At 39.6% G+C, this 72,089-nt stretch overlaps 1 protein-coding gene and 1 long non-coding RNA gene across 3 annotated transcripts; one reads left to right on the forward strand and one right to left on the reverse strand.

Annotated features, from left to right (window-relative positions):
* Positions 1–4,367: 4,367 nt before the first annotated feature.
* LOC307145574 (uncharacterized protein) lies at positions 4,368–8,766 on the reverse strand. Of its 2 annotated transcripts, none has more exons than XM_079848884.1 (8): positions 8,577–8,766; positions 8,360–8,453; positions 7,503–7,595; positions 7,315–7,413; positions 7,027–7,128; positions 6,178–6,342; positions 5,357–5,515; positions 4,368–4,617 (listed from the first exon to the last, which is right to left on the reverse strand). In XM_079848884.1, exons 1-8 carry the CDS (start codon positions 8,748–8,750, stop codon positions 4,418–4,420), a joined length of 1,086 nt encoding a protein of 361 aa, XP_079705010.1. In that variant the 5' UTR covers positions 8,751–8,766; the 3' UTR covers positions 4,368–4,417. The 2 variants fall into 2 exon arrangements, with proteins under 2 accessions (XP_079705010.1, XP_079705009.1); XM_079848883.1 differs by having other exon boundaries at positions 8,360–8,477.
* A 31,032-nt stretch (positions 8,767–39,798) lies between these two features.
* Positions 39,799–48,531, forward strand: LOC307146012. The gene is made up of 3 exons (XR_013819038.1): positions 39,799–39,889; positions 48,252–48,342; positions 48,437–48,531. It is a non-coding gene; the product is annotated as an uncharacterized lncRNA (long non-coding RNA).
* The last annotated feature ends 23,558 nt before the right edge of the window (positions 48,532–72,089 follow it).

A 72,089-nucleotide genomic window follows, 5' to 3' on the forward strand; every position in this document is an offset into this window, starting at 1 on the left:
TTAAATGGAGTTTTAATCCACCTACAGCGTCACATCATGGTGGCGCATGGGAGCGCATCATCAGAATGGTAAGAGTGGTGTTATCCTCCGTTTTGAATCAACAAACGCTGGATGATGAGGGATTACACACTGTTCTGTGTGAAGCCGAGGCAATTCTCAATGATCGACCAATCACCAAAGTGTCCGAAGATCCAAATGATCTTGAAGCACTTACCCCCAATCATCTGCTTACAATGAAGAGAAAACCAATCTATCCTCCTGGTCTTTTTGAGAACTCAGATCAGTATGCAAGAAGAAGGTGGAAACAAGTACAATACCTTGCAGATCTTTTTTGGAAAAGATGGATAAAAGAGTACTTGCCTTTGTTACAGGAAAGACAAAAATGGACCAAAGAGAGACGTAATCTTATGCCTGGTGATATTGTACTCATTGCAGATTCTACAGCCCCACGCAATTCTTGGACTCTTGGAAGAGTACTAGAGACTTTCCCAGATAAAAAGGGTTTAGTTAGATCTGTACGAGTTCAAACCAAAACTAACACAATAGTAAGACCAGTAACAAAACTTTGCCTTTTATTAGAAATGTAAAAAAAGAAGGTTCAAATGCATGGTGTACTCATATATAAAAAAAAAAATGGTAAGAGTAATTATTATTTAAAATGTATTGATGTATATAGACTGTTTGATGGCTCCTTATGTAATGTATGATTTTGAATTGTTTATGCCCCCTACGTCATTAACAATTAGGGGCCGGTATGTTGGAGCCATTATGTTAATTTGTATTTTTTGTTTGTGACACTAGAGGGCGTATTAGTATTTGAGTATATTTAAGGTGATGATGAGTTACAGGTGCGGAGATTGAAGGTCAAACAAACTTTTTGACCGTGCCGTGTTTGAGAGTCATGTTTTTTGTACAAGACTGCTTATACCAACAGTTTGTTAGCAATAAGTTGAGTATAATTTTTGTTTGTTTATTTGTTATTTGCAATGCCAAAATGGACAATAAATGGATTTGGCATATCCGAATATTGAGAAGGTATGGACAATGAATGTTTTATACCTCAAGATAAAACACGCGTCAGAAACCGACTAAGCAATCTGCGTCCCTACATTGTCTATGTGAGATGTATTCTCATCTGCTGGACCTACCGCTTTGTTTAGGCAAGGAGTGGCACATCCTTAAAGCTGCAATAAGTAGAAAGCTGGTGAAAGATAATTGATTTTTGAGTCTCATAGAATGTTAAATACTGATGTTTAGAAATATAAAATGTCTGTACTTGCATGCTTGGCCAAACTGGCCAACAAAACACACATTAGAGAAGCTCAGGTTTCAACAAACACAGAAGGAGTGTGACATTAACCTCTGCTCAGTTATTGAGGAGTTATTGCGTAACATTATTCCACTATATTTGCTGGTATATTAATGTTTAAAATCTTTTATGTGAGTAGAAAAGACTATAAAGTGGCTAAACGTGCAATGTCATTAGCCCCTGCTCACTATGAATGTTATGTGCACATGGCCTTAATCAGACATTACACATGATTTGTACCAGGGAGCCGGCAGGATGATAAGTCTGAACCGAATGATTCACAGGGTTGTGTTTACCCTGTTAATGTCCGGACATCTTAGTTTGTGAATGCAGCTATGTGTGGGATTAATGTGTGGGATTAATGGACTATGGAGATATAGAGAGAAAGGTGATTCTCCACAAAATGGACACAGATTTATAAGGGATAATGTATAGCGAGGCGGTTGTTATAGTGAATACAACCCTGTCTTGAATCAGCCTGAAGGGGTTGAATTCGCTATAACAACCGCCTCGCTCTACATTATCCTGCTTATTACATGGCTACCTACCAAATACAATTAAGTTTTCCCAACACACTTTACAGAGCCTTAACCCTGTATAACAATTTGGTAGGCAATAGGGCCAGGGAAAAACTTCCTATTTGACATAAAGAAACCTTAAGATTCAAAGGAGGTACCCATCTGCTTGTGACTGGCTGGGTATAACAATGAACATAAGTCATGTAGCTGATCCTTTTATCCATTAGGGCTTACAATTGGCACACATTGCCTTACAATATACCAGAGAATGCACATCTCTGGAGCAACTAGATGTCTCACTCAAGGACACAATGTTGGACAAAAAATTGAGAAGAAATGGAATGCCAATGACCTGCATCAACGATTTTGTACCTCCAGCTCTTTGGAGAAATCCATTGTCAACCTACTTCAAACTGACTCACAGATTGGATGATTGAAGGTCAGGTATATTTGCTTTACAACATTATATCAACCTCTTTTGGCCAAATTGAGGTAATGGATCATAAGCCTCATCTTTGAGAGCAAGCGGGCACATAGTATGTCAAGGCATCACATGCAGAGGAGAGCGTGCCTATGTTCCCACAGCCCTATGTTCCATCATTTCCAAGGTTGTTTTTCTTTAACCCTAAACCTAAACCCAATATAAACAGGACTGTGGGAACAGAAGGCTGTGGGAACATAGGGCCTAATTTTCTAAAATTTTTGTAAAAAAGAATTTCTTAGAAATGTGGGAACATAGGGCTGACCCCATGCAGGGAAGGGTCTTTGTGCAGCAGGTTGATGGGAATAGGCAGCTATAAGCATAGGGCCTCTATAATTACTGTAGATTAGATAGAAAGACTGCAGCAGCATGCCAAAAAGGAATCTTAAAGTTAGAAATAAATAAAATGTCATGGGTATTGTAAAAAGTAGCCTATAAGCCAACAAACTGCAAAGGTAAATGGGTTGCCCCTTAAACCTGTGGTAATTCCATATAATTTATTATTATTATAATTGTTACATGAAGCTGACTAATTTTGCTCACATAAAAAAAGATATAAACAAACAAAACAAAAAAAACCAAGCAAACCCCATCATTGTATCTTCAAATTGCTCTTTGAAGCATGTCCTTAGATCATATGGACCTAGAATGCCAAAATTAAAACTTTGGATTAGAGCCAAACCAAGTACATCGTTGGAAAGGTCTCGCCCCGGAGAGTAACATATGTCAGTAAAAAGATTATTCATGGCTCCTGCTTTGATATATTGGCCTTTGAACCCTGAGCTCGGTGCATATATTAAGTTCTATAATTTAAAAAAAAATTATAATACAGACATGGGAGCAACTGTTATGGAAAGCTCTTGACCTCATCTAATAGTCAGTGTGGTCAATAACAGGGGGCACAATTACATATAGGTAAAATATAGGTAAAATAGATTTTCACCCATTTTACAATTATATATTTCAAATCTGATTTCACACATGAGTGTATCATGCCCTTAAATATCACAATAAACTCTCAAATCAGTATTTACAACTTCCAATTCTAGGAAGAACAGTAATGTAGACTAAAAACTACAATTCCCTACAGCCGCGCTATGCAGCTTGATAAAATAAGCGCCATATATGTAGTTTTTCTGGTTTATAAACCCTAGTTTATACCAATTAGGGTTGTAAAAACATATATCAGCTTAATATATATAAAAAATATTACAGTCAAACTAGTGATTACACGGCATCTATCGAAATAGCACGATTGCTGTTAACTTAAAGTAAATATCGCGGTTAATTTAAGTTATTTAGCAAAAACACAAACTTCCGCATGACGTAAGTGAATATCAGCCAATGGGAAGAGTGAAAAACTCCCCGCGCCATGGGGTACGTATGACGCAAGTGAATATCAGCCAATGGGAAGAGTAAAAAACTCCCCGCGCCATGGGGTACGTATGACGCAAGTGAATATCAGCCAATGGGAAGAGTGAAAAACTACCCGCGCGTCGCGCATGCGCGGGGTGAAACTCACTGTGGCTCTGCAGTCAGACCCTTCTCCATAGACATCATATGTCTATGCCCTTCTCCGCCGCCGCAACATGGTTATATTTTTTTGTGAAGGTGCACGTCAGGCTACAGCATGGCATATACTCGACTCAGAAGTATTATCAGAGATTGAACGTGCCCCCGATCACTGACAATCACAAATCACTGACATCCCAAAATAAACCATGTGGCACAGTCATAGACTGTAGACAGTACGCCTGCTTTATTATTTTAATTTCAGTTATTATTTTGATTGTAAAATATTTGAACTATCCTTACCTATTTAGTAAATAATTTCCAATAGATAGTGTGCTGTGAAAATAACTAAAAACATGGTCAGATATCATTGTGGGTACAGTAACTTCCCCATTATTTTTTACTAATTGAAAATAGTAGCAGTACCCCTCATTTAAACATTTTGAACCCAAACATTGTTTTCAAATGTGTCCTTTCAAAAACATGGTAACAGAAACAATTATATAGAAAATGTTTCCCACAGTTAGATAAAAGCCAGAGATAACATCCAGAGAAAGTGTTTATTGTTCAATAACATCAAACATAAACATAGTGCATTTAGTCTTCATCAGAAGTGCTCTCATCATCTTCTGACATCTCCTCCTCCGACGAGTCCATTTCCAGAAATGGTTGATGGCTGAGGATTCTCCTATAAAAGCTTTTGACTTTTACCATTTCTGCTTTTAGTTTAGTTTGTTTCTCAAGAACCAGACATTGTAGTCCTCTTTGTACATCCTCAGGCTGGTCAGCAAACGAGGCTGTAAAAACAAAAGATTTTCATATTATCATAAACACACTATTCTTAAAGGTCCCCTATTATGCAAAATTCACTTTTGCATGCTGTTTGGATATAAAGGTGTGTTGGCAGTGTGTGTACACAACCAGCCAGCCAATAGTGATAAAAATCCACTCACTCCTTTTTCTGAGCCCCAAAAAATGACAATTTAAACATACTGTAAAAAATGATCTGTTGGGTATTTTGAGGTAAAACTTCACATACACACTCTGGGGACATCAGAGACTTATTTTACATCTTGTGAAAAGGGGCATATAACGGGACCTTTAAAGTCAATAATGACACTTTAATAAGTATTTACAAAGTAGGTTTCAATAGTCATATTACAACAGGGTTGTGAAATGAAATTTAGATACAAGCTTCAGGAGGCAGTTTTTATAAATAAATAAAAAACTGTCAACAGTCAACACTTGTTGGTGCAAGCTATTGCTCTCTGTTCTTTCCGCTCAATACTGGAGGTTGAGTACTTTGGGCGGTGACATTTGCTAGACAGTGACAGCCTGTTGTGTTTATTACGTATCTAATCTAGTTTGCCTGGTTTATGTTTACATTTCAGATTTCAGGATAGTAAGCAGTCATTTCCATTTCAGTAGAAGAATGTGGAAAAGAAAAACTCTAGTGACAAATTTTGCACAGATACAAATTAGTATAGTCCAGATCTGATATTTCAGGAGACATACATAGACAAAAATAGTGCTTACAGTTTGAGGAGAGAGTTGCCAGCATCATAGATTTTGCCTTCATTGCTGTCCAGTGTTGCTGCATTTCTTTAGAGATAATCGTTTCCTCCTCCTTCAGGCGTCGCACAGCCATAACCTTCTCAAACACGGTTCTTTTGGTGTGAAGGTCAGCAGCAGCAGCTTCAATTCATCAACATCAAAACAGAAGACATTAGAGTTAGAAGTTTTGTTCTTTGGATTAATACAAATAAAATTATGCAAGTGCTCAGATATAGATTTTATTAAAGGGATAGTTCACTTTGAAATTAAATTTTGGTATGTTTTAGCTTACCTCAAGGGCATCCAAGATGTAGGTGTCTTTGTTTCCACAGTAGTTTCAAATTTGATATTTTTAGGTCAAACCGTTCTTGTCTGTCAGTCATTTAATGCAGGTCTATGGTCATCACCTCAAAGAGCATGCACAGAGAAGTCAATTTTTTTTTTTTACCTCACACTTGGAAGCACGCACGTCCTCAGATCACTTGGACGTGGTTGTGTACAAAAGGTAAAAACGATATAAATACTGTTCGTTTTCTCACACAAACCGCTCGTTTCGTGTCTTAGGCCATCAATGTGTACTTACGATGGGGAATTGTTTAATTTGGACTCTGTGCATTCTCTTTGAGAAAGTGACCACAGACCTGCATTATATGACTGACAGACAAGAACGGTTTGACCTAAAAATATTAAAATTGAAACTACTGCGGAAAAAAAGACACCTACATATTGGATGCCCTTGAGGTAAGCTAAAACATACCAAAGTTCCCTTTGAAATAAAATGATCCCTTTAATGGGGAACTTACTTTCACTTATGTTGTTCCAAGGCCATTCAGTCAGAACACTGGCATCAGTGGACACAATTTGCTTAGCTGGTTCAGCCAAGTTGTTATAATCGCAAATGGTCACTGCCAAGCGTTTTTTCTCATTAAGAATGACTTTTCTGATCTTGTGACGCCTCTTGTTGCTATCTGCAACAAAAAAATAAATTAAATTCTGAGTATGTATGTATTTAAAGGGGTGGTAAAACACGATTTCACTTTTCTAACTTTAGTTAGTGTGTAATGTTGCTGTTTGAGCATAAACAACATCTGCAAAGTTACAACGTTCAAAGTTTAAAGCAAAGGGAGATATTTGCTTTTAAAGAAATCAATTTCTAAGAACTACAGAAACGGCTGATAGGGACTACACGACATTCCTGTGGGCTTGCTGACATCACTATGTCCAATATTTACATAAACCCCTCCTCTGGGAGCACAGTACATAAAGGGGGCGAGGCTTATTTTATGTTGCTTTGAAAAAGAGCTAACCAATCTGAGCCCATTGCGTATTTTTGAGGGCGGGGCTTCATAGAACCAGAGCAGTGTAGAATAATGGGTAAATATGTGAAAAATAATGCGAATTTTTAAAAACGAAGCATGAACACATGTTACAGTGAACCCCACAAACACAATCAAGCCTTTGAAAAAAGGTGTTTTACCACCCCTTTAAAATCAAATCCCGATTGTGACACTTTTAGCAGTGTTTTGGAAAATGTGCATTTTATTCCTTTAACCACCCTGGATAAGATTTAGTTGGGTTTTCTGAACTCCTGTATAGGTTACCATGTGCATTTTCTAACTAGGCAATGTCAAATGTCTGCAACTGTGACCTACCAGTTTGTTTGTAAAGGTTTTGGGTTCGCACTTTGATGATGACTGCTAGCTCTTCAATTCGTGCCTGCAATGCCCCAAGGCTGCCATCACCTGGATCAGTTTCTAAATCAGAGTCATATTATTGAGTATACACATAACCACAATCATTCTATTACATTCAGCAATCATTTTTCTTTAAGCATAATTAGGGTTAACCAATGGTTCACGTTCGCTCTGTTGTGTAACCCCAGGAATTTCAATGACAAGATCATTGTTGATTGATCAACACTGATCAATAAGCCATCTCACCCTCAGCCCATTGCTGCACATCAGACACCCATAGCTGCAGTGTGTCATCATCTACACCAAGCCCAGGATGTCCACTTGTTCTTTGAGCATCCTTACAGTCTACAATAACAAATGTCCTTTCATGTATGCATGTACATTATTTGTGTTTATTTTCATTATGATATCAACATCACTGTAGAAAAATGTACCTTGGTGTATCTCTGGCTTAAAGTGCGGCCCATATTCTTGACTTTCTTTTTTATTCCACCCGGAAGCCAGAAGGGTCAGCATGTTTGTTCTTCCTGAATTCAATGTCAGTGCAAATTAATAATCACCTCCTAGACACAGACACACAGAGACACACAGAGACACAAACACACACACACACACACACACACACACACACACACACACACAGAGACACACAGAGACACACACACACACACACACACACACACACAGAGAGACACACAGAGACACACACACACACGCACACACACACACACACACACACACACACACACACAAACACACAGAGACACACAGGCACACACACACACACACAGGCAGTCAGTCACACAGAGACACACACACACAGACAGGCGCACACACACACAGAGACACACAAACACACAGACAGGCACACACACACACACACACACACACACACACAAACAGACACACAGACACACACAAACAAACACACTGACACACCCACACACAAACACACAGACACACCCACCCACACACAAACACACAGACAGACAGACACACACAGACAGACACAGGCACACACACACACACACACAGAGACACACACACAGAGACACACACACACAGACAGACACACAGACACACAAACAAACACACAGACACACCCACCCACACACAAACACACAGACAGACACACACACACAGACAGACACAGGCACACACACACACACACACACAGACACACAGAGACACACACACACACAAACAAACACACAGACACACCCACCCACACACAGACAGACACACACAGACAGACACAGGCACACACACACACACACACACACAAACACACCTGCTTTGGACATGTACTTGGTCGTGATTGCTGCCCTGGACAAGAAACTGTTCACTTGCTCAACCTCTTCTCCAATTGTTGAGCCTGCACCTTCCTGAAATGCGCCTCCCCATTTAATCTAATAAGAAGTGCGTACAATAATCATAAAATTATGTTATTTCTAAATTACTCAATGACTCAAATGACTACTAACTTAGTCATTAAAGTTGCAATGTACCTCGCATTTCCCAGTGTGAGCCTTTGCGTGCATTACAGACAGGAAAGGACGCATGGACAGGAGCTTCCTCATCTCAGGGCATTGCTGAGCCACCTTGGACAAATATGGGAAATATTTGCATGCCACATCGGAGCAAAGGAATGTGATGTTTCCTGGGGCTTTTTCTGCCAACATCCTTTGGAGGAAAAGAGGGTAGGCAAAGATCTCCCCTCAAAACATGTTCAGTGCTCCAAGGAGGACTCCATGGCGACAGACAGCAATTTCAAGCCCTTCCTCATCCAATTTGCTGGTGTTTTTCCTGGAAGACTCCTTAGCTGCTCTCCAACTTGAAGATCCACACGACCCTTTTCCTGAGATCTATAAATTCAAAGATTATAACTGAACTAAATGAATTTTTAAAACCCTCAAAGAATTGTGACTGTCAACTGGTTCTCAAAGTTACTGGACTGGCTCTCTGCCATTTGTTCATAATATACAAAAAATTGAGTCTCTGAATAATATTTTCACTGTGTCAAATACTCTTTCGGTGTGGAAGGGTGTCAAGAAATATTTAGCTATTCCTAATAAGTTATCTTTTAAGTCTCCTATTGCACTCAATCCTGATCTTTCCCCAAGCGTACAGAAAATTGGTCTTCTGACCTGGAGGGTGAGTGGACTGTCAGAGTTTGGTCATCTATTTGATAATGGTCAAATGAGGTCATTCCAGCCATTAAAGCAGGAATTTAACCTGCCCAGTAAAGATTTTTATAAATTTCTTCAATTACAGCACTTTTTGGAGTCACACTCAAAAGAAGGTAATATACGTTTTGATCTTACTGACGTGGAAAAACAGCTTCTCTCTTCAATTACTCTTAAGAAGAAGATCTCTGAGTTATATTCTTTTCTGTCTAATGTTGGTCCTTCAAGTTTTGATTCTTTGAGAATGATATGGGAAAATGACTTAGGATCAAATTTTAGTGATGAGGAGTGGTTATCTGTTTGTACATGTGTTTTCTCCAAAGGTGTCTCAATTACGGCCCAGGAACAAAATTATAAATTCATTCACAGGACCTATCTAACTCCAGTTCGACTTCATAAAATGTTCCCCAATTCTTTTCAATTATGTTTCAAATGTAGGTCGAACATTGGCACAGTGATGCATGTGTTTTGGGATTGTGATAAAATCAAAGGTTACTGGAAAGAGATCCACATGGTTGTTCAAAAGATTATTGGAAAGACCTTTGCAAATGTTTACCTTCTGAACTGTAAAGCTGGTCTATGCCTGGACTGTGACAAAGAAAGTGTGTTGAACTTCTGTATATATTTAGCAAAAAAATGTATATTATTACTATGGTCAACTCCTCAAATACCCTCAGTTAATATGTGGATGAGTCAGGTCGCTACTCTTTTACTTCTGGAAAAACTAACTCACGATCTGCATCAAACATCTGATGTTTTCTGGCGCACTTGGTCTTCTCTGTGGAACTTTCTGGAAGATGCTTAGCGACTGATATATCTTTTTGATTACTGGTCTATAAAATGTCCCTGTTATGTATTTACTTTGATATGCCCTGTTGTATTTTTTATTATAATTATTTTGTTTTTGCATTTTATATGCTTATGTATGAACATATATATCCAAAGATTGTAAGATGATATAGGTTATATGGCTGTACGTGCTGTTATGAGATACCGGTACCACTGTGTTGTTATTGTAAAAAAAAAGAATAAAAAAAAAAAAAAGTTACTGAACTGGATGTGTTTGTTTGCAGAACTACTGTAGGATAAACTAGTTTAACACGTATGGAACCTCCAAATGTATGGATATAAAAAGCCTTTACTGTCCTTTTAAAATAGATAGAGAAATTAAATCTGAGCTTCATAAAATTTTCTAGATATGCCTTTCCTACCTTAAAGTAATCTTAATAAGACATTAAACCCTGGGCAAGCCTAAACCAAGCAAGTCTAAAAAATATAATTAATTTCCTGCACAGGTTACACTTTCTTTGAAATACCTTGCATTTGATTTGAAGCGATAAAGCTTGCGGTTTCCGTCAACTGACACTGCAAGCATCTCTGGAGTGCAGGCAGGACAGTCAAATGATTTCTCGTGGAATATCTTCTCCACCTCGTATGTCACAGCAACCCACTCAGAAAAGCTTTTGCTGAAGGTATCAGCTGATATTTTGCCCGCCTTTTAGATTTAGGACAAACATAGGAAAAAACTCTAAGGAAAATAATATTTGTGTAACTCACCATAAACACTAACTAATAAACATTGCATGCATCTTCATTAAGCTTGGCAAAATTGAAAACTCACTCTTCCGAAGCGCTCTGTTCTTTCATCAAGCATTTTGACGTACGCCTTAAGTGATACACCTGGTGCAGCCATCTTAAGGTCATAGAAAGACTGAAAGACATCAGTGGTATACAGGGTGCAGAAATTCATGGTGCCAGGCCAGTATCCATCACGCTGGATGTCCTCAATGGTGGGGGACCATGTTAGGCAACAGCTGGTGCAACTCACAACTGGCAATACAAGGTTGTAGCGGCCTGTAGGGAGCATTAAATTAAATGAATAAATGAAGTAATATTGTTAAGGAAAACAGGCCGTTGTTTTTTTTAAATTCCATCTTTAAATGGTTAAAGATTGCAAGAAGATGTTGCGGAAAACACATAATAATGCACTGTAAATGTAGGTACTGCCACCTTGTCATACTTGTGCATTACAAAAAAATACCATTTTGATAATAACACACATACACCCACAGTGAAATTGGGCAAAACCCCTTGCATGATGAGTAATCATGAACAATAAGAAGGAAGGGAGATCAGTGCGTATGTGTGGGTGTAGTGTGTGTGACAGAAGTAAAAGAGAGACGGAGCACCAGCTGTGTCGGTGTTGTGCAGAGGTTTCCGCATCTTGCGGGATGGTTGAATCATTTATCAACATTGATGAACTGCGCAAAGAATATTATATCGTTTTTATACAGTACTTAGAATATACCCGTGAGGAACCGTGATGTGCATGAAATTCTCAGCGGGCACAACTCGGCACAAGACTGGCAAGCGAGTGGAGCAGATAGAAAAATGTCAACAATATGCCTCAGTTTATCTGTAAGTGTACAGGGTAAGTTACACTGACTAAATAATAGAAACTGCAACTTCTCAAGAGGCAAAGCTACCATGTGTAAAATGTCCACTTACCATTTATGGTAATGACAGACACATTTCTGCCAGGTGACACATGAATGTTGCCTGTTGAACAGCCACACACACAATCTGGTCTCTGTATAGGTAACAGCCGTGCTATCAAAAAAATTAAATTTTTTTAATTTTGTATTGTTGTATTGTGTATTGTTTAGATACCAAAAAAAGCACACACACTAACTTGTTATGCAAAATTAACTATTTCTTCAACTAAAAAGATGCATAGAGAATTTGAAAAACATCAACATTTGGTTTCTTAATGTGAATCCAGTTACAAGAATAGCACGTTTCATCCATAGTAAGGCATAATACTTGGAAATGGTCTTACCCATTTGCTGGCGCAACTCTGACAAAGGCTGCCGAAATCCTCCAGTTAGTGACTCTCTGTTGTGCAAGACAAAGTGTGAATGGACAGCAGTATCACAGTCCTCACAAAGGAACGGGAAAGGCAGGCAGTCCAGACACCTCACTACAGCTTGTTTGCCACACTGGCACCCACAATGTGGATGTGGATCTTGGTTAGCCAGCATATTTTTAAGAAGAAATAGTCTGGCCTCTTTCCACTTTTGTGAGGACACTTTGTTTCTGATCTCCCAGTCAGTAGCAGCTGACTCGGATGACGCCTCACAAATCACTGCTGTGTCCTCCAATACTTCATCATCTACTACCTCCTCAAGCAGCTCAAGGAGCTCCTGACGAAGCACCTCAGTTTCAGATCCTAACAGAAAAAGAATGAAATTAATAAAATAAATAAACTTCACCAATAAACCAACTCTATTGTTTCAAATTGACAACAGCTCATACATTTCTACCTAAACCAAAACGGTCAAGAAATTACATCTAAACTAATAATAAAAGTATAATCTATCCAGGCAATTACAATACACTATGCTTTAATTATGTACCTTTTGTTAGGTTGACACTGGAAACAACATCAGTAGGTGCCGCACATCTGGGCTGTTCTGTGTTAACAATTTCTTTTTTTTAAGGAAATACAGGTGGCAAAGACATGCAGGCTTTATCAGAGAGACTATCAGTTTTCAGTACAATTCTGACAATAACATTTGGTCTGTTTTATTAATTGATGGTATTGCTGCTGAGACTCCAACCCCTTCAACATGACATAAGGAGAGAAGAAAGACAATCTGGAACTTTGAAACTCCTTTTCACAGACTTTAATAAGGTTATGGAGATTAAAACCATGTAAATATCCATCTTTTTTAGTTTTTCATAATCACAAAATGTGTTTTGGCTTTACCTGTGCGTTGATCTGGCTTGGTAGTTGGCGCTGAAAAACATTGAGACCAATTTAGTAATGGAAATTGTTAAGTAAACAGAAAGGAGAAATATAAGTAGGACTACTAGCCAGATGGCATTCCACTGGATTTCTTACTGGATGAAGGTCTTTTAGGAATAACAAACCCATGCCTGTCACGCTTCTTCCATCGAACAGGGGTTGGGTTTTGTTCCCTCTTTGGCTTGAGTTCCTTCTGAGCCTCACTCTGTGTAATTCAACAAGACACAAAAGAAGCAACACTCCAAATAATGAATATATAATTTAGGTGTAAAATAATTTTCTTAGAACGTTTTGCCATAATGCAACACTTAACTTACCTCCAAAACCTGAAGAAATCTGTTAACATCCTGAAGCTTTTCCTCTAACTCCAAATCTTCAGCATCATAATTAAAACCACTCATTTTTCAACAAACTAAACAGGAGAGATAATATTGACAGAACATGTCGGTAACATTAAAATAAACAGATAGCTTAGCCTACTTAATAAAAACCTATAATCAAATGCATCTTCATAGTTTGTATTCGGGTGAAAATGTAAAGTAAAACAAATATGAAAATACAAGCAAATTTATAAAGTGAGGATATATTGTCATAATTAGCCACGTTGTTGTTGTTTTTTACATAAATACCTGCATTTTCATTTTACACACTATTAAATTATATTGTAATTATATTAAATATATCATATATTGTAATGCTCGTTTTGTGGCCCGTACAATTCAATAATTTTGCTCCAACATATTGCAACAGTCTTCTCAACAGATTAACCTGCAGCCATGTAAGTTAACTTATTTCCCTTATAGTAGAATTTAGCTAGCAAGCCCGTGAGCTAGTTTAAATTGGCTTATGAGAACGAGTCAACGATTTAACGTTACATTTAAATGTTTTACTTCTTGAAAAAGGTTTGCGAGATTTTAGCAAATCAAACCAGACACGTTGTCTTTCTAAAACAGCTGTATAATATCACCTTCAGAACTTAAATAATAGCCAAAGTTTGGCTTTTTCGCTGCAACAAACGTGTTTTATAAACACATAATTATAGCAGCCAGATACAGTTTTATATTAAAGAGTCAATGGTCAAGAGCCCAACTAAAGCAAACGCTAACCACCATCATGGTGACTTTAAAATACAACTATTGATTTCATTCAAACGGAAATGAAATAAAGTCAGTCTGGTTAGTAATAAGTGAAGCTGGTAATTCTGTTTGTGGAGTTGTTTAATCCTCCTCTGCTGAGATCTTCACAGATTTAATGTCTTCTTTTCTCTTCAGTTGATTTCATCTAAGACTGTGTCTGAAGTCAGTTGTAGTTCTTGTGTTTCTCTTTCCTTCAGTGATTCTGCTTGTTAACAGCAGGTGTTCATAATTAATGCTCAATCATCACTTAATTATCTCATTAACTTCAACACCGCTTTAACTCTGTAGTGTGCACACATATGAACACTGAGCAGTGTTAATTTAACATGGGCGTTTTTCTGTGTACTATTACATAAATCTTACCTGTTTCATTTACGTATGACTGACAAATATAAATCACATTCAGTTTATTAATACAATTACATAAATCTTATCTGTTTCATTTATGTATGACTTAAAAATATGAATCACATTCAGGATTATTGATTGGTTTATGTTAAAACTATGTAATCCAAATGCATGGAAATTTTGTATGCAATTCAAATACATAAATCTTATGTTTAGACACAATTTTTTTTTTGAGTGCTCGAAACGACTTCTCTTCTCTTCCTGTCATGTGCTATGAGCAGAGATGGACAGGAGGAGCACTAGAGTAAAACCCTGCCCTCTATTCAATATTCCGTTTCACTTGGAAATACGTCACAACACTGGAGTAAAGTCGTTTGTAACTTCCGGTTCATGGCAAAAAAAAAATATTTTCCTCCAATGATTAAAACCCCAGGGTTTTTTTCTTTTCTTTTAGTAGTAGGACATTTGTTTTTATCAGCTATGCATTCCAATTGTCTTGTGAATAGGTATGATTCATTGGCCTCAAACAAATAGAGCAGAGTATAATCAGCATAACAGTGAAAACTAATGCCATGCTTCCTCTAGATACCTCCCAAGGCTAGCATGTAGCATCCTAGTACTGAGCCTTGCGGTACTGAACTTGTGAATCAATATGACATCTCTTCATTTACTACAAATTGATGGCGGTCAGATAATTACAATTAATATGCCGTGGTTGCAATTCCCCTTATGCTAACATCATTTTTGAGCCTATCCAAGAGAATGTTGTGGTCAACAGTATCAAATGCAGAAAATAGATGGATGCAACAATGATCGGATGTCATATATCAACAAGTCATTTGTATCTCTGATAACAGTTGTGAGGATACATGGTTGTGCAGATACTGTGACATACAAAAGGACACTGCCTTTTTTTGCCATGCTCTTTCTTGAGAAAACACGTGCATAAATCCTGCATACTGGTTATCAGATTCCATGTAAAAAGTTGCACCTTTGTTGCAAGTAGACTAATCACACCATTTCGTATTTCGAAATGGTGTGATTCGAATATCATCGGCTCTGCTTGTTTGTGACCCTACGCTAATTTGCGCTGCTCTTGGTTGCTCTTGGCTTTTGTCATAATGAAAATGAGCTGGCTGCATCTGTGCGCATTGACTTTAAATCACCGACAGAACTTTCCGCTCCCATAAGCGCCTTTATGGGATTGTGGTCTAATCTGCCGTTTAGTAAATCTGGCCCACATTTTGAAAGGATGCAGTGATCTCTTGAGTTTCTGCACACCACCACTTCTCATATAAATCTCGTACCTCATATATATTATCATATTATTACTCCGAATTGATTTATTGTGACATACAAAGCACAGATCATCAACCTGCATTTCATACCATTCCCTTATTTTTTATTTTCTCCTTTCTTGGGGAGGCTTTTGCTTCCATACAGGCCATATTAATGTGATGAAGTGCTCCTTTAAGCATGACTCCGCCCCATGATTATTTAGCGGGCCTTATTTGGACTGTAGCTGTGTCCCAATGTGAAGGCTGCATCCTCCGAAGGTCGTATTTGAAGGCCGATTGGCCGCATTTGAAGGCTGATTGCGTCACCGCGGCGCGATGAAGGCTGTCCCAATTCAATTCTGCATCCTTTTTTTTTTTTTTTTTGACATAATAAACAAACTTTATTATGAACAATACGCAGGACAATAGGTACAGAGAACACTACAAATACTGTGCAACCTGCACAACAAAGAATGAAATGTACAGTATGTACAGACCAGAGGATAATAACATATTAATTCATATATACAGTGCTATGCATAAGTTTAGACACCCATGCTAAAGTTGACTAAAAAGAGGAATAAAAAATCATATTTTGGAAATTGAACTTAATGCCTTAATTAAAAAAATTAGGAAAAATCCAACCTTTAAGGACACCAATTTTCTTTGTGAATGAATAATGTATCGTAAATAAATAAATGTTCTTCCTTAAAATACATGGTGCATAAGTGAGTACACCCCTATGTTAAATTCCCATAGAGGCAGGCAGATTTTTATTTTTAAGTATTTTTAAAACAATTTTTAGGATACTATGCATCCTGATATAGTTCCCTTGGCCTTTGGAATTAAAATAGCCCCACATCATCACATAGCCTTCACCATACCTAGAGATTGGCATGGGGTACTTTCCATACGATCATCTCTCAATGCAAATCAAACCAGCTATTAGGCTAACTGAAATAAAACCATGCCAATCTCTAGGTATGGTGAAGGGTGTGTGATGATGTGGGGCTATTTTAATTCCAAAGGCCAAGGGAACTTTATCAGGATGCATAGTATCCTAAAAAAAATTTTTTTAAATACTTAAAAATAAAAATCTGCCTGCCTCTATGGGAATTTAACATAGGGGTGTACTCACTTATGCACCATGTATTTTAAGGAAGAACATTTATTAATTTACGATACATTATTCATTCACAAAGAAAATTGGTGTCCTTAAAGGTTGGATTTTTCCTAATTTTTTAAATTAAGGCATTAAGTTCAATTTCCAAAATATGATTTTTTATTCCTCTTTTTAGTCAACTTTAGCATGGGTGTATTCACTTATGCATTGCACTGTAGAAGGGGAAAATTAAAATTTATGCTTTATGATTTCTAATATATTTATTGGTGTATTCTTTCTTTGTAATGTCTGTATCTTCAATAAAAATTCTATTAAATTCAACACTAATATCTGTGAATGATATGTGTTTTAGAATTTGAAGTGAACCTGTAGGGATTGCATCAAATACAACTGCGTATTCTTTTGGTGTCACTGGGAAGTTAAAGTTCTGAAGAAATTCTGAATATGACATGAGCAAACCATCTTTGTTCAGTAACTGTCCTACCAACAGAATTCCTCTATCAAACCATGGCCGACAAAACAGACTTCTTTTTATAAAGGATTTCCTTGTTATTCCAAATAAAGTATCTATGTGGACTAAAGTTGTGTTTATAGATCAATATCCAAGATAGAAGGGCTTGTTTGTGGAAGTCAGCTAATTTCAAGGGAACTTTATCAATAGAAAAATTACATTTCAGTAGAAAATGTATGCCACCAAGAGTATTGAACAATTATGATGGAAAAGCGTTCCCGATGCTGTCTGGGCTTTTCAAGAATTCTATAATCCATTTAATTTTAAAAGTATTATTTATAGTAGAGGTCGACCGATAGTGGATTTTACCGATACCGATAGCTAGGTTGGGCCATACTTGCCAATAACCGATTAATCAACCGATAGTTTTTAATATTGATACTGGATAAAAACAAATTGCACCTTGATCATTCATTTTAGTTTGATAGTGCATTAACTATGGTTAACAAATAAAAACCTTAATTTAAAAATGTATTAGTACATGTTAATTAACAAACAAACAATGAACAATCCTTATACAGCAGGTTTTAACCTTAGTTAATGTTACATATAGAATTTTATTGTAAGTGTTATTTCATATAAATCCAAACAGTCATGCTTAAAGATGGCCAACTTTAAATATCTACAATGCCAGAGCATTAAAATGATATAAATATTATATTACATGTATAGTCTCACACTTTTGCTTCTATTTTATAAACACTTGATTATCTAATCAAAATAACAAAATATGTATTAAAGTGCTGATGAAAAAAATAACCAAAACCGAATGCTTTTCTGATTTGTTTAGTTTCTGTCAGCTGTATGAACATATCAGTTTGCTATCTTGCGTCTCTAGCTTTAAATATGCAACTTCTCTGCATATTTAATGCATAAAAGTGACCAGCTGGATATAAACTAATGCAAATAGATGGTAACAATTGTGACATTAAACATTCGGGTCGGACTTACGTTTATTTTTGTCAGTGTTTTAACCGCTTGAGGTACTACTAATGTTAGCGTCCTCTCAGCCTCGAAGGCAAACAAACATACTAACTGTTGTGCTGTTCTTTCTCTACTAATGCAGCATTTAGTCAACAAATTAATCACTTTATAATGATATGACAAAATGTTCTGTATACATACATTTTTAGCTGTCGGTGTTTAAACGCGCGTCTGATGTCAGAGCTCTCCACGCAGCGTGTGCTCTCAAGTGCAGCACGCAGAATCACGTGTCGAAATAAACAACACGAGGCATCAGTGATAGTTTGTATTACACCTCTAGAGGCCGCTCTTGTACTGCATGATGCCAGCAGAGCCTTCTCAGCTCTCTCTTACCAGAGAATGTCTAATATGGCGAGAAGTTTCACTCTCAGTAAACTTCCGGCTTCTGAACTAGTTGCAGTTCCTCTCTGATTCCAAATGAGGGCGCTCACAGGACGAGTGCAGAATGAATGGAGGTCTATGGAGCTATACCAATAAAAATCCACTTTTCTCAGGATATAATTTTTTGTCTAGTAATTTGAATGTTGTATTCGAAAGGAGATGCAAATAAATTACAAATTGCTGGGTGTTAGATTTTTTTGAGTCACTTATTTGCTTTAAAAAGTCTTTTAAAGTGTCAATGACGCCATACACATGTACGACCAGAGATACTGCTTCACGGCAATCCTTCACTCACTCTGGTGCGTTCGCGCTCTGCACTTTCTTTTCTCTCGAGGCATCGACAACACAGCTGACACAGGTAAATACACGTGCTAGAAGAGTTTTTGTTTTGTTTGTTTCTGGTCCCGCTGCGGATGACACGATGCCATCAAGCGGTATCTCTGGTCGTAATCAGTCCTTCACTGACCAATCAGCGTTCATTAGCAGAATGCTAGCGTGTTATGGGCAACAACAACTCAACCTGTAAGAAATCAAAAGGACATAAGTACTCGTTCATTCAACTTTCGACCTAAAACCCATGTTGAACTTGCAAAATCTACAATCAGATCTGAGATTTCTCAACGGCAATCGGGTGAAAGAGACAAATTTAGCCGTCTAGCCCCATTGACTCCCATTCATTTTGCACTCATGGCGATCGCCCCCAGTGGAACTCTGGTGGTACTACAACCAAAATTCGGTACAATAGAGCTTAATAGGGAGTGGGCAGGCTCTCCGTAGACGGGCTCTGCTCTTACTGTGTAATGAATGACAACGCGCGCTTCTCAGCTCCAGCAACGGACGCAACCAGGAAAAACTATCGGTATGTATTTTTGCCGATAACGATAGTTCCACCAATCAACTATCGGTGCCGATTAATCGGCAAAACCGATGAATCGGTCGACCTCTAATTTATAGTATGAAAATCCAGCACTTCCAGACCTCCTTGGTCTCTACATCCTGTGATAACATCTTTTTTGAGATAATGGGTTTTTTTCCTCCAGATATAATCATACAATATTTTATCCAATTTTTGAATTGTATTTTTTGGGATATCCAGCGATAAGGCAACATATACAGAGCGTGATATACCTTCTGCCTATGAAATTAAGACCCTGACAAATAGAGACATGTCTCTCATTAACCATGAATTTAGTTTAGATTGTATTTTTTTAACAATTGGATCAAAATTTAACTTATGACGTTCCTCTTTATTTTTACAAATTACAATTCCAAGATATGTCACTTTTTCATTAATTGGTATTCCATCAAGACTGGCCAGATTGCAATTTTTCAGGGGGAACAAAACTGATTTATTAATGTTCATTACCAATCCTGATACATCACTGTGATGGCTGTGTCATCTGCAAGTTGGCAAATTTTAAACTTTTTACCAACAGCATTAATTCCTGAAAAGGGACACATTTTTATGTGTGTGGCCATTGTCTGAGCAACCAAGAGAAACAAAAATGGAGACACCGGGCAGCCTTGTCTAATACCACGTGATATACTAAATCTTTCTGATGTGCCTGTTTTCCGTTTAACAGAACTAGAACACCCATTATATAAGGTTTGAATTGCCTTATGAAAATAGTTACCAAAACCAAAAAAGGAAATAGATTTTAATATAAAGTTATGCTCGATGGTGTCAAAAGCTTTATAAAAGTCAATGAATAGTATGAAGCTATCATTCTGAAGGAGGTCACTGTAATATATCATGTCTAAAATTAAACGTATGTTATTGCTTATGTGTCTTTTGGGCATAAAGCCAGATTGTTCTTCATCTATAATTTGGTTCAGGCTATGTTTAAGTCTTTTGGCAAAAATTAAAGCAAATAACTTTGCATCATTGTTAAGTAAACTAATGGGTCTCCAATTTTCAATGTGTAATTTATTCTTATTTGGTTTGGGAATTAAAGTAATCACACCCTGTTTCATAGTGGGAGGAAGTTCACCTTTTTCAATGGCTTCTTCAAACACAGATAGCAGGAAAGGAGAAAGTTTGTTATTAAATACTTTATAAAATTTTCCCGTTAGGCCATCATTCCCGGGTGTTTTATTGTCTTTTAAAAGTTTAACACATTCCACCAGTTCAGGTAAGGAAATTCTTCCATCACAAATCTCTCTAAATTCTTCATTTATTTTCTTAGCATTTGTGGAGATGTTATTTAAAAAAGAATCTATACCAGAACCTGTGGAAGCGGATGAGTATAAGTCCTGATAAAAGCTAGCAACATGTTACCTTAAATTACCTTATGATTATTGGTAATACTTCCATTGACTGACAAATTACTTATTGTATTATATTCAGCATTTCTCCTTTCTAATCCAAAAAAGTACTTTGTATTTTTCTCTCCTTTTTCAATCCATATACATCTGGATCTAACAAAGGCGCCTTTAGTTTTTTCTATGTATACGTCGTCTAGTTTACTTTGTAATAAAATCAGATTTTCTTTCTCATGTTCATTAAGATTACCGCTAGATTTTATTTGTAAATGTAATATTGCTTTAATGATTTGTGAATCATTTTCTCTTTTTTGCTTTGCTAAATACTTCCCTTTTTTAATAGCTTCTTTTAATAGATTTTTTTAGAAAATCTTGCGAATTTCAAATTTTGTTAGTTCCCAATTTTGTCCATAGTTACCAGAATTACAGGCTTGTTTCCAAAATTTTTCTAGTTTAAAATCTAAGTTGTTAAGTAATGAATTGTTAAGTTTCCAGTAACTGGAAGTATTATTCTGAGAAAAACAATTGCTCAAGTAAATTTTAAATAAATAAGTTTATGGTCAGTTAATATAGCTGGTTCTATCATCACATCTTTGATCTTATCTTCAAGGTCATTGGAGATGAGCCAAAAATCTATGCGTGACTGCAAAGACAGACTTCTATTGCTCCAAGTATACATTCTCTGCGATTTGTTCCTTTCACGCCAAACATCCATAAGTCCTAGACGCAAACATGTATTTTTAAGTTCACAATTTATGTTTGCAGGTTTTGGAGGCCATCTATCCAAGTTATCATCAAATACTGTATTAAAATCACCTCCCCATAAAACCTTAGCTTCTGAAAATTTCAAATTAAGTTGACAAATTCTTGCCTCCATTTTTAAAGAGAGTCCAATTTCTAATTTTGTCATTGGTGGCATAAATATTAACCATTATGAATTGTTTCTGCTCCAACTCACATACTAAAATAATTAATCTTCCTGAAACGTCTTTTTCACTACGTAGAATTTGACCCTTAAAGTTTCCTTTTAAAATAGCCACGCCTGCTGATCGATTATTTCCATTCGAAAACCATATTTCACTTCCCCATTGGTTCTTCCAAAAAGATTCATCTGCTGCACATGCATGAGTTTCTTGAATAAAATAAAAGTCTGCATTTTTAGCTCTGCAGTACAAAACAAAAGCTTTCCTTCTATGTAAATCTCTTAAACCTCTGGCATCGACAGAACAAACATAAAGAGACATTAATTAAGAAAAAAAGACAAGTACTAGTTTAACTTTAGTGTTTTCTATAGGCAACAGTCTTCTTGCATAACTAAATGGAACTTTTGCATAAACCATCCTCTTTTCACATTTGGGTTAAATAAACCTATTACACTTTGGAATTATTTATCAAACTCTAAAGTCCCCGTAAAACTTTCCTTTATCACGATAAAAGGATAAAGCTGAAAAACTTTATAAACAAAATGTAAACATTGTCAGAACTACCTGTTATACAGTACATCTAGGTTGGACGTATTTCTCTGCCATCGATGAACGCTCTCGCCCCGCTGAAATAAGCGGCTTTGCCTTCTTTTCTGGCTTGGTCCACCGCGGGCCACAGTCGACTCCTTGCTTCCTTGTCTGCGGCTGTGAGATCCTCCTTGAAGCGTAAGCATTGAGTCTGCAGAAAGGGACTCTGCCTGGCGTGTTTCCAAATGAGATCCCTCGCCGTTCTTGAAGTAAATCTGATGATGATCGGCCGTGGATTCCCCCGCTGATCCTCCCCGGCTCTGAGTCGGCCGAGTCGGTGTGTGTTGTCCACCGCCGCCGTCACTTCGTTTCTCTGCTCCTCTGGGACCACGGCTCTGCAGACCTCCTTCACTCTCTCTTTCACCTTTTCCGAGGAGTTTTCCGCCACCCCATGAAGTCGCAGGCATCACCTGCGGCTGTATCGCTCCTGGTCGTTCATCCGCTGGTCCAGTTCTGCAGCTTTTTTCTTCAGTTCCATATTTTCTTTTTTCAGACTTTCGTTTTCTTTTTTCAGACCCATAACATCAGAATGAATTGAGTTTAAACTTTCACAGATGCTCTCAATTTCTTTGGAGTTGTTCTTTATCATTATTTCCAGGTGGTCTGCTCAGTTGTTGATTTTTTCTGAAAGAATCTGTATAATGTTGTTCTGGACTTCCATTAAGCTTGGCTCTGAAGCTGCGGCTGGTTCAACATTCTTTGTTTTTTTGGTGCAGGGGTCTTACTTGGTGTACTAGGAGAAGATTCACATCTTCCTCCAACTTTACAGGCGTATGAATGAGTGTCCTCATGTTTTCGCTTTTCTTTAGCGTGGTCCACTTCCATCCCTTCCAGCGCGGACATCTGCTTTTTGATCGACATTTTGCTAGCAAACCTTTTGCAAGCTAACTTTTCAGAATTGTTCGACGACAGCAATAAAGTTCTGTTTTGTATGTTCAAATCGTCTTTCTCGGTTCTTGTAACGAATCCATAAATTGTTCACTTTATAATTGGGGGGAAAAATATGCACTACATACAAAAATTTTGCAAGAAAACATGTGGCCGTACCTCCACTCAAGAAAAAACGCCTTATCACTGCGCCATCTTGGCCGCCCTCCCTCTGGCTGACCGTACTGCGCCAATTCTGCATCCTCCGAAGGCCGTATTCGAAGGACGGTTGCGTCATCGCGACGCGACGAAGGCTACCCTGATTCAAAAGCGACGCCAAATGCGCCCTTCGTTTCCCCAGGATACATAAATGGACACTTAGTGGCCTATCCTATCCTAATTCTACCCCATAAGTCATTGCGCGCCGTTGACGACAGGCCGGCGGCCGAGACTAGAGATCGGTGGTGCACTTCATTCATTTGTCAGGTAGTTTGAGGCAAAACTTGTGGTAATAAAGTTATTAGTTTAACGACCTATTTGTAATATTTGCACTTGTCTATCTCACTTGTGTATTATAAGAAATATCACTCACCCTATAAAGCCTAAAACAACCAACCCCCAAATTTGTTTTGTAACCAAATTTGACTATACAGAAATATTAAGTATATTTTGCATGTCTTGATGTGTCACATTTTGCCGTGTTAACAATGCACTTAAGATTGCACCCCTGTGTTAAGTACACTTTTCTGCTTTTTTAGAACAATTCAGGGAAAAATGGGTATGGGAGTTACATTCCCCAGACCCATTTTTATATATTTTTTATATATATATATATATATATAAGAAAATTAATACACACATCTTTGCTGAAATGTAAGTTATTATGCTGTTGTTGTTAACAAGCCATGGTTCATTTGCTCTGCCCTTAGGATTGCACGTGTCCTGGGACAGGTGAGGGTGTGAGTGGGAAACCCACTGCTGAAACTTGGCCCTGGTTTGTCCTCATGGATGAGGTGTTGGGACAGAGGCATTGAAAAAAACCAAGAAGAGGAGGAGCCAGGGGCAGCACCAGCACCACGATGAAGGCGAGACAGAGAGGACGATTTTTTGGACTTGATTAGAGAAGACATGGGACTGCAGAGGCCAGGAGAGCACAGGAGGACAGGCTGTTTTCTCTTCTTGAAAGAATGATTGAGAAATATAAATATATTATTGTTTAACTTTTTTCACCTATATTTTTTAAAAGGAAAAAAAACTGTACATTTATTTATTTTTATGCAACTTTAAATGTGTAAATAAAAGAGAATTCATTGCTCTGGACATTGTTATTTTTGTAATGACAGTCATAATTTCTACATGAAACAAATTGTTCTATACCTTTTTTTCCCCCAACTATTTACAACATACGTTAAACATATCAAAATCAACATAAACATTTCAATTTACAGTACATAAAATAAAAAAAATGATGTAGACTTTTATTGAGCTGAGTGGGAGACCCTGGTGTGCTGCTGGACCGGGATGGGCTCCACAATAGAGACCCTGGTAAGGCTTCTGCTGGTGGGACATCATCTGGGATGCTCTCCAGAGTGTTTGACTGCATATTTTCACTATCCACTAAGTTGTCTACCAACAGGTTTGCAGGGCTGACTCATGGAATAAATATTGAGATACTTTATTACACTAAAGTACTTTTAATAACCACTAATACTGCATTGGGGAAAAACTACTAGTCATATATTTTAAACCTTAGTTAAGCATCTTTTTTATTATTATTTTTCATAATATTGCATACTCTAATGTACTTAAGGTATCAAGAGTAAAAGTAAAGGAATTCTGCAGGAAAAAAAACTTGTCAGGGTTTTTATGATGTTTTGCATTTCTATTACTGCATGTTGCATTTTACTTCTGAATATTTTCAAGGTTGATACATTTAAACTATATACTTTTGTGTACAATGCATCATATTGTAAAATAACATAATTTTGTAGTGTTGCTGTCCCGTGTGGGAAAATTACTTCGAGTATTAACGAAGTATGTAGTTCCTTACATACCACCACTGGTTATTTTGAAAATTAAAGTAACAAAATGTAGGCCTATTGTCACAATATTAACAAACTGTTGCTAACTACAGCTCCGTCCCATTTCAGAGGGCGCATCTGAAGCGCTCGGACCGGTCTAGCCTACGGAGGATTGTTCTTGTCGCCTAGCAACAGTGACTGACAGCTGCCGATGAAGAGCGGGAGTAACATTCGCACTGGACTTTTTATATTCAACTGGGTTTTATATTCAAATGGGGTTAAAAACCTGTGTAAATATATTTACCATGGTCCATTTGTGTGCATAACAAAAAGAATACACTAGCCCACAAAATCGCATCAAGGTAAGATATAAATGAACATTTGAATCTTCGGCTAAGCCGAAAGTATGACCTGAAACATCCTTACCATGTCCTCCAGTAAAATATAAAACATAAAAATGACAATAGCCAATTCGCTCCGTGCACAAAATGGCGACCGCTGACATTCGACCGTGAGTGTGTGGGCCAGTACTTCCGGTGATCTGACAACTAGAGCGGGAGACAACGAGACAACAGCGACTTTTTATTTTTTCAGAATGAGTGTTTTCAGTATTCAAAAGAGGCGACTTGCCTTTCAGAGGGTGACAGCCTCAACACTTCATTGTTGTGTACCATTATGTACCGTTTCGTCGAGTTACAACAAAGAGGTCAGCTTTCATGCGTTCCCCGTTGACGCTGCGATACGGGCTGAGTGGATGCAGAAGATCCGGAGGGATGACTTCAACCCGACCAAAAACAACCGGGTCTGTAGTCGGCATTTTAAGCAGACTGATCTTAATGTGACTGCCGGGGGGTTGAGGAGGCTGAAGAAGGGACCTGTTCCGGTTTACTTTTCATGGAATGGGTACAAACTACCTGTGCCCAGACCGAGCGTCTGGGAACGGCGTCCGTGACCCGAGAGTCCCGCACCAGAGTCAGACTCGGACTCGGACTCGGAGATGGAGACCGAAATGGCTCTAGATCACGACTACTGTGTACTCCCTCAAACAGGAGCGAGGGCGAGTAATTTGGCCGATGAGAACGAAGCTCTACGTCGCCATATTAGGGAGTTACAACAGCAATTGGAAGTCTTCAAACTTCGTCAGCGTTTTGGGATAGATCGCCTGTCTGCATCAGATGAGAACGTGCGCTTTTATACCAGGTTTGCGTCCTATAGGAGTTTCAAGGCTTTTTGGAGTTTAATTGAACCTGCTGTGATCAACAAGATGGTGCGTATAACCAGTGCCAAGACAGCCTCTGTCAGCATCAGCACAGTCCATCACCCAACAACGGTAGGTAACAAATGTGGTAACATGATGTGCATAGAGTTGTAGGCCTAATGTAACTGAAATTGGATACAAACTGTTTTATTCTGTAATTGCCCCTGTTGGTTTGTGGAGTTAATTACATTTAACTAAAAAGTAAAAGCTAAAAAGCTGATGTTGATATTATTTTGATTTATTCTTTGTAATAACGATATTAATGTCAAGGTAACTAAACAGAGGCTTTTGTTTATATATCTCAACAGAAACTGAGACCCATTGACGAGTTTCTGCTGTTCCTGATGTACCTGTCAGTGGGTTTTCCTCTCAGGGACCTTGCAGAGAGGTTCAGCATTCACCGCACTACTGCAAGTCGGATCATCTCCACGTGGACTCATTTCCTGTACTGCCTACTGGGAAGCCAGCGCCTTTGGATTCCTCCAGAGATAGCGAGAGCTCACCTGCCACCTGAGTTTGCAGCTTTTTCTGATACACAGGTGGTCCTTGATTGTACAGAGATATTCTGTCAGACGCCATCCTCTCTGCTCCTTCAGAGTGAGGTTTTCTCAACCTACAAATCACACACTACATTCAAGGCCATGATCGGCATGGCACCCCATGGTGCTGTCACCTTTGTGTCTGGACTGTATGCAGGCTCTATGAGTGATCGTGAGATCTTCAAGCAGTCCGGGATTGTAAAGCTTCTGAAGCCAGGTATGGCGATCATGGTGGACAAAGGGTTTGTTGTGGACAACCTTGCTCCTTGTAAGGTGTACCGGCCAGCCTTTCTCAGCAACAAATGACAAATGAGTCAAGAGGATGTCAGACAGACACAGTCAATTCCACGTCTGAGAGTGCATGTGGAGAGGTGCATAAGGAGAGTGAAAGAGAACAAACTGTTCGACAAGGACATACCACTGTCTATATGTGGGAACATTGATGAATTGTTCAGTGTGGCCTGCTTCCTGGTCAATTATCAGAATGGTCCATTAGTGAAGGCATGGGCAACTCAGCAATGAATTAAAGATCCATCTTGTTTCTTAAAAAGATTATTTGTGTCATTGTCTTCATTACATTAGCTTTGTGTTTTTACTGCCTTGAAATGAAAATAAAAACGCACCAGAAATTACATTAGAATGTAGAATTTAATAAGAAAATATTGAACAACACTTATTCAACAATCCAATATCAACAATCCACATAGCTTTTTACACTCTGGCTCTCATTTCAATCAGTACAAAAGGTATGGTTTTGTATAGATTTAATATATAATTTCATATATATTTTGTATAGATTTGTAAAGATGAACAATAAAACCTTATGTAAAAGATGAACAAATGAAACCAGAACAAGAACATTTATCAACTGATTGAAACAGAACTGATTGAACGAACCATTGATTTTTAAAAGATCAGATCAAGTAATGATAGAAAAAGAAATAATCACCCCTATCCCTTATAACCCTAGAGACCTCCGCATCCTTGTAAATTCTTTGCACAAGAAGGTCCTCCTCTGCAAAAACCACAAAATCGCACCACTGCATTCTGGTGATAAGCAGCTGGCCTTGCACCTGCCAATAGTAGCTGTGGCCTGACTTCAGGCGCAAGGCGCCATTCTGCATGTGCAGGTACCAGCAGTCCACATAGCTCTTCACGTTGGGGCACTTCACCTCCACCAGCCCGAATGGGGGTGCCTCCGTCGGATCAAAAACGACACCATCTGGAGAGGATCCGAGCCAGGGAGCATCTGGATGGATGACAAATCCTGATGGCCAGTAGTTGACATTTTTAATGTGGGTATATTCCTGAATAGCTACTGGCTCCAGTGCCAGCCCCCTATTCATCAAGGCTGTCTGAACCCCACCTTTGCGGATGCGTTCTGCAAGGTTCTCTGCAGAGCTGTGACCTCGGACATGGCACACCTCCCGGAACCTGGAGGAGGTGAGCCTCATCTTCCTCAGACTGTGCCACTCTGCGCTGCCACTCTGTTCCCTCGTGGACATCTCGATGGATCTTGCCATGTCGAAAGTGATAAGCGACATTACATTTAGGTGTTGTTGGTGAGTGCACACAAAGGAACATGTGGTTGGGTCCAGCCTGTGGCCATCTAACGGCAGGGGTGGTGGAGGGGGTGCGTCTGGGTGGTGGATGATTACCCTACTCACTGCCACTGGGTGCTGGTATGAAATAGGGCTGCCTTCTTGAACGGTCCCAAAGGCTGAATCGACGAGGGGGACATCACTACTTATGGAGAGTGTGGTAATTAGTGGAGCAAGGTCTGCCGTGAAGTCCTGGTATGCCTCGTCGACCTTCAGGACATCTGGGTCTGGCAAGTCCCCCCGCACTGTTTTGTAGCGCTTGCTCCTTTGAAAACAGTTAAGTCATAATTAGAAAAAAAGAAACAATAACTCTCAAAAAAAAGAATCTGACAATGACTGCAGAATACATTATTACTTGACAGTAGTACATTAATATTGACGATAATCGTCTGGAAACAGATGTTATAATCGACATCGTGATACTGGTGAGACAACGTCTAAATTCGAAAATATCGTCAAATTGCCCAGCCCTACTTGACAGTGAATATTACCTTACACCATCAGCAGCTGTGTACTGTCTTGACTTGGGTTTTGTTGAGATGAATACCATGTTACCCACTCTGCCTGGTTTCACACCCTATCAAGTAAACAAATAAATAAACAAACTAATAATGTAATGATGCGCTTGTTTTGTTTTCATTGTGCTTTTTAAACAAGGTGGGTAGAGTTTCTATCCAATTTCAAAAATAAATGAAACATCAACAATTTGTGATTAGCCTAAGTGCTTAATACTTACCAGTCTTCGTGGTTTATGCCATCGCTGCTCAGTTTCTGTGCAGCTGAGGACAGGCGGCACTGCTTTCAGTAGAGTATTTTGTAGTCTGATACAGTAGTGCAACACTGTGGTTGCAGAGAGCGGTTCCAGCCACACAGGAGCACTCAGCCAAAGCAATTTGAATTGGTGAGCTGTCCTCAAAAGTAATCTATGAATAAAACATAATTTTAGTATTACAATTAGACTAAGTCTGTCATTAGATAACAACTATAAAAAACAACAACAACAAACCAGAACAAATAAGCCAGCCTCACTAATCTCTTAAAAGATTTTCTTGGTATTATAATACAGTTTGAATGTAGCCTCTATACATATAATAAACGTTATTTTATATAGCGCCTTTAAAAAGCATCTCAAAGCGCTTCACAAAACATAAAACCTACAATAGAACAAACAATGCAAAAATAAAACAATGAAATATATGATAAATAACAATAATATAGCAATTATAAACAGTTATATAAAAGATACCCTAAACAAATAAGTTTTCAGGGAAGATTTAAAAACACTAAGAGATTCAGCTTGCCTAATCTCCACAGGCAAGGAATTCCAAAGTTTTGTAGCATTCGCCGAAAAGGCCCTATCACCCATGGATTTAAGTCTAGTATTCGGGACAATTAAAAGGCCAGTTTCCGAAGAGCGAAGCTCACGTACTGGTGTGTATGGGGTTAGAAGTTCCGTAATATAAAGAGGTGTCAGACCATGCAAGGCCTTATAAGTAAGCATCAGAATTTTAAAATCAACACGGAATCTGATAGGCAGCCAGTGTAAGGATTCCAGTACAGGAGTAATGTGATCCCCAGTTCTGTTACCCGATAGAATTCGAGCAGCTGCATTCTGTACTAACTGTAATTTGTTAAGGGTAGCTTTTGAGACCCCGGCCAGCAAGGCATTACAGTAATCAATTCTAGAGAATACAAAGATGTTAATTAGCTTTTCTGCCACAGGAAGTGATAACATGGGACGCAATTTGGCTATATTTTTTAGATGAAAAAATGATGTCTTAACAGTACTCTGGACATGAGGAACAAATGTTAGGTTACTATCAAATATTACTCCCAAGTTTTTTAATTTTGTTTGAAATTGAAGTGTAGAACCTTCTACACTTAAAGTTGGAGACTCAGCCTTACGTAGCTGGTGGGGCGAGCCAACAAGCATTACTTCCGTCTTGTCACTGTTCAGACATAAAAAATTACTAGACATCCATTCTTTTATCTCAGAAATACATATAGAAAGATAGGACACAGCCACATTAACGTCAGGTTTTGAATGCATATAAACCTGTGTGTCATCTGCATAAAAGTGAAAACTGAGACCAAGTGATCTTAAAAGTTGACCCAGAGGATAAAGGTATATGTTAAAAAGTATAGGACCCAAGATAGAACCTTGAGGAACACCAGATTGCACTACACCAATAACAGACCTACAACCACCCATAGCAACAAACTGCTTTCTATCAGAAAAATAGGACTTAAACCAGCTTAGTGCAGTATCAGAAACACCAAAAACAGACTCTAACTGAGCGAGTAAAACATTATGATCAACAGTGTCGAAAGCGGCACTAAGATCAAGAAGAATTAAAATAGAGAGACAGCCAGAATCCGAAGCAATTAGCAAGTCATTAGTGACCCTAACTAATGCGGTTTCAGTGCTGTGGAGTCTCCGGAATCCTGATTGGAGGGGCTCATAAAGATTATTTGCAGCTAGATGGGAATGCAATTGAGTAGCGACAATTCGCTCCAAAATTTTGGCAAGAAAGGGGAGATTCGAAATTGGACGAAAATTATGTAAATTATCAATGTTTGTGTCTTTTTTTTAGGTACAGGGGTCAAAGTAGCAATTTTAAAAGGTGCCGGCACCACACCAGTGCACAGAGAATCATTCATAATATTCAGTACAACAGGACATAAGGTAGCAAAACATGATTGGAACAGACAAGTTGGCACAGGATCAATTATGGAAGTGGCAGCTTTCATTTTTGAAACCTCATTACAAAGTGATTGAGAGTCCAATGTTGAAAAATGTGTAAGAAGGGTACCGGAAAATTCAGTAATGATCTTGTGAGGAAGAGATGAAGGCAGAGCAGAGATAATACATTTACGGAGGTTATCAATCTTGGAGCTGAAAAAAGCAAGAAACTTATTACAGAGATGAGTCGAAGCTGGAGCAGTTGAATAACTGTTACATTTGAGTAGATTGTTAATAGAATTAAACAACTGTCTTTGGTTATTCTGATTGTTGTCAATTATCTGTGCAAAATAAGCAGACTTGGCCGATGAAATTTGGAGCTTATATTCAAGTAAATGATCCTTCCAGGCCTGATAAAAGACAGTCAGGCCAGACAAACGCTCTGCGCTCCATTGAACGACAAGATGCCTTCATAGCACGCAGATTCTCATTATACCAGGGAGAGGAACGACAAAAAGAAACCAATCGTGATTTCAAAGGAGCAAATAAGTCCAGGCCAGATGAGAGAACAGAATTTAACATGAGAACTTTGTCCTCCAATGCATCAGATGACGAAAACACACTCAAGGAGGAATCAATAAAGTCAGAGAAATCAGAGGGTTCAATCGATCTCCATTTACGATAGTTAAGAATGCGAGAGGAGATAGTGTTTATGTCAGGCAGTTCCATATTAAAAACAATAGACAGATGATCAGACAGCCCTAAGTCAGAGGTGTACAGCTGTGAGACAAATGAGCCGTTTGAAATCACCAAGTCAAGAGTATGGCCTTTATTGTGCGTAGGACAGTCCACGAGCTGGTTCAAATCAAAGCACTCCAATAACGATATAAACTCTTTTGTTGTTGTAGAATCTTTTTTGTCCATATGGATGTTAAAGTCCCCCAAAATTAAAGTTCTCTCAAATTTGAGGCATAGCAAGGACAACAAATCTGCAAATTCAGATAAAAAGTCTTTATTGTTCTTAGGAGGCCTGTAGACTGTAGCTATGGCAGTGGAAGTGGGGGCAGATACACTCAAAACAAGACATTCAAATGAGTTAAACTGTGGGACAGCCACAGGACTCATATTGATTTGGTTATTATATAGTACAATAATACCCCCACCTCTGCCAGAGGAACGAGGGAGATCAAATAAACCATATCCAGCAGGAGTAAGTTCATTAAAAAGAAAACCATCAGACTCTTTGTGCCAGGTTTCCGTTAAACACACAAGATCCAGTTTCCGATCTGTAATAATGTCAGATAGTATCAACGCCTTGTTGTTAACAGATCGTGTGTTGAAGAGCGCCGAATTCAACAGACGGGGAGTCGATGAAGCCAGGGAAGCCACCTCGCGCTTAGGAAACGACAAGTTGTTGAAATTAATCCCTCTAGGCCTAGACAACAGCATTTGAGATTTGCGAAGAAATGCAGGATAAATAACAGATGATGTAACAGATGATGAGGAAAAACTACGCCTTGAAGAGCGATGTATATAGCGCGTCGGTCGCAGTATTCCAACATGACTGCATAGCGCGTATGTGTCATTCGCCAAATAAAAGTTACCCTTAAGGTTCGACAGTTGGCGAGCAGTGTACCTTAGGGCCATGTTGGGGAAGTCCACACCAGCTGGGACCTCACAGTTGTGCAAATCCTGAGAGGGACAGCAGAAGAGGCGATTCCAGCGAAAAACAGTCGACGATAAAAACAGTAATCCAAGGACTGAAGCGTGATTCCACATCATAAAGTCGTAATCCAACGGGTGAAGCGTAATTCCTCTTTACGATTTAATAGGCTTTCTTCGTATACTCCAAAACTCTTAGTAAATGCTCATCAATAACAATAAAATAATAAAAACAAACAAACGGGAGAAAGGAGCGGCAGCCAAGACGCGCCAGCGTACCCTCTCAACCGGAAACTGCATATGTGCAGTTCTTCAAAGTATCGACGCACAACACTAGGCCTACTCTTTACTAACACTATTAAAGATAATAAACATAAGAAATGTATGCATTTCATCTTGTCTTTCTTCTTCTTTGTCTTTGTGTAGGGAAAAACTCCTAAACTTCAGCAGAGAACCAATTTTTTGTAAGGAAGGAGGGGTTTCTTTATTGTACATTTATTTGCATGTATGGTTTGTGCTGCGCTGTATAAATTGGTCAGCGCAGCGCTGGTGACGATTGTTCGCTGACGAATCGGCCGCGCGGCTCGGACCATTTAACCGCGCAGATGACATGTCAGCGCGGCGCGAGCTCTGTAAACCCCCGCTGTCTCGTCCCACTTTTGGTTTGTTTGGCTTCCCATACTAATGAATTATCAGGATGGCAGCATACTCTCACACTGTTGGCGCCTGGAGCGGTGATCAGAAACACCTGGCTGCACAATTAGGAAATCCTATGAAGGCTACATGGTGCGTCCATCGGAGGACGCATAGGCTGCATCCTTGAAGTCTTCAGTCCTTCGAAGGATGCAGCCTTCACATTGGGACACAGCTTATATAAAGGGCATCCCCAAAGTGCTAGGATATTGCGTCATCCTTGCGTTCATCTGGGTGTCATGGTTGCCGGTGCTCGATTGGTGTGTGTGTGTGTGTGTGTGTGTGTGTGTGTGAGAGAGGTAGGCTATGTGTTTGTTTGCCATAGTTATGGTTTGACGTCTAGATTGTGTGTTTACTGACTTTTCCACCCAGCTGGTGTCTGTGTGGAGGTACGGATCTTACTGCTCGAGGGTTTTTCCTCTACATTGCTGCTGTAGTTCCAGTTTATAAAATAGATTCGATCGCACGTATAACACGGCGTGCTGTGAGTGACTGCTGCTCTTCTGCTCGGTATAGGTCCTTATTGTGTATATGCGGGCGTGGGACTGTATTTTGCACATGTATGACGCGTGAATTCCTCTGTGTAGTAAATGGGATGAGGGAATGGTTTGCCGGATATTTGAACGGAAGTCACTTAGGTAAAGTTGGTTTTATATTCGCACATTCGCGGACTTCTGCGTTCAATCCCAGGTAGCAAACAGACGTTGGGCCAACCTATCTGACAGAAATACAACGTGGGCCAACGTTGGTATGGTCAGCTGCAATGGCCCACCACTTCCCTCAAATATATGCATGCAGCATTTCATGTTTTACCATTCTTCCCAGGCAGTAAACATGGGGAAAAGAGTGTCTGGCTCCTTTTTATGAAGTTGTTTCCAAGCAATAGGTACAATGCATCAAATGTGTGAAATCAGAACAGTGTATTTATTAAAGATTACAAAGAGATGACAGGACATCATATGACAAAAGATGGTTACATAAAATAAAAACAATAAAAATGGATAACGTTATCTCTACATTCACATTTTGTGTTAAACTGAATATCATTAGTGGGTAAAATGAGTTAGGTTCAATCTCTCCTTTTTTTTTTTAAAGTACTTTATTTATTATTAAAGTTTATGCTAAACAAGTTTACTGTATAAATACAGTATAAATAATAGCATACAAAACCAAGACAAAATATGTGCAAACCATTGCATAATGTGCAAAATATAATATATGCATTGAATGTGTAAAGTCCAGGGCCCTCATTTATCAACAGTGCGTAGAAAAGGTTCTATATTTTGTCCAACGAATGAAATTTAGAATGTGCCTAAGTACAAGAAAATCCGCATTTATCAAACGTGCGCACACAGTTCTTACGCACATGAGTAAGCAATCATTGTTGATAAATACCACATGTGCGTAAGTACCATGCTCTTTCACATTCATGGTCATTAGCATTCGGAAACGCCTCCAATTAACCATATATGGTGACAACACTTCCCTTTAAAAATTACGTGATTGTGTTTTTTCCTCACTGCAATAATGGCAAAGAGAGCAAAGAAGAGGAACTTCACAAACACAGAATTAGAGATACTTGTAAATGAAGTTGAATCCAACCAACAGATATTGTTTAGTTCATTCACTGCAGGAGGAATTACAAATAAAAGAAAAAATGCTGCATGGGAGAATGTCACCAATGCAGTTAATTCCGTTGAGTCTGAGGAGAGAACTGTCCCAGAAATAAAAAAAAAATGGTTTGATATTAAAGTATTGGCTAAAAAACGTGTCACAGCACACAGACGAGAAATGTCCGCAACTGGAGGAGGACAGACAACAACGGAACTTTCCCCATTGGACAACCGCATAGCCTGCATCATCGGAGACACGGCTCTGTCCGGGATTACTAAGGACGGTGACACTGATGCTCTTGCGACAGAACAAACCGGGCCATCTAACACCCAAAGTGAAGGTAAAATAAACCAACTGGAATAGGATATTGTGTTTGCATACATTTTATTTCAATTTGTAAACTTTTAATGAAATCATTCATAGGATAAACTCAATTAAATTAATGTGAACATGTGTTTCCTTAATAGGGACACCCGTTGTGCCTGAGGAGCTTGAGGAGCCGGGCCCATCCATTGCCCCTTCCATGCGCCGTGCGCCAAGAGTGCTGAGTGAGGCGGTGCTACAAAATCAAGAGGAAACAACAAAATCCATTAATGACCTAAAGGATCAACTGAGCAACATAACGAATGTATTGATTCAAATCAACGAGTCTCTGAAACAGATTGCCTCTTGCGCAAATACAATTGCTAATAAACCATAAACCGCTGACTAATGTGATTTCAGTTATTTGTTTTCACGAAGCTGCAAAACACAAAATGAAATCGCTGTAATGTTTCTGCACTCGACCAATGGCCAGACTTACCTAAAATGTCTGTATGATCCTCTGTCTTGTCTCAATGCCAGCGGCATTAGGAGGTGGCAGGGGCACTGCATCGGGCATAGGGCCGTCTGGTCTTGGGGGTTCCTGCAGAGGGATGCCCTGTCTGATGGCCAAGTTGTGTAGCACACTGCAAGCCATGATGATTTTGCATGCTTTTTCTGGCTGATACTGCAGTGTCCCTCCCCTGCTTGACAGACACAGCCATCGTCCTTTCAGCAGGCCTATTGCGCGCTCAACTGTGCTCCTTGAGCGCGCATGGGCACGGTTGTACGCCTGCTCCTGCTTGGTCCTCGGGTTGGTTAGGGGGGTCATTAGCCATGGCTTTAGCGGGTAACCTTGATCACCTAATGATGAAATAGTTTTAAGTAATTGTACATAGCCCTACAATAGCATTTTAAACATGTTGTAGCCTTAAATTCACCAATGAGCCAGCCATCCTCAACAGTGCCTTCTTGGAGACGCACACCCACAGAGCTATTCTGCAGAACGAACGAGTCGTGTGTTCCTCCAGGCCACCGTGCAACGACGTTTAATAACAACAAATTTGCATCACAAATTATTTGCACGTTAACAGAATGAAACCCTTTTCTATTTACATAATTAAATTCGTTGGTTGATGGTGCTTTTATGGCGATGTGGGTGCAGTCTATAGCTATAGGAATCTAGCAATGGCATGAAAGTCCCGTTTTATTGCGGCTTGTTGAGGATTTCGATAAGGGAACTGGATGTAGGTTGGGGCCAAGGAAATAATTGCATCCAACACTGCCGGCATGATCCTACTCACTGATGGCTGGGATATACCACATATGTCTCCAACCTCACGCTGAAATGTGCCAGTAGCTAAAAATCCAAGGGTGGACAGGAGTTGGATGTGCACGGGAATGGCTTTCGTGCGATTTGTTTCTCTCTCCAACACTGGTCCTAAATCACGACACAAATCCAGCAGTACATTTTTGGGAAAGCGGTACCTACTTAGAAGCCACTCTGTGCTCTCGCCAAGCAGATCACCCAGCTAGCAGGGAACGTTCTCAGAACGTTGGCTAACATTCCCTACAAGTTTGGTTAATGTTTTAAAGAAAACATTTGAATGTAATGTTCAAAGAATGTTTTAATGATGTTTTCTCATTTCAAATAATGTTTCTATAAGGTTAAATGTAAACTAAGATATAACGTTTTAACTAACATTTTGAGGATGTTTTAAGAGAATGTTATCCTACACAGCAAAAACTCCAGTGTTAAATAAACTCTCCTGGGAGTTTATTTGATCCACACTCAAAGGGTTAAAGTGTTAAAATATGAGTGTTAAATGAACACTGAAGAGTGTTCAAATTAATGAGATAATTAAGTTATTAATTGTGTGATGATTGGCCATTATTGAAGACGCCTGATGTTAACAAGCAGAATCACCAAAGGAGAAAATCTAATTTTAAGTTACCATTATGGTGATCAGTGTTTGCTTTAGTTGGGCTCTTGACACTTAAACTATTAACTTTAGATTTTGTCTGGCTGTTGTAACCAAGTTATATCAGTCAGATGAACAAAGCGAAAAGTTGATCAGTTGGTCTTGGTTATGTTTTGACATAAACATCAATTGACCTGAATCGCTAAACTCATTTACATTTACTCATTAAGAAGATGCTTTTATTCAAAGTGGCTTACAGAGGACTAAAATTTAGAGAGTTAGGTTTGCCTTGTTGATTACAGCAGCCCAGTGATTTTATAGCATATGATTTGTCGCATTTTCTATAGAATTAAAAATATTTCTTAAAAGTTCTGTTCAAAAGATTTTGAAAAAAAATGTTTTATTTAGACACACAGACATCAAGATTCAGCCTGTGAATCTCAACAATGGTGACAATAATAAAGCATGTTGCATTCTGGGTGCCACCAATCAAAACTCATTCATGGCTCCCATCATGCATTGCAGTATGAATAAATTATGATCTGGATTGTCTTATTTATTTCGTTTGCCACCATTGTTGAGATTTATACACTCAATCTTGATGTCTGTTTGTGCCTAAACAATTTTTTTTTTTTTATCAAATCAACTTTTAAGAAATACTTTGGATTATATTGAAAATTCTGTATCTCATTTTTTACAATTACAGTGATGCTGTAATCAACAATATAAATCTAAGCCAGAGATTAGACTCTAAATGAATTTTATGATTCAGGTCAAATGATGATTATGTCAAAACATAACCAACAACATCTGATCACTTTTTCTCTTTGTTCATCTGGCAGTCATAACATGTAAGTGAGTCCTTACAACAGCCAAACAAAATTTAAAGTAAAAAATGTAAGGGTCAAGAGCCCAACTAAAACAAACACTATTCTCCATAATGGTGACTTAAAAATAGTGATTTTCTCCTTCAGTAATTCTGCTTGTTAACATCAGATGTCTTCAATAATGATCAATCATCACTCAATTCATCACTTAATTATCTCGTTAACTTTTTATCACTGGAGTTTTTGCTTTGTACGTTTTAGGAGAACATTCTGGGAACCAAAATAAAACTACCCGCTGAAAACATTATTAGAACTTCATGGTAATGTTCTCAGAACGTTTTTAGAACTAAACATTTCTAGCTGGGCAGCGCGATCTTGGAAAACGCGTTCTCTGCGGAGCGCATTGTTTGCCAAGTCTTCCAATAACGCAAGATAAGCCATTGCACTGAGACAAATATATTTCACATCTGTCTTTTATAGGGTTTGACACCAATTAAGCATCGTGTTTAAAACTAGACAAATTATAAATTGAGTGTTTTAAAGGAAACACAGGACATATGTGGATTGCTTAATGCTTACTGTGACACTCTTAAATGCTTTTTATGTGTAGTGTCGCTATTCTACCACTAGATTATCTGCGTAAGCATGCTCAGAGGTGTGCTTATATTTACACACATTTCTACGTATAAGTATAACTTGGTGAATCCCACACTTTGCGTGAAATTGTTCTTACGCACTCACTACGCACAAATCTGTCCGTACGCACCATTGATAAATGAGGGCCTAGGATCTTTCATAAAGTGCTGTGACACACAGTCTGCTGTAAACGTTACATCTGGTCTTAAATCGATTTTCCCTTAGGCATACAATTTTTTTTTGTTTGGTTCCGGTTTCCGACCGACCCTGTCAATTTATGTGCGACCCAAATCACGGTGCTACGTGACGTAAGCGGTACTACGTGACGTTAGTAGGTTCCAGCTCACCACGCCCTCCCTTGGTACGAGCTACCACGCATAGTATTGCATCAGTTAGGACAGCTTCAAGTTAGCGTCGAGATTTATCTGTATTTGAGGGTACGTACTGGTGTAGGTTTGCTGGTTGCAACAGCACTGCTGGACGGCATAGCTCAGACTTGGAAATTAGGCGCCAGTGGAGCTCAAGTGTGCAACCTGAGTTTTACACGGGATTGCTTCTGCAACGCAATAGAGGTGGACATGGGCTTCTCCACACAGCTCGTGCTGAACAGCGACGCAGTGCCAAACGCTGCTCCTCCTGCATGGACTCCACCACCGCAGCGGCGTCTTGATGTGAGTGATCATATATATATAATCACAATTTATGGTTAGGCTAAAGTTAATCCTCGGGTCGACAAACGCGCCGGCGCATTTTGCTGGATTTTTTCCACATAGCGGCAAAATATGAATGTGCCTACAGAGAGCGCGCGCTATTGACATCAACTCGATAAAACTCATCAGATGCATGTACTTTACGTCGCCCACGAAATGGAAATGGGCTAACATAAATAGGCTATGTTATGAAAAAATATCCATCACTACTGTGATGTAGAATAGAATGACTGCTGCGCTAGTGCGCTTGACAGGGCGCATACCGCGCGCGCGCACTCACGTCAGAAGAGCTGAGGCGCGAGCTCATTCTTGCATGATTTAGAATAACTGTTATCTTCCGTTATCTTCAAACCGTCAGCCTTCTTCTAGACTTCACTTCAGTCGTTTACCCAGCCAGTCCAAGGTAATCTGCTCGATTCAATATAATGTTTTAATATATAATCAATCTGTTATCTAGTAAGGCATTGTTATGGCTTCACGTTAGCAATCTGATGTAATTGTAACCTTATAATTTAGCCAGCATAATTTACATTCAATGTAACAATGTAACGACAGCTAGCATCTACCGTTAGCCTGCTAGATTTGAACAGTTAACATAGCTAGCAAGCATTGTAGCTTTCGTAGTCTAGATTAAACAGAATCGAAATCAGATGAAGTAACTGTAATTAACGTTAGTTATTTGTTTGGCAGCATACTAACTATGTCTGCAAACAACATTTATTCAGACAGAACACTTAAACGTCAGGCAAAGCGAAGGGCTTACAGTATCCTTAGTGAGGTTTACGTCAATGCTGAATCTGACGCAGCCGACGTAAACATATGCCTGAAAAAAAACGCCCCTGCTGAGGATGTGTGGTCAGATGCTGCATCTGATTGGCCCATGTCCTATGAATCAGACGAGTTAGAGACTGAGTTGAATGTTTTTTTTTTTTGTGATCAACATTTTTATTGTTTTCAAAATGAAGGGAGGGGGGGGGTTACAGACATATCCAAAATCAAATGTGACTATATGAAGAAAAAAGAAAAGAAAACATCACAATGGTAAAACAATACATTAAACAGCATAAACATATTTGGCAGGTGTTTCATTAATCATTACCTAACTGTTGTCCCTGGTCTAAGATATTATCTTAGATGAGAAAGAGTTCCAAGCTTGTACAGTCACTGGTCGCGCCTTATTGAGTCGCGCAGTTGTATGTTCAAGGTTGACAATATTGACAAGGCTATGGATCCAGAATGATTCCATACACATATCCGGAAAGAACCAGTTTTTCAAAATAGTTTTCTTTGCAGAGGTAAACCCTGCAAAAACCATTTTAAACTGAATTTGCTTAAGATTTATATCAGAATTATCATTAAGGAGACAGAAACCAGGATTGGGAACATAAAAAATGCCAAGTATATCCGCTAAGACTGAATTTACATGCAACCAGAACTTAGAGATAACTGGACACTCCCAAAACATGTGTAAAAACGTTCCAGGTGAAGCGGTGTTACATATGTGACAGTCGTAAGTAGGTTGTAATTTCATCTGGAATCTCTTATAAGGTGTGTGATAGGCTCTATGTATGGTTTTGAAGTGAATTAGTTGATGAGCTAGGTTCTTAGAAGTCATACTTAGATTGCACCATATTCTCTCCCAATCTAGATTTAAATTTAAGCTCCCCAACTCCCTGTTCCATATGGATTCAATTGGTAAAGCCTTAGCACTATGCTGAATCAGTGCACTATATATTAAAGAGACAGAAGATCTGCCCAGTAATGGTGCAATCCATTGTAACATGGGATGTGAGGGGAGAGGAGAATTCCAGGGAACTCCATACGTTTTTAAGGCAGATCTTAGCTGAAAATAAACAAAATAAGAGGATGCAGGAAGAGAAAAACGTGTTCTTAAATCTTGAATGGAGCAAAGGCCTTGAGTATCATATATATCGCCTAGTGTATTCACCCCAAGGGATGACCATGATGGTTGATTGAATGGTTTGTTGCCACATAATAATCTCTGGTTATGCCATAGTGGCGTGTTCTGACAGAATTTAGGTGGGCCGCCCATCCACCGTTCTGCTTTCTTCCACACTTGAATAGAGTTGGCAATGATGGGCCCAAAGTTTTTTTTTATTGTTTTGTTTGCTACACTAGAGAATAGAATGTCTTGCAGCTTGTGTGGAAAAATCTTAGCAGATTCAATCAATCGCCATGCAGTGGTAGATAGTGGGTCCACCCACGTGCTAAGTGCTCTGATCTGAAAAGACCAATAATAAAGTTCAACGTTTGGTACTGCCAGACCACCCCGCAGTTTGGGTCGTTGCAGTGTATTCAGACGAACCCTAGGCCGTCTACCATCCCAAATAAAACTGGAAATCATAGAGCGAATGTCTTTAAAGTAATTTGGAGGGGGGCAGAGTGGTAACATAAAGAAGAGGAAATTGAGACGGGGCAATATGTTCATTTTGACTGTATTAATTCTACCTTGAAGAGATGTTTTTAGATTCCTCCATCTATGAATGTCTGATTTTATTTTGCTTAGCATAGTGTTGAAGATGTCTCTGTTCATTTTATGTATGTTTTTATAGATCGTAATGCCCAGATAAGTAAAAGAGCTTTTGGATTGAATATAAACGGGAATTGGAACATTTGGGTGTATATTATTTAGAGGCATAAGTGCAGATTTTGTCCAATTAATTTTGTAGCCTGACAGGCTGCTAAAATTATCAAATTCCTTAATAATTGGGTGAATAGAGGTGTCGAAGTTATCTAAGAACAAAATGATATCATCCGCATACAGAGATATAATATGATTATGATGACCAATTGCCATAGGGGAAGCCGTAGATTGCCTAATGGATTGTGCTAGAGGTTCCAGAGACAGACAAAATAAAAGTGGCGAGAGTGGACACCCCTGTCTTGTACCACGCTGCAGGATAAAAGGAGAGGAGATTATGTCATCTGTTAAAACACTCGCTAAAGGTGAGTGGTATAGCGCCTTGATCATTGCTATAAAATTATTCCTGAAACCAAAACGTTGCAAAACTGCCCACATATATTTCCACTCTATTCTATCGAACTCCGCGTCGAGTGAAAATACAGCACAGGGATTTGGGTGTGTCTCTGCAACCTCTATAATGTGTAGCAGCCTTCTCATGTTATCAGATGCATAGCGTCCCTTGATAAATCCTGTTTGATCCTCATTGACTAGAGATTGAATAACTTTTTCCAGGCGCAGAGCGAGTACTTTGGCATATATCTTAAGATCGCTTGTAAGTAAGGATATTGGTCTAAAACTTGAGCACTCAAAAGGATCTTTTCCCTTTTTCAAGAGTAAGGTGATGAGTGCTGTTTTTTGGTCTCTATGGAAGGTCCCACTTTTGATTGCAAAGTTAAAAGAATCTAGCATGAGTGTACCCACCATGTCCCAAAGTTCTAAATAAAGCTCTGGAGGGAGGCCATCCAAGCCAGGCGATTTGCCTTTATTGAGACATTTTGCAGCTCTATGTAGTTCATCCAGCTCTAAAGCAGCTTCCAGATTATCTTGGTCCATTTGCTTGAGACCGGGAAGTTCTAATTTTTCAAGAAAATGTTTACTGGTAGCATCATCATAAGAAATCTCTGATTTGTATAAGTTTTCATAAAATGTTAAGAATTTATTATTAATGGCCTGCGGATTAGTAGTAATTTTGCCCTCAGGTGTATTTATTGCTGGAATGTGAGCTTTTGTTTCACAATCCTTAAGCATAAGAGCCAGCAGGTGACTAGGCCTCTCTGCTTCAAAGTAGTACTTTTGTCTGGTTCTGTGCCAGATAAATTCCGCCTTTGATATGGCCAGTGTATTGTATTCATCTTTTAATGATGCCAACAGTTTAGACTGATCATCTGAAAAACTATGTTTTTGAAGATTCTCTAATGACTCTATTTTGTTTTCAAGATTTGTGATCTGGGAAGCTTTTGTTTTAGCTACAGTTGAGGAGAATGAAATACAAAAACCACGAATAAAACACTTTGTGGTCTCCCATAACACTTGTGGATTAGAGCAATCATTTGAGTTAATATCTAAAAAATCTTTAAGTTGTATTTTGAGTGAACTAAGAAAACCAGGGTTAGTTAATAAAGATGTATTTAAACGCCACCTGGGGGCCTTTGTCTTAATGTTGGGCAGATCAATGTTACACAAAAGTGCTGAGTGATCAGATATTAGAATTGGTAAGATTGTAATGGACGTATTTCCTGCAATAAGGGTTGGGCTAAGAAAAATATAATCTATCCGAGAAAATGTTTTATGTCTATTGGAGAAAAATGTATAATCTCTAGCAGTAATATTCTGTACACGCCAAACATCCACAAGATTTAAATCTTTGAGAAGTGACTTCAATAAGGTAGATGAAGGATTGCATGTTGCATCTTTATTAGATTTATCAAGAGACGGATTAAGGACTGCATTGAAATCACCTCCCACCACTAAAGAACAGTCATTTTGTTCTAACAATATGTTTCCAATGTAGGAAAAAAATTCTCTGTCAGGCTCATTTGGACAATATATGGAAGTGAAAGCTAATTTATGATTGAGTATACAAACACGGGCAAAAGCAAGTCTTCCATTCTCATCATTTCCAGTAATATTTACAATGCATGAAATTTTTCGGTTAAGAAGGATACATACTCCCTTGGTCCTATTTAGTGCACACGATGATGCAATTAATCTGTAATATTTATTTTGAAATCGCGCCACATCGCATTGTTTTAGGTGTGTTTCTTGAATCAGTGCAATGTCTGCCTTTTTACGATATATATACTCAAGAACACGAGTGCGTTTGATAGCGGAGTTAAGGCCATTCACATTGAGTGATAATATATTCAATGACTGCATCGACATATACCGCTAAGATCTGTCTTAAAGTTTAAACGTGTTAGTATAATATATAACCGAAGCGTGTAAACATCATGCCAATTACCGTATCGATGCACCAAAACTGATGTTTTATGGAATATGTCTGTAAAGGGGAGGGGGTGGAAAAAACTATATACAAAAACAAACACAGACCGCACAGGTAAAAATCCGTAGGTCTGTAAGAACATAAACAGTGTCTGATACGTGACCAAACTACCCCAACGCCTGGCAATAGAATCAGATAAACCCACACAATCTTAACACATAAAATGAATATTCGTCACCTCTCGAACTAAGTAAGTTAAGCAAGATTAATTTCGCATAACGTTAACGTTAACTTACTTGTCTTTAGATCGTAGCCTACCCGAGGACCGTGAGATTGACAATTGCTACACAACTTAGTTGATCTAAGCTCATTACTCCATGTCCACTAAATTGTCTTCTCTGGCGTGAGGAGGATCCCCGTCGTTATGTTCTTCGTTCGTGTTTGGGGCAGCGTCAGTAGCTCCACCGTCACTCCGAGTAAAGGTGGACCTCCGCGGAAGAGAGTTGATAAAATCTTCGGCGGCCTGGGGGGAGTCGAACATCTTTCTTTCGCCTTTATACTGTAGTTTTATCCGCGCAGGATAGATGAGGAATGGCTCCAGGCCCATGTCCTTAGCCTTCTTCATGGTAGAACTGAAGCTCTTTCTCTTTGCTGTTGTCGCTGGACTGTAGTCGGGGAAGAATAGAATAGTGCCGGCTGTTGGCGCCGAAGTATGAGCGGGAGGTTTGAGCAGGCGAGCGGATGTGCGTGCGCCAGTGGAAGCGTACTTCACTGGATAAACTTGACGTGCCCCGTTCAGGATAGCCGATCTATCTTGCCAACGCAGTAATCTGAAGATGAGGGTGCGCGGCTTGTTGGAGTTAGCCTCTCCTCCATACACACGATGTGCCCGTTCAATGTCAATGTCTCGGCCCACCAATGAGGGGATCCACTTGGGAAGATTATCTTTCAGGTAGCCGACTGCATCTGAACCCTCCACTGCTTCTGGTAAGCCAACCAGCCTTACATTATTTCTTCGCCCTCTGTCCTCCAGGTCTATCAACTTTGTGTTGAGTTGATCTAGCTGCGTCTTTAGTTTGTTAAAAGATCGCCTGTCCTCTCGTGCAGCCGTCTGAACAGATTCCATTCGGTCTTGAGTCCGTTTAGAAGATTTGGCTACCCTCTCAAGTTCACTGCTGATCTCCTTCACAGTTTCATTAGTCTTTTGGATTTCCGTTCGCAAATCACGTAGTGCTGGAACTAGAATAGAGTCCACCGCTTCCCTGACAGCGGAGGATATGGCCACATCTAGACCACGTTGTTGTTCTTGGAGGGCTAGCTTTATGCCATTAGCAATAGCTGTATCGAGTTCTTCCTTAGAGATGGCAGAATCCTTGAATTTTTTCTTTATAGGCGATTGTTCATTTTCCCTCTTCCGCGCTTCTTTGCTTGACGAAGGGTTCATGATGAGATAGATGTTTAAGTATTTGACGTGTGTTATAGGATTATTGAAAAAATAAGACTATGCGAGCAGAGCCGAAAACTATGCTGGCATCACTGTCGATGGGTCACGTGATCCCAGCGAGACTGAGTTGAATGTTGACGATAACGTGATTGATGGAGTTTGGTCAAATGCTCTGACAGAAACTGACTCAAGTGATGATGAATTTGTTGAGTCTGCAGAGTGTCTTGGGGAGGAGCTCAGAGGTTGGGCAATAGACAGCCAAATACCACAATGCCATCTAAATGGGCTGTTGGGCATCCTGAGAAAACATCATCCATATCTCCCAAAGGATGCCCGCACTCTTTTAGGCACTCCAACTAATTATGAGGTCCAGCAGATTGCTGGTGGCACCCTGCATTATTTTGGAATTGAGAAAGGCATTAGGCATGTGTTAAACCAGATAGACCCTCTCCCAAAGGCCATTCATTTACAAGTGAATATTGATGGACTACCTTTGTTCAAAAGCAGCAATAAGCAGCTCTGGCCCATTCTAGGTTTGGTAGAGGAAGACAAAACAAAGCAACCATTCGTCATCGCTTTATATCTTGGATCTAAAAAAACAGAGAATGTCAATCTGTTCCTAGAATCATTTGTGAATGAATATGGAAAGCTTAAATTAGAGGGTGTGGATGTAATTGGCAAATGTGTAGATATTAAAATTTCAAATTTTGTTTGCGATGCAAGTGCGAGGGCTTTCGTAAAAAACATTAAAGTCCACAATGCATACCACGGCTGTGAAAAATGCACACAGGAGGGAACATGGGTGGAAAATCGCATGACTTTTCCTGAAGTCGATTCGCCTTTACGGACAGATGCGTCTTTTATTAATAAAGACGATGAGTTTCACCATAAAGGGACCAGTGTGTTGACAAGGGTTGGAATTGGTATGGTCTCCCAATTTCCATTAGATGTGATGCACCTGGTTTTTCATGGGGTTGTGAGAAAGTGGATAGGGTTTTGGATGAGGGGACCACTTCCAACTCGTTTAGGTGCTCATCAGATAGGCCTGATTTCTGCAGTGCTTATGTCCTTTGCCATGAGACTCCCCAGAGAGTTTGCACGGAAAGGGAGATCCCTTGTTGAGGTAGATAGGTGGAAAGCAACAGAGTTCAGAACTTTTCTCCTGTACACTGGTCCAGTAGCACTGAAAGACCATCTGCCGAACGCTCTATACCACAATTTTATCGCATCTAGTCTGCCTTAAATTTCAAAACAAGTCATCTTTTTTCACCTATCCCATTGATTCATCAAGTCTTGATATATCCTTTGTTAAACAACCTGGGCAGTCATTGGCTATTGTTCCTACACAGACTGTTTCAAAAGTCCTTCTTTTACAGTATAAGGATGGGTTTGTGGCCTATCCTTTACTGCATACTGCTTGATTCCCCCAATCCCGCTCCTTCCCCTCCTTTTCTGCATCTGACAAATGTACAGAACTTATCAATCATAAAGAATAGTAATAATAAGACTAGGAAATATTTTAGTTTAGATAGATTTCCACTGGGTAATTAATAGAGCTTCAATAAATGTATATAGTTTGTAACACTAGATATATTGTTTTTTATAGATGTATTCTATAGTTGTTTTTACTGAAAAGAATGAGACAGAGGTGATACCAAGTGACTGGCTGAGCGTCGACAAAAAAATTTCCTTTTGGCCCCCATATAACAGTACAAAATGTAGAAAAGCGGTTGAAAAAAATGAAACTCCTGATGAAGAATGGGACGATTTTATAACTGAATGGGTGGCTGAGTATGGTAAGTCTTTGAGGAATTAATTATTAATTATTATTGAGAAATATAGAGAAATAAATATTCAAAAATTTAAAGATGCTCCTTGTGAGTTATGCCAAGCAGTTCTTTTCAAATGTTCAGATAATAGGCTTAGTGATGATGTTTGTTTCTATGTTTAGATTCCTATGAAAAAGCCAGAAGAAAGCTGGTGAAGTTTTGTAAAGGCAACAGTTTGGAGTCTACTGATGAGGACAGTGTACGGAAAAGAGTGTATGTTTCCTCTGTTCTCTGTTCTCATTTTATAGCCTACTGCTTATTTGCACTGCGCTTTTAAAACATGTATTACACTTAATGTGTCCAACAGACCATCATCAAAATATGTAAATGGATTTACATCTGATACAGCCTCAGGAAGACCTCCAGTGCAGGCCTCAACAAGCTGGCTCCACACAGGTACAGATGAAAACATACAGTGGTCATTGCATAATTTCCCAACATATCTGGGTAGGGTTGCACCGGCCGTTCGTAAGTTCTTTCTTAAGTTGGAACGTTAAAGGGATACTTCACCTCTGGGAAGATGAATGTGTATTTAAAATAGGTAATTTAAGTAGAAGAAATGTGAAGAAGTTTTTGAATTTGGAGTTTTCTAGACTGAGAAAAGCCAGAAAATTTATTTTTGGCTTATGTGGATGAAAGACAACAACTCCCAGAATGCACTTGCTTCGCTGCCTTAGGAGGCCACGCCTACCGGTAAGGGAGCGCAGTTGAAAACAAACAACAAGGCTAGCCTACGTGATGAGTTTGCCAGGGATTTCGAGATCGTCCGAAATGTCCGGGATTCGGCTTTTGCGTTCTACAGTCGCCATTCATCATGTTTACTGTGGCGAGCAGGACGAGACTGACGGCCGCGGGAGAACGGCGCGAGGACGGTGGCGTCATTACTGAGACGCGCCGGTCTCGTATCTCTCACGGAGGAGCGGGAATTAGCTTTCTCCAACTATTCAACTATAGCGGGAATCAGCTTTCTCCTACTATTCAGCTTTCTCCACAGAACAAGAGCCTGCTAGCTTAGCTTCCAAAGAAAGACGGCTGACTATGTGTACATTCTGTGAGTGAGATCCCATCCTCTATGGGCGGGCTGAAAACATGCGGAACAACGCCTCCTACTGGCTGTAGTCTTTAGCCTCTGGCCAGAAAATCCTCCGATGACGCAAAATGATGATTTTTGCGTCATCGGAGGATTTTTTCCAGACAAAAAATACATAAATCTCTTGTCTCAGGGGGATATGAGGGTGGAAAGCATGGTAATTCGAAAATACTACAGGTTTTCCACTAATACAAAGCTTAATGCTAAATCCTGAAGTATCCCTTTAAGTCCACACTAGAGGCTTAGTAGCTACTGGCTAGTTTGTAACTAACTCTGTGCTTTATTCCATTGCACCATCTGTTTGTAAGGCAGAACGTAGCTAGTAGGTCATAAGCTAAGCTCTCCGTAAAGTAATGCGAAGTCGCATAATATGACGTTTAGCCTCGATGATCCAATAGCAGCCTTCAAATACGTGAGCAATGTTGTGTTGAAATGCCGTGAATTTCAGTTTATCCTTCATTCTTTTGCCTCGCGTTACTAACGGTAAAAATAAGTGTCCATTAAATACGATACTTGATCATGAATAGCATAAGTGTTTTTATATGCAAATAACATTCAGAAACTGTATTTATAAGGATCAATAAATAAATACTGATACAAAACACATAAGAAATTACGTTTATTGATTATGTCTGATATTTGACATGCACAACATGGACCGATGCGCACAGCGGCGCGCTGTTTAGGACGGGTTCGTGTTAAAGATAGCCGCTAACAAGGTAATCTTTTCACATAATGTTCTCTCTCCGAGTGTAAATGTCAGCGTTATCATATATGTCTAAAGAATTGAAGTCTGTCAGGTAAAAGAAGAGCTTATTGATGCAGTTCAGTCTGTCTTATATTTTATTCCAACCGTTACTCCTGATCGGATGCTGCCGTAAATATTTAGTATATACGTAGCGTTACGCTTCAACTAAGTTTAATGGTGCAACGGAAAAATATTTAGAAGTGCAGAAGTCGTAACTTAGTGTCCATTTACGTCAAAACTAGGCTATGTTGTAACTTACGCACAGTTGGTGCAACCGGCCCCTGGTCACCACAGATTCCTTAAATCCAAGACTTGGGAATATGGTCCCCTTAGAATTAAAGTAATTTCCTGTGTATAAGCCACAGGAGAGTGTTTTATGCAAGTTAAAAAAACATTAATATCATATTAACTGCTCTCGTGTATTAACTAAAAAAAGTTGGTTTAGGGTTTAGTTACCCTTTAACTGTTAAAAGGACAAGATGTCGCAGCGGACATTCAAACAGATTTTTTTTTTTAATTATGAATATGACTGACCTGAAGGAAAATGCTATATCTACTGTAAATGCAGGTACACTCGCTTACTCAATCTCTCACAATACGTTACTCTAATGCTTCAATGAACAATATCGATGAGATCAAACGTGTTTAAGTTACTAAGAGTGGTTGCTAGGGTAGTGATGCATAGAACCGTTGGGTGAAGCGGACATAGGTATGTTTTATCGTGAATAAAGCACAGCTATTGACCAATCAGAATCAAGGATTGGAACTTACCGTTTTATATTAATATATAAGTTTTAAGTAATTTACATTTTGTTATACCATGGTCTGGGTGAATACTCGATTCTGATTGGCTGCAGGGTGTCCGTTAAAAAGTGATAATGTACACCTAGGAAAGGCGTCCTGTCAATTTGCCTGATGACAGTTCTAAATGATTGCGCTGGCTCAAACCAAAGTCCTTTTAGGCAAGTCGTGCCACTCGGCCGCCATCTTGGCAACGCCTCCGGGCAGCTATTTCGGACTAACAAGACCAGGCTCCTATCTAAATGAATGGGCAGAGAGTCAGAACTGCACTTTCACTGGTCATCGGGACATAAAAACTGCATGTTTAGAAACAGCAGTAAAATATGATAAAAATCGCTGAAAAAGTTTGATGACTTTGCCCCAAAATAAGGTTTAAAACGCCTTTTTCCCCACAGGTTATACTTTTACTACGCATGCGCAAGGGTTCACGTTCACGACACCAACTTCATTTACGTCTCTATCCAGAATGCCGGTGTTGTGCCAAGCACTTAAACAATTATATGTATTTAAATGTCTGAAACCTAAAATAAACATTATGTGGTTAAAAACACTGAACAGTTGTGATATAGCCTATGACAAGCGCTGAGCGCGTCCGTCTTTGGCTCAGCGCCAGCCACAGCGCGAAAGCACAGGTTGAATATGGCAGTTATGTCACGTCACTGTACATTCGCTCCTTAGTGGTCAGCTGCTGACTGTTAAAAGCAAATGATTGGCTTTCCAGCGGGAGGGGCGGGACATGTGCATACAACCGCCATCTTTGCCATTACGGGGTTTCCTTATATAGACCATTTCAACGGCTATTTGTAGATGGAAGGAAGTGACGTGTTTGGCCCTCAGACGTTTCCGGTTAGTTATCGCGCACATTCAAAACAACAGACGGGAGGCGTTTTTTTATGGCAATTGTTCGATTATTTTCATATTCATTCGATTAAACATGTCCAAATTTAAATTAGGAGCGTGCTGTTCGGTTGTTGGATGTTCTCTCAGGCCCGGAACTAACTTGCTTTCGGAAATCAAAGCGTTTAGATTTCCAAAAAATAAACAACAGCGTGACGCCTGGATTGCGGCCGTGAAGAGAGAAGGCTGGATACCAACTAGCAACTCTAGGATATGCAGCACACATTTTATCTCTGGTAAGTAAACTACATTTTTGTCACTAAATAATTTGTATTTCTATACGTTAACTAGTTAAGTATGATGTTAAAATGTTCTGTGGGCTGTAATTATCAAAGTAGCCGTACATTGCTGTCAGCTGAATGGATAGCTAGACAACTAACATTAGTGTATAACACTTTACAATAATGTGTTATTGTGTAACATTACTTATTCATCACTTATTAAGCTTGTTTAATGTTAATTCCAACAATGCACTAATGCATTAAACAATAACAGTATGGTTATTTTTTCATTGCTCATTAACCTGGTTGATTTAAACATATTCAATTTAATCATTTAGCAGACGCTTTAATCCAAAGCAACTTACAAATGAAGAGAGCAATAAAAGCAGTCAAATCATCTTATATTAAATATTAAAGTAATATACTTTTATTACAAATCTGTTTTTAATTATTGTGATTTTTAAGTTTTAACCCGATTTTACCATAGGCCACTAACAAGCTGTACATTATGAACTTGTGAACAATTGTAAATGTATTAGACTTGCTGTAAAATGTTAATTGTTTGTTCATACTACCTAAAATATTACTAATACAAGACCCTTTTTAAAGTGTTAGCGCAGTATGCAGTGGTCATACTGATATCTAGCTAGTTTATTGATGATTACATTAAAAATGCTCTTGGTCTTTGTCATCTATCTTCAACCAGTGATGTGTAAAATATATAACCTATCCCAATAATGTTTTTCTACTTGTGTCTTTAGGAAAGCCATCAGATGATCCTCTAAATCCAGATTACATACCATCAAAGCTTCCTCACAGACCTGACACCTCCAGAAAAATGGACCGATATCAGAGGTCTCTGAGACGAGCATCAGAGGTCTCTGAGATGAGCTTTGGAGTTCAGCCTACTGAGGAAGTGCAGGACATGGACATAAATGTAACACAAGTTAAGTCCTTCAATGATATGTGTGTTGGAACAGATCTCACTATGAGTGATATTGAAGATATGCAGAAACAGAACACATCCTACAAAGAGCAAGTGAGAAGCCTAGATTCAAAGGTACAAACTCTAACCCGTGAGAGGAACCAACTGAAATCTGATGTGGATTTAAACGATGATCAAGTCATTCACTTCTACACTGGCCTTCGCTCATCCAAAGTGTTTTTTGCCCTTTTGACATATCTCACCACTGCTTGGAGTCCGAGAACACAGAGTCCTTCAACACCTCTCCAGTTTTACTTAGTCTTAATGAAACTGAGACTTGGCCTCACTCATAAAGATCTTGCCTTCAGGTTTCATTGCAGTTGTGCAACAATCTCTGCAATATTTCATGACTGGTTGAACGTGATGACACAGCGTTTCAGCGCTCTAATTCATTGGCCTTCTAGGGAAGAGATTAAAAAGCATCTTCCTGCCCTGTTCAAAAGCCCCCCATTCAATTCAGTGAGATGTATCATAGACTGCAGCGAGATTTTTATTGACCGACCAACATCACTCAGTGCAAGAACAATGACATATTCCAACTATAAGTCCCACAACACCATCAAATTCCTGGTTGGCATCAGTCCAACAGGGTCAATCACATTCCTTTCCAAGTCTTGGGGTGGTAGAGCCAGTGACAAAACAATCACAAAATCATCTGGTTTAATTGATCTTTTGGAAGAGGGAGACATTGTCATGGCTGACAGAGGCTTCAGTTTCCCTGAGTATTTTGCTGCAAAAGGAGTCCAGCTACTCATACCAGCTTCAACCCGTGGAAAGACACAGCTTTCAGGACAAGAAGTGTCTGTGTCATGTCAAATGTCAAGGTTGAGGATTCATGTGGAAAGAGCTATTGGTCGAATTAAAAAGTACAGCATTTTAAGACATACACTCCCCATAAACTTGATGAAGCGAAGATCAAAAGACACAGTGACAACTGTAGATAAAATTATTTTGGTTTGTTCTGCACTATCTAATTTGGACAAGTCATTAATTCGGTAAAAAAAAAAAAAAAAAAACATGAGACACTGACAAGTGGTTGAAAACCTTTTATTTTGTTATTGAATGATTGTGTACAGAATTATGTATATATGTTGTATATAGAGTTCTATTGGATTTATGTTTGGTATTTAATTATTATTTTTTTCTAACTATCTACAATTATTAAACAATTGTTTAATGAGAATATTTGTTGTCCTGCAATTGATTGAATGTATTAAATGACTAAAATAACACTTTTAACAAATTACTTGGAAGGCTGGGTATGATTTCACATTTATCTGGATTTATCTGGATTATGGTGAACACACTGAACAAAACCATTGCTCACCAGGGTGCCTTTTTAAGCCTAGACATCTCAGGTGAAACACCTTGTGACAGACAGAGCACTGTGTGACTGATGTTTTAGACCTTTTACACAAACAGGAAGTCTCTACGATCAGAAATTGTTTCCTCAGTTTGTGTGTGCAAATTTCTGTGAGAATGTGCTGTCTGTAGAAGAGGTCCAGTTTTGCTCTGATCTGAGCCCAGTACTCTTCAGAGAACTCTACTTTCTGAATGTGGCAGTCTTCTGTTGTCCAAATGACAAAGAAAGATGTTTCGAGTTCACACACTGCCATTTGCCCCTGAACTTGTGCATAGTATGCATGGTTCTGTTTGAGCTCAAAGTTTTTCCCCAGACAGAAATCTTTGCTCTTGATAGCATCAGTTATGGACATATTTGCATACTTTAAGGGGCATTTTATTTCAAGTGTTGCACGTGGGCAGCACTTGCAATGGACTATTCCATCTGGGCTGGCTCCTAAATGAGGAAACTTTGGATTTACTACTAACCCTATTTCTTCCACTATCAAGCTGTCATGACAAGTCATCTGGTTTGAAGTAAATGCTTCTCTAGCTAGTTTTTCATTATTCTTTCCCCAAGCTAAGGCTGGTACATTTCTGCTGGATGTGTAGCCCATGATTTTAGATGTCACGCTAGCTTGACTTGTCTTGCTTCTTATTACTTCATTAAAGTGGCTAGCGGTGATTCTGCCCTGTCTCTGCTCAAACCACTGTTCACAAGAGGACTGACCCAGTGTACTTTCTTGGAGGTGCTTACAATTCAGTTCATTAAAGTAAGTAGGGATGGTTTGCATGATTTTATCTAGCTCATTTTGCAGTTCATCTTGTGACAATAAACTGTGCTTGTCATCAAAAAGCTGGGTAAGGGGCTTTGGCAAGTTTGTTGCATCTACAGTGCTGTTGGTACAAGTTGTGTCACCCGGAACTGCTACATGTGCTTCCTCACTAGAATCTGCCTCAGCTGTAGTCAGAACATCAACCCTGTCTGTGTTCTCCTGCTCTCCCTCAGATGCAGTGTCTGTATCACTACCTACAGTTATAGTGGTAAACAGTGCACAGTCTGGGATCTCATTCTGAAATCAGAATCACATTAAGTCATACTTATTGTCAAATTTATTTGTGTAGCACAATACAGATCATAAAAAAAAAACATGTTAAGAGTGAATGTATATGGTGATGACGGTATAGTTACATATGTTACATATCTGTATTGCATTTGGTTTACATTATTTGGTAACACTTTAGAATATGGTTCCTTCGTTAACGAATAACTACACAGGAACAAATGAGTAACACAATATTAACAATCTAGTAACTAGTCAAAATCATAACTACTTTTCTATGACCTGTTTTGTCCTTAAAAAGTTCCTATTTGATGATTAAATCCATACAAATGCACACACACATAGACTGTACGTGTATGGAAAAACATGAAATGTTTTCTTATGTTTTTTATTTATTTCAAAGATATAGTTAGATACATGCGTATATATGGTGACTATCCATATATGTATTCATGTATGTGACTATCCATACAAACCATATAGGAACATGTGTTTTGCATATATTGTCATCAGGTTTCTGCAAATTCCTTACCTTCAGTGACTTAAAAAGCATGCTTGGTGAGACTGGTGTGACTACAGTGGGTAAGATGGGCTCCCTACTCTGAATTGCTCTTTGTCTGACAGGCTTGGAAAAGTCTATGTCTGCTACTGGTTTTGGATCAATCTAAAACAAAGTGGGATTATACATTTACTGCGAGTATCTACTTTTACATAAAAGCAGCAACACACCCCTTGTGAAAATTAACTATGGTTATTAACCAAGTCTAGTAACCATGTTTTTGTTTCGTTTTTTGATACTCATTTGTATAACCACAGTTTTATTATAAATGCCATGGTTAAACTATGGTTAGTGTTGCAAAACTATGGTTAATTTTGTGGTTACCATGGTTTAACTACAATAACCATGTTTTCTGTTTGCAGTAAAACCATATTTAATTTTCATAAGGGATGTGATTAGAATTAAAATTTTTATTTAATATGAATTAGAACAACAACAAAAACACGTTAGCCAGAATTTAATTGCATGCACCTTCTTGTTTATTCGTGACCACATGCAGGTCTCAGATGTTACAGATGGAGCATTCAAACCTTCTCTAACACACTGTTCCACAGCAACCAGGATCGCAGCAACATGGCTACACACTTCACCTAACCTAACCACAAATATTTCCAAACGTATGAAATAATTAATTATGCAATAGGTGATAATAGAACACAACAATTCGTTTAATAGAGAATTAGCAATGTAATTTATTATTTGAAAAGACATATTTACCCAGCCATGCAAGTGCAATGCCCACTAATAACCTCCCCGGTCACCTTAGCAACGAACCACGCAGAGTACGTTTTTGACAATGTCTGACTTGCTCCAACTTCACCAAATACAAGACAAACATCGTCCACATTGTAGGAACAAATGTTTCCAACTTTTCCACTAAGGAAGTAGTTGTAAGCATCTAGGCTACGATATGCCTTGACCGCTTCTCTCGTGTAAACACACTCGGTCTCAACCAGATAAAGGTACACGTCTGGATACGACACTTCAGGTAAATGTTTTACGTTCTGAGTGAATAGTTGTCGCCTCAGCGTCTGATTTAAAGGGTCCGGTAATTCCACGCTATCGCCGATTTGAATTTTTTTTAAATATCTTAACTGTTCTGTTTTAGCTAGACTTAAAAAGTATGTGCTAGTCATTTTGTTTTGACAGCTGTGGTTTAAAAATGGCGCCACCGGAAGTGCTTCAGGGCCAGACATGCGCAGTAGCATTCCAACGCGTTTGTTATTGTTTACATCCTTGAAATGGTCTATAGTTGTATGGAGGATTGAGGAAGTGGCATGTCTCTTATATAAATTGTCTCTGCTCAAACTCACTGATCAACTGCTGCGGTCGGGTCGCTGTGGCCACGTTGCTTGGCAACGCCTGTATACGGGAGATATTAAATAGTGCGCTCGACTTAATAAATAAAAACCCTCACGATTTTTACTCTAAAACACATTAAAGTATTATTAATTGATTAAATATTTCTTTCTTTCGTAAGTGACCATGGTATAAGCGGGTTAATGCCCTTCGAGGTGTCCATTAACAGAAATTAATGGACTTCGCGGAAGCAACCGTCCGACGCGAGCGTAGTCCATTAATTTCTGTTAATGGACACCTCGTTGGGCATTATCCCTTACATAATTACTATATTTTTTCTTTAACACAGAAAAGCAGATGCCTCAAGCAGATTCCAGTAGCTGTGAAAGTGAATGTAAGTGTCTTCCAATGATTGTTTTTTCTTCCTCTGTCTAACCCCACCACTAAACAGAAGTGTATTTCATCTAGCACTGATTCTTGGGAATTTGGATAAAACAGGTTTTAATTTTGAAAATAAAAAGTTTGTAAAATAACAAAATCTGAAGGTATATTATTATAGACCAAGGTCTTGGCTGTTCAGCAATGTATCGGTGCAACCTCCCCATTTTATATTTTTTTCATAAAATAGGCGTTTTTCCAGTATTACTTTGTTTTTGTCAACACCGTCAGACACAATAAAAAGCTAATAATTTTTTATTTATTTGGTCTAATATGTATTTAGAGTTTTTAAATCATTATCTGGCATTCTTAGAACACATATTTGCTGTTAAGTGTTAAATATTCACTTTTGTTCATGTTTTATACTGTTTCACGTGTACTCCTTTAAAAGATCTAACATCAGACAACGTTTACTTTAAGCCTAAATAGAAAAGGTTATGTTTTTTATTTAACAAACTTATTTTTGTATTAAAAGATACCATTACTTTAATAATTCAACAGCACTAAAGAAACATATTGTAAGCATATTCATTTAAAACAAATAAAACTCCCTCTGACGGTGGTGACACTAATTTGACGGTGGTGACAGTGGCCTCATTACAACATACAATTCCAAAATGTATACCACTCAAGTCAATGGCTTCTTGCTTAACAACTTTATTTAACTATTTGGTCCAAAAAATAACAATCCTGAGCACTGTGATAAACATGTTTCAAGGAATAGAAGGTACAATTAAAGCAATATCTAAATGTACAACATACCCATATCATCAAATATAAAAAAATAAGTAAAAAAAAATTCTAGGAATAATGATGCATTACTGACATCATCCTAAACTGTCATCTAGTGCCCCCTACTCATAAAATAACTGGACTGTAAACTGTATATTGGACTGGAAGAACAGATAACAACAATTGTAACAGCACTGTGGCAAACATTCAATAAGAAACATATAGGTTCAATTAGCAATAGGCTATTAATAAAAGTACCCCTTAATAATCATCATAAGAACAAAAATAAATCATTACCAGTAGCAATAAGATAGAATTTATCACTGACCTCAAATTTAACTGTCATGTAGTGCCCCCCCACTCATAAAATAATATAATCATATTCTTCTGTAAACTAGACTATAAACTGAAATAATAAATGAATAACTACGTCTTACAGTCTCTTTTCCATAAACTGAAATGTTGCAAAATACAGAAAGCATTCTGTGTAAATACCACAAAACACATCTGGCACAATAATAATAATAATTCAAATGTGAACTTGTGAGTATTCCCTGACTGATTTACATCACTCCACCACTCATTTAGCTTTATCAGGAAGTATATGGTGTATATGTTTCTCCTCTATGAAGTCCATGACTTCAGCAGACAGGTTGTATATCTCCCTCGTCCTGCTTGCACGAACTGGTGATGACGGTTCCACAAGTTTGACCAGAATATGGTCAAATGGTATGAAGCACATATCCTTTCCACCTCCTTTTGGATAGAATTGTGTGTTGGGCCCATGAGGGTGGAAAAACTCCACTTCCACATCTTGATGATGAGCGTCCACAGTGACAGCCTTTGCTAACCACCAGTTCTGGTCATAAATGACTGCAAGCCAATCTCCACAATGAACTACATCAGCAGATAGATCTGTCACTGTCCCGTCAGGACCACTCTTGGTCAGTGGTTCTTGCTCCATTGGCTCTTGCTCACTTTCCTCCCGTTCCATTTCCTCCATCAACATTTTCAAAGGACCCTTCCTCTTTTGCATTGGTATAGGACTATCATCCTCGACCTGTACCCTGGTTGTGTTGGCAGTCAACTGGAATATTGTTGGGCTGAAACACTCGCACATCTGTGGCTCACTGCAGAAACAGGACAGTGATCTGCAGTGGATCTCAGAGTCATTTCGGTGTGTCGGTGTGACCTGGTGGAGTTTCCTTGTTGCAGGTACAGGTTTTAGTGGTTGAGAAAGGAGTGCATCATATGGCTGCATGTCAGCTTCAGTAATGATATAGAGCTTAGTGCTGCAGAGGCTTCTGCCAACCATCTCATGGAAGATGTTCCCATTCACAATGTCATTCCCCCGCAGTATAAGGCTGTCTGCAGTCCTTTTCACAGTTCCTCCAATGCCGTCTGGGGCTCCCTTCCCATGTGAGGTGGGGAAGAAGTTCCAGGTTGTTCTCTTGAAACCTAGAGTTGGAGGGACACTGCAGAGAAGAGAAAAGTTCCTCTTGTTCTTGTATTGCTTGCTGGGGCCGTCTGACCAAAAGTGTATAGTATCAACTTTTGGAAACTTTAAATGAATATCTGTCAGGACCGGTTCCATGTGAGTCCAAATGGCAGACGCATCTTGTCGCTTGGATTCTGATACTGTGCAAAAGCCTGTCTTCTGTTCTTTTGTATAGTACATGCCAGTGTGCAGGTTGAGCTGTGGGAGGTTCTGACCAAAATGGCATGACTGTACCTCAGAACTATACTTGCATTTCCACGCCTCAGAAAAATCCACATGCACAATTACTGTGCTATCATTGCACTTCTCGATCATGCTCCTGTACTCTCTTGTCTGGTTCTGAACTGAGCACACGTGTGTTGTTGTTTCTGTCTTCAGTTTGTCTTCATATTGTTGGATAAGCTCTCCCAGTGTGCCACTGTGCATCACACGTCTTGTGTTGAAGTGGAGCCTATCAACTATTTGATCCTGAACTCGTTCCCATTGCTGCCATTCAACATTGGTCTGGTCTTGCTGTGGTGTGGGAAGTGTATGTTTGTGGAGACACCGGGTGCAGGAGCGCAGAAGACATGCCTCGCTTATCTGTGAACAGCAGACAAGTTCAAAACTATCCTCCAGTTTGCTAGACTTGACAACACCATTTTCTCTTAGGACTTCAAGCATCAGCTTAGCATTGTCATGGTACTGACATTGGCAAGTCTTACGATCGGACGGTCTTGGTGCTGTGACATAGAATGGGCGTAAGGCACAGAAGGATGAATAACTGAGCTTCACTCCTGTTTCCTTCTTGGTGAACTCCTTGTGGAGGTTCAATACTGTATCAGTCAGAATCATTCTCTGATGCTTTATTTTCTTGCGTGTGATTGTGTCCTGTTTGTCAGTTGTCATTCGTGCTGCATTATGGTAAAAATCCTGAACCTTGTGAGTAATTGTTTGAATGTATCCAGGTTTTTTGTTAGTAAGCCTCCTCTTCCGCAGTGTGTTATATGTTATGCCAAATTGCCTTGTCTGGTGAATGAGATGATATTTTTTTAGAACCTTGCCTGACAGAGTCAAGTTCTTGTGGGCAGACTTGTTTTGTTTCAATTCATGAATGAGTGCGTTGTGGAACAGCAGAGTTTTCTTGATGGAGAGGTTTTTGAGTTGGCTTCCCCGCAGCAACTGCTCTGTTTTTTTTCTTGGTGATTCTTGTGTTTTTTTATTCCAAGCTTGTTCTCGTACCCAACGCTTTTTCATTTTGTTTCTATCCTTTGTTACCTCTTGAAGTTTATTTCTCATAGCTTTCATCTCTCTAGAGTATCTTGATCTTGTTTTCTTTCTTTCCCTTTCACCTGCTATAGTCTGCCTACTCCGAGCTGGCTTGTGTATGGCCTGATCCACTGGACTGTCTGGGGGAGTTTCTGGGGGATCTGAGCCCTTTCTCTTATGTTCTCTTGATGCTTGTTGTCTACGTTTCCAAGCCTTTCTTTGACTTCTCTTTTCCCTTTCATTCAAGTCATTTATATTTTTCACCTTCCCTTTCTCCACCCTCTCCTTCCATCTTTGCCTTTCCGTTCTGAGGTATTCCTCCTTTAACTCTGCCTCACTGTGTATTTTCTCTCTCCTCTTCTTTTGATATTCCCTGTTTCTTCTCCTTCTCTCCTCCACAGATAACTGCTGCCTAGCCATGACTTCCTAAAATACATTACAGGTCATATTGGTATTTATTGTAATCAACGATTATATTCTAGCCTCTGTTGAGGACCATTTGGAGGTTTTTGTCACCACCGTCAGACTGTACGTCACCACCGTCAGACAGAAAACCTGACGGTGGTGACGTCTGACGGTGGTGACAAAAACCTACTCTTTCACATGATATGCATGTGTTATGTTCACATTAGCCATCTTGTTTCCCCTCTGTTGCTAGCTACTTCAGACCTCTTCTTAAAAAGTATACATTTATGTCATAATCTAATCTAATATTCTTTATACAAAATAGACGGTGTTGACATGTTATGGTTGTGACAGTAGCAGTGTCCAAAAATATGAACAAGTTTAAGAGAAAATAGCGAACTTACAGGAGCTTGAGTGATCTTGATGCATGCAGTAGAGCTGAAGGTATGAAAATGGGGTCCTCGGGAATGTAGTCGACCTTGTAGTTGCCTGATTTTATTGCTTTTTATGAATATCTGACGGTGGTGACGAATATGTGGGACACATTTTGAGCAACCACAAAATAATAGTAAATATTGTTAAAAACTCAGTGTTTGTAGTTTTTAATACATATTACAATGTACTCTTTCATGTGGTAAAGAAATTATTCAATTTAATTATTACTTTTTGTTTTTTTAATCAAGTTGAAATGATTACCTCCTATCCGAGGACAACTGATTTTGTAGGCAATGGGCCAGCATATAATCATTAAATAAAAAAATAACAAATTAAACCTATAAAATAACCTTACATATGTGCAAAGGACCCCCTGATTATAACCTTGATTCTTTTTATTCATGAAAATGTTATTAATTTCCAACAGAATTAGCACCTTTCTTAGTGGGACATGTTTTATCCAAATTCCCAAGAATCAGTGCTAGGCGTACACTGCATTAAGATGTATAAAAAATTTGCTACCCCAACATGATGAAAATTTCTTACAGAAAACTTTTTTTTCTGTTTTGGGTTGTGTAATTAAAATAGAACGACACATTTTTTTACAGGAGTATATGCTGCTACTTCTCCTCCTCCTCCTCCGCTCCGTCTTCATCATCAGAGCCACACACAATCTCTAATACGCTTCAAATCTGCAAAAAACTCTTTTTGGTCGTCTTCCGCATTTTCTTTTCCGCCTTTTTTGTCACTTTTTGGTTCCTTGTTGATTTCTTTGACTTTGTTATACTTTTCTTTGCATTTTTCCCGTTGCCTTTGTGTAGTTTTTTTCTACTTTTTTGTCGATTGACCCTTTGTTGCAAATCCAGAATGAAAATCTGCAGAATGTATCTGTATATAATGTCTATATAATGAGTTAATTTTGTTACCAATAAATAGGTTCTATAACCAATTCAGTTTGTTTGTTGTGCCGTCTCTTAATGCAATTCAACAATGAATAGGCCATGTTACAAACCCTTAAATTTGAGTGTAAGGTAGGGTAAAGCCTATTTATTTATAAGTTTGCAGATTTACTATTTATGAAGTTGGCAGATGGTTAAAATAGGCTATATTTTTTAATTAGTTTGAAAGTCTGCTGGCTGTCCAATGACATGGTTGGCCCAAGTACAAATAGTACAAATAGTTTCAGGTTTGATATTTGCTGCGTATTCACCTAGACTGCTTTAGTGTACTTTTGTGTAGGCTACTGTACATACAGTACGCAATGTGACTATTTGTGGTTAAAATTGTTTACAGTAAGACTGTAACAGTTCATCTGGTTATTGAACCAAACAGACTAATGATTCAAATAAATGTTTTCTGTTTTTCTACATGGACGTCCATTCATTGTCATTTCCACCACCTCATAACTTTTTTAAAAATATGTACAAAATTCTAATCACTCATTAAAAATTTCTGCATAGTTTATGGGATAATGTTCTTCTCTAGGTTTATGAGATTTTACTTTGTTATAGAAATTACCAGTGTGATTATCGAAAATGTTATTTCATGTATCCTTTAAATGTCTGTATTTGATATCTGAGGTGTAACGTAAGGGTCTGGCCTGTGCCAGGAATGCAGTAACAGTGCTTGCTCATTTAGCCTGGCTTCCAGAGATGAAATATGGACTTCTTTAACAGGTGTCACTACATCCATCTGCTTTTCTAGGCTACCCTGATAGCAATGGTCTCAGGAGTCATTGAAACCTATAGTTGAGAGACCATTTCTTAGTTAAAGTCTTTACAGTTAGATTTAAAGTATCCTCTCCTTGAGAGAAAGAACATGTTATCTTAATGTTTTGAGAAGACTGTCCTCCTCACCAAATCCAATCTTGAAGAAACTGTGTCTGTGTGTGTTAGTATTCTTGGTTACAGGTTAAGGAACAAGTGGAAATATAGCTGCAAGCAGTGATACGGGGCCAAGCCCCTGAAGCAGCAGCAAGAGCAGGAAGAGTAAAAACAGCCGAAATTGAAGAAAAAAGAGCTGGTTCAGAAGTACAGGTGAAAATGAACTCAAAATGAACAAGTTCAGATGAGAATGAACATAGAATGAACAAGACATACATTAATCCAAGAGGAAGAAAGATTACAACGTTGAATAATAAAGGAATCGACATGACACAATTTTATAAACTTTTAAATGTGGAATTTTTGAACTGGTGGTGGCGCTATAGAGTTGGTCCTACAGACTCAAAAATTGGTCCAATTACTATTCAAACTTAAAGTAAACTAATTAGTTCAGTCAAATTAACTTGTATGAGTATTTAGCTCTTTCTTTTTCTTTCAAGTTCACAGAACTGATATATTTTAAGTAAACTGAACTGTTTCATTGTTTTGAGTTTTATGAAATTATTTATTTTAATTTAGACAAACTTAAGTTTAACTGAAACGGCTGGGATGTCTATTTCCCAGCATGCTTTGCCAATGGCACTCGAAAGGGAGAGTAAATGCTAAAATTAAGTGTAATATAATGATGTTTTTTTTTTGAGTAAGATTAATGTTAAGTGTGAGATTTAGTAGTGATTAATGTTTTGTTATGCTAATTTAGAAGAATTTCTGTTAATGTTGGCTTTACACTGTAAAAAACTTAAATCTTAAAAAAACGGTCAATGGCTGCCATACAAAAAACGTAAAATTAATGTAAAATATCCTTAATTTAAACGAAGTGCAAAAAACATTTACAGAAATTTTTATTAATCTTTTTTAACAGAAACAGTTATTTTCTGAATTGTTTTTACTTAAAACCATGCAGTGAACTACATGCATGATTTGCTGTGACTATACATCACTGCATCAGCAACTACACAGTTACTGTCTGTTAAATAAAGCAACATGCAGCACATCATCAGTGTTTCTCTGCTCATCCTGGACTGAAGCTCAGGCTCTACTCTTCAACACATCATCAGTGTTTCTCTGCTCATCCTGGACTGAAGCTCAGGCTCTACTCTTCAACACATCATCAGTGTTTCTCTGCTCATCCTGGACTGAAGCTCAGGCTCTACTCTTCATCACATCATCAGTGTTTCTCTGCTCATCCTGGACTGAAGCTCAGGCTCTACTCTTCATCACATCATCAGTGTTTCTCTGCTCATCCTGGACTGAAGCTCAGGCTCTACTCTTCATCACATCATCAGCGTTTCTCTGCTCATCCTGGACAGAAGCTCAGGCTCTACTCTTCATCACATCATCAGCGTTTCTCTGCTCATCCTGGACTGAAGCTCAGGCTCTACTCTTCATCACATCATCAGTGTTTCTCTGCTCATCCTGGACTGAAGCTCAGGCTCTACTCTTCATCACATCATCAGCGTTTCTCTGCTCATCCTGGACTGAAGCTCAGGCTCTACTCTTCATCACATCATCAGTGTTTCTCTGCTCATCCTGGACTGAAGCTCAGGCTCTACTCTTCATCACATCATCAGTGTTTCTCTGCTCATCCTGGACTGAAGCTCAGGCTCTACTCTTCATCACATCATCAGCGTTCTCTGCTCATCCTGGACTGAAGCTCAGGCTCTACTCTTCATCACATCATCAGTGTTTCTCTGCTCATCCTGGACTGAAGCTCAGGCTCTACTCTTCAACACATCATCAGTGTTTCTCTGCTCATCCTGGACTGAAGCTCAGGCTCTACTCTTCATCACATCATCAGTGTTTCTCTGCTCATCCTGGACTGAAGCACAGGCTCTACTCTTCATCACATCATCAGTGTTTCTCTGCTCATCCTGGACTGAAGCTCAGGCTCTACTCTTCATCACATCATCAGTGTTTCTCTGCTCATCCTGGACTGAAGCTCAGGCTCTACTCTTCAACACATCATCAGTGTTTCTCTGCTCATCCTGGACTGAAGCTCAGGCTCTACTCTTCAACACATCATCAGTGTTTCTCTGCTCATCCTGGACTGAAGCACAGGCTCTACTCTTCATCACATCATCAGTGTTTCTCTGCTCATCCTGGACTGAAGCTCAGGCTCTACTCTTCAACACATCATCAGTGTTTCTCTGCTCATCCTGGACAGAAGCTCAGGCTCTACTCTTCATCACATCATCAGTGTTTCTCTGCTCATCCTGGACTGAAGCTCAGGCTCTACTCTTCAACACATCATCAGTGTTTCTCTGCTCATCCTGGACTGAAGCTCAGGCTCTACTCTTCAACACATCATCAGTGTTTCTCTGCTCATCCTGGACTGAAGCACAGGCTCTACTCTTCATCACATCATCAGTGTTTCTCTGCTCATCCTGGACAGAAGCTCAGGCTCTACTCTTCATCACATCATCAGTGTTTCTCTGCTCATCCTGGACTGAAGCTCAGGCTCTACTCTTCATCACATCATCAGTGTTTCTCTGCTCACCCTGGACTGAAGCTCAGGCTCTACTCTTCAACACATCATCAGTGTTTCTCTGCTCATCCTGACTGAAGCTCAGGCTCTACTCTTCATCACATCATCAGTGTTTCTCTGCTCATCCTGGACTGAAGCACAGGCTCTACTCTTCATCACATCATCAGTGTTTCTCTGCTCATCCTGGACTGAAGCACAGGCTCTACTCTTCATCACATCATCAGTGTTTCTCTGCTCATCCTGGACTGAAGCACAGGCTCTACTCTTCATCACATCATCAGTGTTTCTCTGCTCATCCTGGACTGAAGCACAGGCTCTACTCTTCATCACATCATCAGTGTTTCTCTGCTCATCCTGGACAGAAGCTCAGGCTCTACTCTTCATCACATCATCAGTGTTTCTCTGCTCATCCTGGACTGAAGCTCAGGCTCTACTCTTCATCACATCATCAGTGTTTCTCTGCTCACCCTGGACTGAAGCTCAGGCTCTACTCTTCATCACATCATCAGTGTTTCTCTGCTCATCCTGGACTGAAGCTCAGGCTCTACTCTTCATCACATCATCAGTGTTTCTCTGCTCATCCTGGACTGAAGCTCAGGCTCTACTCTTCATCACATCATCAGTGTTTCTCTGCTCATCCTGGACTGAAGCACAGGCTCTACTCTTCATCACATCATCAGTGTTTCTCTGCTCATCCTGGACTGAAGCACAGGCTCTACTCTTCATCACATCATCAGTGTTTCTCTGCTCATCCTGGACTGAAGCACAGGCTCTACTCTTCATCACATCATCAGTGTTTCTCTGCTCATCCTGGACTGAAGCTCAGGCTCTACTCTTCATCACATCATCAGTGTTTCTCTGCTCATCCTGGACTGAAGCTCAGGCTCTACTCTTCATCACATCATCAGTGTTTCTCTGCTCATCCTGGACTGAAGCTCAGGCTCTACTCTTCATCACATCATCAGTGTTTCTCTGCTCATCCTGGACTGAAGCACAGGCTCTACTCTTCATCACATCATCAGTGTTTCTCTGCTCATCCTGGACTGAAGCACAGGCTCTACTCTTCATCACATCATCAGTGTTTCTCTGCTCATCCTGGACTGAAGCACAGGCTCTACTCTTCATCACATCATCAGTGTTTCTCTGCTCATCCTGGACAGAAGCTCAGGCTCTACTCTTCATCACATCATCAGTGTTTCTCTGCTCATCCTGGACTGAAGCTCAGGCTCTACTCTTCATCACATCATCAGTGTTTCTCTGCTCACCCTGGACTGAAGCTCAGGCTCTACTCTTCATCACATCATCAGTGTTTCTCTGCTCATCCTGGACTGAAGCACAGGCTCTACTCTTCATCACATCATCAGTGTTTCTCTGCTCATCCTGGACAGAAGCTCAGGCTCTACTCTTCATCACATCATCAGTGTTTCTCTGCTCATCCTGGACAGAAGCTCAGGCTCTACTCTTCATCACATCATCAGTGTTTCTCTGCTCATCCTGGACTGAAGCACAGGCTCTACTCTTCATCACATCATCAGTGTTTCTCTGCTCATCCTGGACAGAAGCTCAGGCTCTACTCTTCATCACATCATCAGTGTTTCTCTGCTCATCCTGGACAGAAGCTCAGGCTCTACTCTTCATCACATCATCAGTGTGTTTCTCTGCTCATCCTGGACTGAAGCTCAGGCTCTACTCTTCATCACATCATCAGTGTTTCTCTGCTCATCCTGGACTGAAGCACAGGCTCTACTCTTCAACACATCATCAGTGTTTCTCTGCTCATCCTGGACTGAAGCTCAGGCTCTACTCTTCATCACATCATCAGTGTTTCTCTGCTCACCCTGGACTGAAGCTCAGGCTCTACTCTTCAACACATCATCAGTGTTTCTCTGCTCATCCTGGACTGAAGCTCAGGCTCTACTCTTCATCACATCATCAGTGTTTCTCTGCTCATCCTGGACTGAAGCTCAGGCTCTACTCTTCATCACATCATCAGTGTTTCTCTGCTCATCCTGGACTGAAGCACAGGCTCTACTCTTCATCACATCATCAGTGTTTCTCTGCTCATCCTGGACTGAAGCACAGGCTCTACTCTTCATCACATCATCAGTGTTTCTCTGCTCATCCTGGACTGAAGCTCAGGCTCTACTCTTCAACACATCATCAGTGTTTCTCTGCTCATCCTGGACTGAAGCTCAGGCTCTACTCTTCATCACATCATCAGTGTTTCTCTGCTCATCCTGGACTGAAGCTCAGGCTCTACTCTTCATCACATCATCAGCGTTTCTCTGCTCACCCTGGACTGAAGCTCAGGCTCTACTCTTCATCACATCATCAGTGTTTCTCTGCTCATCCTGGACTGAAGCTCAGGCTCTACTCTTCATCACATCATCAGTGTTTCTCTGCTCATCCTGGACTGAAGCACAGGCTCTACTCTTCATCACATCATCAGTGTTTCTCTGCTCATCCTGGACTGAAGCACAGGCTCTACTCTTCATCACATCATCAGTGTTTCTCTGCTCATCCTGGACTGAAGCACAGGCTCTACTCTTCAACACATCATCAGTGTTTCTCTGCTCATCCTGGACTGAAGCACAGGCTCTACTCTTCATCACATCATCAGTGTTTCTCTGCTCATCCTGGACTGAAGCTCAGGCTCTACTCTTCAACACATCATCAGTGTTTCTCTGCTCATCCTGGACTGAAGCTCAGGCTCTACTCTTCAACACATCATCAGTGTTTCTCTGCTCATCCTGGACTGAAGCTCAGGCTCTACTCTTCAACACATCATCAGTGTTTCTCTGCTCACCCTGGACTGAAGCTCAGGCTCTACTCTTCAACACATCATCAGTGTTTCTCTGCTCATCCTGGACTGAAGCTCAGGCTCTACTCTTCAACACATCATCAGTGTTTCTCTGCTCATCCTGGACTGAAGCTCAGGCTCTACTCTTCAACACATCATCAGTGTTTCTCTGCTCATCCTGGACTGAAGCTCAGGCTCTACTCTTCATCACATCATCAGTGTTTCTCTGCTCATCCTGGACTGAAGCTCAGGCTCTACTCTTCATCACATCATCAGTGTTTCTCTGCTCATCCTGGACTGAAGCTCAGGCTCTACTCTTCATCACATCATCAGTGTTTCTCTGCTCATCCTGGACTGAAGCTCAGGCTCTACTCTTCATCACATCATCAGTGTTTCTCTGCTCACCCTGGACTGAAGCTCAGGCTCTACTCTTCAACACATCATCAGTGTTTCTCTGCTCATCCTGGACTGAAGCTCAGGCTCTACTCTTCATCACATCATCAGTGTTTCTCTGCTCATCCTGGACTGAAGCTCAGGCTCTACTCTTCAACACATCATCAGTGTTTCTCTGCTCATCCTGGACTGAAGCTCAGGCTCTACTCTTCATCACATCATCAGTGTTTCTCTGCTCATCCTGGACTGAAGCTCAGGCTCTACTCTTCATCACATCATCAGTGTTTCTCTGCTCATCCTGGACTGAAGCTCAGGCTCTACTCTTCATCACATCATCAGTGTTTCTCTGCTCATCCTGGACTGAAGCTCAGGCTCTACTCTTCATCACATCATCAGTGTTTCTCTGCTCACCCTGGACTGAAGCTCAGGCTCTACTCTTCAACACATCATCAGTGTTTCTCTGCTCATCCTGGACTGAAGCTCAGGCTCTACTCTTCATCACATCATCAGTGTTTCTCTGCTCATCCTGGACTGAAGCTCAGGCTCTACTCTTCAACACATCATCAGTGTTTCTCTGCTCATCCTGGACTGAAGCTCAGGCTCTACTCTTCATCACATCATCAGTGTTTCTCTGCTCATCCTGGACTGAAGCTCAGGCTCTACTCTTCAACACATCATCAGTGTTTCTCTGCTCATCCTGGACTGAAGCTCAGGCTCTACTCTTCAACACATCATCAGTGTTTCTCTGCTCATCCTGGACTGAAGCTCAGGCTCTACTCTTCATCACATCATCAGTGTTTCTCTGCTCATCCTGGACTGAAGCTCAGGCTCTACTCTTCAACACATCATCAGTGTTTCTCTGCTCATCCTGGACTGAAGCTCAGGCTCTACTCTTCATCACATCATCAGTGTTTCTCTGCTCATCCTGGACTGAAGCTCAGGCTCTACTCTTCAACACATCATCAGTGTTTCTCTGCTCATCCTGGACTGAAGCTCAGGCTCTACTCTTCATCACATCATCAGTGTTTCTCTGCTCATCCTGGACTGAAGCTCAGGCTCTACTCTTCAACACATCATCAGTGTTTCTCTGCTCATCCTGGACAGAAGCTCAGGCTCTACTCTTCAACACATCATCAGTGTTTCTCTGCTCATCCTGGACTGAAGCTCAGGCTCTACTCTTCAACACATCATCAGTGTTTCTCTGCTCATCCTGGACTGAAGCTCAGGCTCTACTCTTCAACACATCATCAGTGTTTCTCTGCTCATCCTGGACAGAAGCTCAGGCTCTACTCTTCAACACATCATCAGTGTTTCTCTGCTCATCCTGGACTGAAGCTCAGGCTCTACTCTTCATCACATCATCAGTGTTTCTCTGCTCATCCTGGACTGAAGCACAGGCTCTACTCTTCAACACATCATCAGTGTTTCTCTGCTCATCTGGACAGAAGCTCAGGCTCTACTCTTCATCACATCATCAGTGTTTCTCTGCTCATCCTGGACTGAAGCTCAGGCTCTACTCTTCAACACATCATCAGTGTTTCTCTGCTCATCCTGGACAGAAGCTCAGGCTCTACTCTTCAACACATCATCAGTGTTTCTCTGCTCATCCTGGACTGAAGCTCAGGCTCTACTCTTCATCACATCATCAGTGTTTCTCTGCTCATCCTGGACAGAAGCTCAGGCTCTACTCTTCAACACATCATCAGTGTTTCTCTGCTCATCCTGGACAGAAGCTCAGGCTCTACTCTTCAACACATCATCAGTGTTTCTCTGCTCATCCTGGACTGAAGCACAGGCTCTACTCTTCATCACATCATCATTGTTTCTCTGCTCATCCTGGACAGAAGCTCAGGCTCTACTCTTCAACACATCATCAGTGTTTCTCTGCTCATCCTGGACAGAAGCTCAGGCTCTACTCTTCAACACATCATCAGTGTTTCTCTGCTCATCCTGGACAGAAGCTCAGGCTCTACTCTTCAACACATCATCAGTGTTTCTCTGCTCATCCTGGACAGAAGCTCAGGCTCTACTCTTCATCACATCATCAGTGTTTCTCTGCTCATCCTGGACTGAAGCACAGGCTCTACTCTTCATCACATCATCATTGTTTCTCTGCTCATCCTGGACAGAAGCTCAGGCTCTACTCTTCAACACATCATCAGTGTTTCTCTGCTCATCCTGGACAGAAGCTCAGGCTCTACTCTTCAACACATCATCAGTGTTTCTCTGCTCATCCTGGACAGAAGCTCAGGCTCTACTCTTCAACACATCATCAGTGTTTCTCTGCTCATCCTGGACAGAAGCTCAGGCTCTACTCTTCAACACATCATCAGTGTTTCTCTGCTCATCCTGGACAGAAGCTCAGGCTTCTACTCTTCAACACATCATCAGTGTTTCTCTGCTCATCCTGGACAGAAGCTCAGGCTCTACTCTTCATCACATCATCAGTGTTTCTCTGCTCATCCTGGACTGAAGCACAGGCTCTACTCTTCATCACATCATCATTGTTTCTCTGCTCATCCTGGACAGAAGCTCAGGCTCTACTCTTCAACACATCATCATTGTTTCTCTGCTCATCCTGGACAGAAGCTCAGCTCTACTCTTCATCACATCATCAGTGTTTCTCTGCTCATCCTGG

This window comes from Squalius cephalus (genome assembly GCF_949319135.1).
Source record: "Squalius cephalus genome assembly, chromosome: 18".
In the NCBI taxonomy this organism is placed as follows: Eukaryota; Metazoa; Chordata; class Actinopteri; order Cypriniformes; family Leuciscidae; genus Squalius; species Squalius cephalus.

Bases quoted from the DNA above. Each gene is read 5' to 3' on its own strand.
- LOC307145574 (XM_079848883.1), bottom strand. From the start codon at position 8,750: ATGTTGGCAGAAAAAGCCCCAGGAAACATCACATTCCTTTGCTCCGAT. The intron at 7,414-7,502 runs GTACATTTTTCT...TTGTTATTGTAG, and splicing joins TAAGCCAGAGATACACCAAG to ACTGTAAGGATGCTCAAAGA. The intron at 6,343-7,026 runs GTAGGTCACAGT...TTTTTGTTGCAG, and splicing joins AAACCTTTACAAACAAACTG to ATAGCAACAAGAGGCGTCAC.